Source organism: Camelus ferus, chromosome 1, assembly GCF_009834535.1.
Source record: "Camelus ferus isolate YT-003-E chromosome 1, BCGSAC_Cfer_1.0, whole genome shotgun sequence".
Classification (NCBI taxonomy): Eukaryota; Metazoa; Chordata; class Mammalia; order Artiodactyla; family Camelidae; genus Camelus; species Camelus ferus.
The window spans coordinates 107701707-107762654 of NC_045696.1; the positions used below are offsets into that span (position 1 = coordinate 107701707).

The window sequence follows — 60948 nt, forward strand, 5'->3', positions numbered from 1 at the left end:
AGCAAGGTAGCAGGTTACAAAATTAACGTTCAAAAATCAGTTGCATTTCTTTACACTAACGATAAATCAACAGAAGAAGAAAGTAAAGAAACAATCCCCTTTAAAATAGCACCCAAAGTAATAAAATATCTGGGAATAAATCTAACCAAGGAGGTGAAAGAATTATACACAGAAAACTATAAACCATTGATGAAGGAAATTAAAGAAGACTTTAAAAAATGGAAAGATATTCCATGCTCTTGGATTGGAAGAATCAATATTGTTAAAATGGTCACACTGCCCAAGGCAATCTACAGATTTAATGCAATCCCTATCCAATTACCAAGGACATATTTCACAGAACTAGAAAAAATCATAATAAAATTCATATGGAACCATCAAAGACCTAGAATTGCCAAAGCATTACTGAAGAGAAAGAAAGAGGCTGGAGGAATAACTCTCCCAGACTTCAGACAATACTATAGAGCTACAGTCATCAAGACAGCATGGTATTGGTACCAAAACAGACATATAGACCAATGGAACAGAATAGAGAGCCCAGAAATGAACCCACAAACTTTTGGTCAACTCATCTTTGACAAAGGAGGCAAGAATATACATTGGAATGAAGACAGTCTCTTCAGCAAATGGTGTTGGGAAAACTGGACAGCAGCACGTAAAACAATGAAGCTAGAACACTCCCTTACACCATATACAAAAATCAACTCAAAATGGATTAAAGACTTAAACATAAGACAAGATACAATAAACCTCCTAGAGGAAAACATAGGCAAAACATTATCTGACATACATCTCAAAAATTTTCTCCTAGAAGAAATAAAAGCAAGAATAAACAAATGGGACCTAATGAAACTTACAAGCTTCTGCACAGCAAAGGAAACCAGAAGTAAAACAAGAAGAAAACCTACGGAATGGGAGAAAATTTTTGCAAGTGAAACCGACAAAGGCTTGATCTCCAGAATATATAAGCAACTCATACGACTCAATAAGAAAAAAATAAACAATCCTATCCAAAAATGGGCAGAAGACCTAAACAAGCAATTCTCCAAGGAAGACATACAAATGATCAAAAAGCACATGAAAAAATGCTCAATATCACTAATTATCAGAGAAATGCAAATCAAAACTACAATGAGGTATCACCTCACACCAGTCAGAATGGCCGTCATTCAAAAATCCACAAATGACAAATGCTGGAGAGGCTGTGGAGAAAGGGGAACCCTCCTACACTGCTGGTGGGAATGCAGTTTGGTGCAGCCACTATGGAAAACAGTGTGGAGATTCCTCAAAAGACTAGGAATAGACTTACCATATGACCCAGGAATCCCACTCCTGGGCTTGTATCCAGAAGGAAATCTACTTCAGGATGACACCTGCACCCCAATGTTCATAGCAGCACTATTTACAATAGCCAAAACACGGAAACAGCCTAAATGTCCATCAACAGGGGACTGGATAAAGAAGATGTGGTATATTTATACAATGGAATACTACTCAGCCATAAAAACCGACAACATAATGCCATTTGCAGCAACATGGATGCTCCTGGAGAATGTCATTCTAAGTGAAGTAAGCCAGAAAGAGAAAGAAAAATACCATATGAGATCGCTCATATGTGGAATCTAAAAAACAAAAACAAAAACAAACAAACAAAAACAAAGCGTAAAGGACAGAAATAGACTCACAGACAGAGAATACAGACTTGTGGTTACCAGGGGGGTGGAGGGTGGGAAGGGATAGACTGGGATTTCAAAATTATAGAATAGACTACACTGTATAGCACAGGGAAATATACAAAAAAGGTTATGATAACTCACAGAGAAAAAAATGTGACAATGAGTGTGTATATGTCCATGAATAACTGAAAAATTGTGCTGAACACTGGAATTTGACACAACATTGTAAAATGATTATAAATCAATAAAAAATGTTCAAAAAAAAAATAGGAGAAGAGAAAGCTCTTCCTTCCAGTAGAGCACCAAGTAATTAAATGCAAATATGTTAGGGTTAGATTGGAAGAATTAATATTGTTAAAATGGCCATATTACCCAAAGCAATCTACAGATTTAATGAGATCCCTATCAAATTATCCAGGACATTTTTCACAGAATTAGAGCAAATATTCCTCAAATTTATATGGAATCACACAAGACCCAGAACTGTTAAAGCATTATTGAAGAAAAAGAATGAAGCTGGAGGAGTAACCCTCCCAGATTTCAGATAATACTACAGAGCAGCTACAGTCATCAAAACAGCATGGTATTGGTACAAAAACACGACATATGGATCAATGCAACAGAATAGAGAGCCCAGAAATAAACCCACAAACTTTTGTCAAATTGATCTTTGACAAAGGAGGCAACAACATACAATGGAGTAAAGACAGTCTCTTCAGCAAATGGTGTTGGGAAAACTGGACAGCTGCATATAAATCAATGAAATTAGAATACTCCCGCACTCCATACACAAAAATAAACAAAATGGCTTAAAGACGTAAACATACAACAAGACACTGTAAACCTCCTAGAAGAAAACATAGGCAAAATATTATCTCACATACATTTCAGAAATGTTCTCCTAGGGCAGTCTACCCAAGCAATAGAAATAAAAGCAAAAATAAACAAATAGAACCTAATTAAACTTACAAGCTTTTACATAGCAAAGGAAATCATAAGCAAAACAAAACAACAACCTATGGAATAGGAGAAAATATTTGCAAAAGATGAGACTTACAGGGGCTTAATTTCCAGAATATATAAACAGCTCATACAACTTAAGAAAAAAAAAAAAAACACCCAATCCAAAAATGGGCAGAAGGCCTAAACAAGCAATTTCAACGAAGATACACAAATGGCCAACAGGCACATGAAAAAATGCTCAGTATCACCAATTATCAGAGAACTACAACAAAACTACAATGAGGTATCACCCACACTAGTCAGAATGGCCATCATTCAAAAGTCTACAAACAATATATGCTGGAGAGGGTGTGGAGAAAAGGGAACCCTCCTATATTGTTGGTGGGAATGTAGTTTGACGCAGCCATTATGGAAAACAGTATGAAGGTTCCTTGAAAGACTAAAAATAGGCCTACCATATGATCCAGCAATCCCACTCCCAGACATATATCCAGAGGGAATCTTAATTCAAAAACATACCTGCACCCCAGTGTTCACAGCAGCACTATTTACAATAGCCAAGACAGAGAAACAACCTAAATGCCCTTTGACAGATGACTGGATAAAGAAGTTGCGGTATATTTATACAATGGAATACTACCCAGCCATAAAAAATAATAAAATAATGCCATCTGCAGCAACATGGATGAACCTGAAGGTTGTCATTCTAAGTGCAGTAAGCCAAAAAGAGAAAGAAAAATATCATATGATATCACTTATATGTGGAATCTTAAAAAAAAGACAAACAAACTTATTTATAAAACAGAAACAGACTCACAGACATAGAGAATAAACTATGGTTACCAGGGAGGAAGAGGGTAGGAAAGGATAAATTGGGATTCAAGATTTGCAGACACTACTACTATATATAAAATAAACAAGTTCATACTGTATAGCACAGGGAACTATAATCAATTATCTTGTAGCAACTTATGGTTAAAAAGACTATGAAAATGAATATATGTATGTTCCTATATGACTGAAGTATTGTGCTGTACACCAGAAACTGACATAACATTGTCAACCAACTATATACTTCAATAAAAATATATTTTAAAAAATAATGATAATGATAAGGTTAGAAATATAATATTTTACAACCAACATAGAATAGTTGATTGAGGCAAGAATCACCAATGGATACTAAAAGTACTGGATGAAAGTGTGTTGACAGGCCTAAAGAATGCCCCCTAGATTACTTATCAAGCACAAAGAGAAAATTACAAATGCTGTAACGTTTGCTGCCACCATCTTAAACCAAGGGATCAGAGTCAATTTTATCAATAATAGGAAAAACTAACATGTGCTTCCTAATGTGATACGAGGGAAGAACAGTCTTGTGTATTACACTAACCTGGATCTAAATACCCATAAACAATCAGAAAACCCAAGCTGAGGGACAATCTACAAAATAATTGCTCAACACTCTTCAAAAATGTCAAAGTCGTGAAAGGCTATGTAAGACAATGAGCCTTGTTTCAAAGGCAATAAACATTGACATTTTGGGGGACAACAGGTCATGATTCTGTAACTTAAGTGGGTCAATATAAATAATAATGATATATTTATGTAAGAGATGAAATGTAGAAAGTGTTAAGAACTGGAGAGTCTAGGTGAAGGCATACAACTCCTGCAACATTTTTGAAAGTTTAAAATTTTCCAAAATAAACATTTTAAAATGTAAGAACACATTTCTGGAAAGAAGTTGGTACAGGGTCCTATGCCTTCCCCTGAGCGTCTGTTCTGGCAGAGACACGCAACACCAAACTTCTCCTTTAATCCTCAACAATTCCTGGAGGAATTCAAGGACAAGGCACAGTATTTAAATACTATACCATTTTGAAGTAAGAAAATTGAAGCCTAAGCAGATAGGTACTTTGCTCTAAAAGCTCATTTTACCTTTAGAGAAAAAAATTAACTCCTGGGGAAAGAAAGGAAAATAATACACAGAGATGTCAAATAGGGGTCAGCTCTAGGTGACGATATGTGGTATTTACTTTCCAGTTTTGATTTTTCAGGTTTCTACCACAAAGAAATTATTCTCAAAAAATGCCAGTTAAGATTTTTAATAAACCAAATAATTTTACAGTAAGGCGCAAATGAAATCTTCCCAGAATTTAATAAACTTAGCCATTCCAAGTTTTACTGGTATTTAGGTTCCCAGATATCATGATTGCAAAAAGGCAGGGATGGATGCGAACAGCCAGGCAGTGACTAGCTCCCGGTTAATTTTTCCCTGATTCATTTACAATGGAATATTTGCATGTTTCCTCCAAGGGCGTTGCACCTTCTTGCTGGCCAAGACATCCAGGTCACAGCAGATCCGGGCGCGTGTGGAGGAAGGCTGGATGATGTCATCCACAAACCCTGGTGAAGCATAGAAAAGGCAGCAGATCATCCGCATCCCCAGGTGCTCCAGCCCGCAGTCCTGTGCTCAGCCTGGGCCAGCAGTGTGAGCCAGGCCCAGCTGGATAGGAGAAGGGCTGATCCCAGGAGCCCCCCGTTCCTCTGGCAGGTCCCAAACTTCTGGCCTAGGAACACTCGGCAAGAAAAGGAAAATCCGACCCCCTCCCTACCAAGATGAATTCAATAGAAAACAAAGAAAATGCGCTTTTCTTTTTAAAACATCACCACAATTCCTCCCATCCTGTACGGAAGCCCCTCTTGCAATGTTACTCTGCCACTCCTCCCACCAAGCAGCGGACTGTGTTTCTTCACCCGGCCTTGCTTTGGCCAACGGAATGTGGCAAGAGTAACACTACAGCTTCCAAACCCAGGTCTCAAGCCGCCTTGCAGCCTCCCCTCTCGCCCTCTTGCCGTCCTCGGGACACCCCGTAAAGCAGCGTGGACTAGCCTCCCTGAGAGTAAGAAACCCTGCAGACACAGTCTAGCTGACAGCCAGCACCAACCAGGTGAGCGAGGCCATCCTGCACTCTCCGCCCCAGTCAGGCTGCTGGTTGCCTGACGGACCCCAGGCAGGACCAGCAGAAGAACCACCCAGCTCAGCCTAGACCGAATCACTGACCCTCAGAACTATGAGGAAAAAGGGAAAAAAAAAAAAGAGGGGGAAGTGGGGTGTTTCAGCCGCTTTGTTCTGAGTTGATTTTTCACAGTACTGGGTGACTGGAACAACACTAGGAACTGAAGCCACTTCGGCCCTGTTGTTCTAATCCTGGTTACAAAGCAGCCCACACAGGCCCGCTGCCCCCAAGCGACGGCTGCCCAGGGATCAGCCAACCCTCCCTAGTTTCCAGATGCAACTGGAAGGGCACAGGCAGACTTCCTGGAGTAAAATAAGCAGCAAATGACCCAACAACTGAGCGAAGCTGCCCTCCCCGCCACGGGCCCGACCTCTCACGGCTGCAGGAAAGGGGTTGGCGAACTTCTCAATGTACTCCGCCCGAGTGGCCTCCACGTCCTCGTGCCCTTTGAAGATGATCTCCACGGCGCCCTGCCGGGAGGGGACGTAGTGAGCGACCCGGGGGCCATGCCCTGGGCAGGCCTCCCTCCGCTCATCCTCACTGGGCGTGCTTCCCGTCCAGGTAAATCAGAGTGCACTGGAGAAAGCGACGCACCAGCTCCAGGTGGACACCGCCAGGGCCCAACCCCCGCACCCCGGGGGCTGTGATGGATGCTCAGCGGTGGCCGGCCGCAGGGACGGGCAGCCCAGGTTCTGTCCTACTCTCTCCAACTGCACTTATCCTTCCCTGAGCCCAAGATGTGCAGGCCTATTTCCCACTGTTAATCCATGGTCCCTTCATCCAGGGAAGCAAAATGCTGTTTCCCTTTTTCACTATCCTGAGCCCAAAGGACACAATTCAGTGGCCAAATGTGGGCAGATTGAACTGCAAATGTAGAAAAATGGAGACTGAAAGATAAGCCTTTGTGTCAGAACCCCTAAACGTCAGCTTGGGGAGGGGGGCATCTGGAGTTACCTGGTTCAACCCCAACAGCTATTTCAAAGCAGGAAAGGAGTGGGGAGCAGGCCGCAACAGGAAGCACCCTACCCAAAGTCACCGGGGTCAGGACTACATTTCGGCCTCTATGGGCTAAAAGCAGCAGCTCTGGGGCCCTCCCTGGGAGATGACCCAGCCCTCTCCCCTTTACTGACATCTCAAACCCACTCCAGGCTCCTCCCACCTGGGTATGAAGAGGGAAGGAGGCCCAGAGGGGCCTTGCCAAGGTCTAGACCCTTGGAGCCCTGGTCACCCCAGAGGCCCTGGCCACCCTCCAGCATTTCCCAGCTGTGCTTGGAGCTCCTACTGGAAAAATCCAGGAGAAGGGAGAGCAGGAGGCCTCACCTTTGCTCCCATGACTGCGATCTCTGCTGTGGGCCAGGCGTAGTTGATGTCACCACAAAGATGCTTGGAGCTCATGACATCATAGGCTCCACCATAGGCCTACAACAGATGCTGAACGTCAGAGCCTGAGTCAACCAGACCACGTCACTTTCAGTCCCCAAGAAGCCACTGAAATGAGGACAAAGAGCAAGAGCAGCCCTCCCTGGCTCCTGGGCCCATGTCCGTGAGGCCACGCAGCCGGGGCAGACAACACGGGGCACAGCCCACAGGCCTGGCACAGTTAGTGCTCACTGTCCCTCCCGGCTTTTCCCCACCGCTGCTCCCAGTTCCCAGAGATAATCCCCGCAGGTATGTCTGAGGGGCTGTGATTCTGTCCTGGAGACATCTTTATAAGGGCGAGAGAGGTGTACTCCTCCTTGCAGCCTGGCTGCAACTCCTGGCCCTGCTGCTGGGAGTGTGGGCTGGCAGCCGCCCGCGGGAGCAGCCTCACCTTCCTGGTGATGACTGTGACTTTGGGCACAGTCGCCTCAGCAAAGGCGTAGAGAAGCTTGGCGCCGTGCCGGATGATGCCCCCGTACTCCTGCGCCGTGCCTGGGGCGTGAGGAAGAGTTACCAGACACCCACAGAGGTCCTCATGAGGTCCGTCTGCCACTCTCAGCTGTGAGGCCTCCCCACTCCCCAAAGGGCCCAGAGAGGGCCACCCCTCGCACAACCCCGTCTTCCAGACACCCAGAAATACAGAGAAGGCACAAATCCTCAGGGAACTTTGCAAGATCTCCAAATAAAGGGGGTCCCTCACTGGGCAAAACCACCTCTCCAGGCCCCCTCTGTCAATAACTTACCAGGCAGAAAGCCAGGGACATCAACAAAAGTGATGAGGGGAATATTGAACGCATCGCAGAACCGGACAAAACGAGCCCCTTTCACAGATGAATTAATGTCCAAGCATCCTAGAAAGACAAAGACCGTCCAGGCTGAGCTTCCAGTCAATTGCAGTCCCACCCACACCAGGAACGTGCCCTCAGCAGCCATGCAGAGCTTGTTTCAGAGGCATCAAAGTTTCCTCATCAGAGAGCGGTAAAGGGGCCACACTCCAGGAGAAACAGGGGAGACAGGAGAGCCCACCTGGCACTGGCCAGACGGCCCAGGAGTGGCCTCAGCCCTGAGGGCATGGGGTCTCCTGCTGGGAGCAGAGCCCAGAGCAGGGAGCCAGTCTCTGCCTTGTAAACAGACGGGCTGCTCCCACCTGACACACAGCTGGCCTCGTCCCTGGAGCCAGCAGTGGGAGGTATCATTCAGGGGCTGGTCTTAGTGTGCCAGCAGCTTTAAATCAGACTCTGGCTCCACCACTCACAGCTGTGAGCTGGGAAGTCACCTTTCTGAGCCTGAGAGTCCTCACCTGACAAGGACGGACGTTACCACCTCCTACCGCAGTTGTAAGGGTTAAAGGAGATGGTATCTACAAAGTGGCAATTACAAGAGCTCACTTACTAGTAAATTCCCCTCCTGGAACAGTTTCCAGAGTTTGCCTGATACCAAACTGAGATGAGAGAAGAATGCAGACCAAAATCCCTCACGGACACAGATGCCCAAAGTCCTAAGCTATCACTGAATCAAATCCAGCAGTATATAAAAACACTGACGCACCATGACCAAGTGCAGTTTAACCCAAGAATTCAGGGCTTAACATGCAAAAAGCAATGAAGTTATTAAATAAAGGAGAAAAATCATATGGTCACCTTAAAAAATATAAACATCTGAGAAAAACCCAATATTCATAATGAAAAACTGGAAGCATGACAGAACTTCCGTTATCTGATAAAGAGTATCTATTAAAAAAAAACAAAACGATATACTCATGGATCAGAATAAATCAATCCCCAAACTGATCTACAACAGTGCTGTCCGAAAGAACCTTCTATGACTGATGGAAATGTTCTCTGGCTGTGCCATTCGACATGGGAGCCACATGTGGGGACTGAGCACTTGGAATATGACTAATAAGGGACTAAGTTTCTAATTGGATTTAATTTTAATTACTCACACTATTTTAATTATTTTAGATTTAAAGTTTAATAGCTAGCATACTGGACAGATCTGTATTTTCAAGCAATTTCTATCAAAACCATAGGGAATTCTTTTGTAGAAACTGACACACAGATTCTAAAATTCATATGGTAATACAAAGGAGACAGAATAGTCAAAACAATACTTTAAAAAAAAGGAGCAAAATCAGAAGGCTTGCACTAGCCGATTTGAAGACTCACAAAAGCGCGGTTTCTCAGTCTCGGCACTGCCAACATTTCAGACAGGATAATTCTTTGTTGCGGGGAATTGACTTCTGCACGTAGGGTGCGCGGCCGCGTCCCGGGCCTCCACCCACCAGAGGCAGCAGCACGCCTTCCCCCCACCCCCACCATGACAGCCAAAAATGTCTCCAGCATTCCCAAATGCTCCCCGGATGGTGAAACTGCCCCTGGTTGAGAACCACCAAGAACTATAAAGTTACAGTAACCAAGACGATATGGGAGAGTTACAAAGGTAGGCAAAAACAACAAAACAGGACAAACTGTGAAGAAACAGACCCACACAACTGATTTTAGACCAGGCACCAAAACAGTTCATTGTGGGAAGCAAGTCTTTATAATAAATGACGATGGAACAATTAAATATTTGTATGGAAAAAAAGAAAGTAGACTCCAGTTTCAATCTATAATCTACACACAGAAATTAACCCAAAATGGATCATAGATCTTAACCCAGAACTACAAAGCTCCTAAAAGAAATATAGAATTGTCCTTAAAACCCTGTAGTAGGCAAAGATTTCTTGGACACACAAAGTTTTAATCAGAAGTAAAAACACTGATAAATGGAACTTTACTAATTTTTTAAAATAATGTGAGTCAAAAGACACCATTAATTAAATAAACAAGCCACAGACCAGAAAAAGATATTTAAAATACCTGTAACTGACAAAGGACTCACATCTAGAACATATAAAGAACCCTAGAAATCAAAAATAAAAAGATAAACTCAAAAAATAGTAACAGGCAAAACCTCCCTCTTGCCAAATGCATTTTCTGGAATAACAGAAGTGTTTTATACCTTGTTTTAGATGGTGCTCACAGAGCTGTATACAATTGTCAAGTTGCCGGAAGCCATCCCAATGAGCACATAAAAGCTGTGATGTTATTGTGTGTAAATTACAACTCAAGAAAAATGTTTTAAATCTCCTCTCCTCCTTCTCTATTCAAATCTATGTTAATGACCTGAAATAACAAATGTAAGTGATGAGTATCAGGATGAAGACAATCCTAAAGGGAGAAAGCTCAAAATATACAGAGGCAAGAGTGAAAATTAACAGGAAGAAAAACACAAGCAGTGCAACCAAAACAGGACACAATCACTGAGGAAATGAACACAGTCAGAAATGGGAAACCTATGGCCCCAAGCTTCCAAGAGCGGGCCCAGGTCCCAGGACTCGGCCTCATCATCTTGGGCCCTGGCCCCAGGCGTGTCGGAGCACCCAGCACCCAGAATGCCCGCTGGGCCCTGGTTACTTCCCTCAAGGAAGAAATGAGAACCAGACCAGAGGCCTCCTCCGTGAACCTCTGCAGCTGCCTTTTGGACACATCATAAACATCACAAAGAATTAATGAGCCAAGAAAGAGGGAAGCCAAGGACCCACCATGGAACCGAGTAGTCAGACTCCAGCCAAGTCTGGGGTGGCCCTGGGACAGACATTCTAGGTATTTGCAGATCAAGTTTCCAGAAGGAGCCAAGCGGTTTCTTAAAAAGTGAGCTCGTGAAAGCACACCAGAACTGCAGGGTGCCAGAACCTGCAGGTGTGGTCATGGGACAAGAAACATCTTTGAGCAGACACAGGAAATCATGTGAAGTCCACGCCAGGGGCAGACGCTGCTAAGAGGAGGAACTAAAGAGATACGTGAACAGTTGAGAATTTACTGTAGGAACAAAATGCATTTTCAGTGTGTGTAAATTTCTAACTTAAACACTTTCTCAAAACAACAAAATGGTGGAGTAGGCAGCACCATGCTTCTGTCCTCAAACAGAAACATCAAAAAGCAAGCAGAAACTGTCAGAACCAACTCTATCAAAACTCTGGAACAGGCACAAGTTTACACCTAAGTAAAAGCTGGATCAAGAAAAAGGAACCTTAAAAGCTGAAGGAAAGCTTTGTGGTATTTTGAATTACACTTGCCCCACACTCTCCCTGGCTCTAGAGGAAGCAAAGAAGACCTCAGTCACTAATCACCATGTTGGTCTGTTCTAACTTGTCTAGGGGCTACCTGAAAGATGGATGCGAGATCAAAGGTCTCTTCACCTAATTCAGAAATCACCTAGGCCAGAAAAGGGGCAAGCACTGCTCAAAAACACTGTAAGGCAAAAGAGCAACCTATAGGCATCTGGGGCAAAAGGTTACAGCTGAGATCACCTGAGGCCTGGGAAGAAACAACCAGGAAGAAAGGGGATTTCTTGGAGGGGGTGGGGATGGAGGCAGGGGAACTAGGGCATTCCAGAGTACTCGGGCATACAAGGGACTTCAGGAAGACACAGGTATGGCTAGAGCCAGACACATGCTCTGAAAAGATCTGAGAGGGAGAAATTAGAAAATACCCTGAGATGAATAGAAATGAAAACGTAACATTACAAAAGACATGAGAAGGCCCTAGGCGCTAACCTTGGGTTGATCCCTAAATTCATTTTAAGTCTGGCTAAATGCTGAAGGAGAGCCCCGGTTCAGAGTCAGTTTGCAAAGACCAGGAGAGGTGTTTTCTTATTTGTCTGTTTTAGCACCTGGAGTTCGAGGTAATCTCTGTCAAAACACTAGCTGGAACCAAGCTAAGGAACAGAGACTTCAGTCACTATATACAGCAAGAAATACAGCCTCTGCAAAAATAGCTGGGAAAAGACATAGACAACTTGACTACTACAGCATTCAACAATCAACAAAACAACAAACTCTGGAAAAACGGGAGATTATGAGTCCCAGAGTTACTACATCGTAACATTCAAATGTTCAGTTTTCAACAAAAAAATAACAAATCATACAAACAAACAGGAAAGTATAGCCATTCAAATGAACAAAATAAATTAAAAGAATCCATCCCTGAGGAAATGCAGATCACAAAATTACTAAACAAAGACTTTAAAACCACTGTCTTAAATCTCAAGGAGATAAAAACAGGAAGCACTAAAAAATCAGGAAAACAATGTATGAGCAAAACAAGAACATCAATAGACAGAAATTACAAAAAGGAACAAAACAAATTCTGGGGCTGAAATGTGCAACAACTGAAATGAAAAATTTGCTACAGAGGTTCAACAAGACTGGGGCAGCAGGAAGAAGGACCAAGAAACCTGGAGATAAGAAATTTTTAATTATTCAGTCTGAGGAGCAGGAAGAAATGAAAAAAATGAAGTGAACAGAGAATAAGGGACCTATGCATTACCATCAACTGAACCAACCTACACAGCAAGGCAGCACCCGAAGGAGAGAGAAAGGGCAGAGAGATTACTTGAAGAAATAATGTCCAAAAATTTCTCAAATTTGGCACAAGACGTAAAGCTACAAATCCAAGAAACTATAACTCCTAGTAGGACAAACTCACAACCCACACTGAGACACATTACAGTCAAATTATCAAAAGACAAAGAGAATCTGGAAAGTAGCAAGAGAGACGTGACTCATCCACACACAAAGGACCTTCAGTAAGATTACCAGTTGATTTCTTAGCAGAAACCCTGGAAGGCAGAAGACAATGGAATACATATTTAAAGTGTTTAAAGAATAAAACCGTCAACCAAAAACTCTCTACTTCACAAACTGTCCTTCCAAAATGAGGGAAAAATTAAGACATTCCTAAATAAACAAAAGCTGAGGAGTTCATTACCAGTAGGCCCAACCTACAAGAAATGGTAAAGGGAGTCCCAACAGGTTGAAATGAAAGAATACTAGACAGTGTCACAAAACTGTATGAAGAAATGAAGATCTCCAGAAGAGATAGTTACATGGGGAAATATAAAAGACAGTATTATTATATTTTTTGTTTGTAACACGAAATTGTGTGGGTTTTTTTAATTTCTTACATGATTTAAAAAACAAATGCAGCCCAGAAAGGTTCACTGAATTCTACAAAACATCTGAAATCGAAATTACATCAGTTCTCTGTAATCTCTTCCAGGAGACAGAATCAGAGGAAATACTTCCTAACTCGCTCTAGGAGGCCATCATCACCCTAATATGAAAACTAGACAAAAGCATTACAAGGGAAGAAAACCACAGACCAATGTCTCTCACAAACAGATGCAAGAATCCTCAACAAAATATTCAGCAAATCAAATCCAACAACATACCAAAATACACTACCTTCCCAGTGGAATTTATCTCAAGTATGAAAATTGATTCAATATTTGAAAAACAATTCACATGATCCATTAATTCAATAGGTTAAAGAAGAAAAATCACATGAACCTATCAATAGACACAGAAAAGCATTCACAAAATCCAGTATCTACTCATGATAAAACTGAGCAAATGAGAAACACAGGGGAACTTTCTCAACTTGATAAACATCTACAAAAACCTACAGCTAACAACATCATACCTAATGGTGAAAAACTAGAAGTTTTCCACTTAAGATCAGGTATAAGGCAAGAACAGTGCCCTCTCGCCACTCCTTTTCAAAATTGTACTGGAAGTCCTAGCTAATACGGTAAAACAAGAAAAGATAGAATTTTGATTGGGAATGAAGAAATCTAACTGTCTTTGTTCACAGATAACATGACTGTATATATAAAAAGTCCTAAAGAACTAACAAAAACACAGCTGAAACTAATGAACAATTACAGCAAGGCTGCAGGATACGAAGTGAACTTACTGAAGTCAATCACTTTCCTATATACCAGCAATGAATTGAAACTAACACAATGCAAGTTACATCAGCACACTCCCCCACAAAAAGAAATATGTAAGCATAAATATAACAAAATACAAGATCTGTATGAGGAAAACTACAAAACTCAGATGAACAAAATGAAGAAAGCTAAATAAGTGGAGAATTATTCCATGTTCATGGATAGAAAGACTCAATATTGTCAAAAGGTCAGTTCTTTCCAACCTGATCTACAGATTTAATGTACTTCCAATCAAAATCCAAATAAGTTATTCTGTGGATACTGACAAACTGATTCTAAAGTTTATGGAGAGGCAAAAGAACCAGACTAGCCAACACAATACTGAAGAAGAAAAAACTTGGAGGATTGATAATACCCAACTGCAAGACATATAATAAATCTGCAGTAATCAAGACAATATTGGTGAAATAAACCAATAGAACATAATAGAGAGCCCAGAAATAGACCTCCATAAATATAATCAACTGATCTTTGACAAAGGAGCAAAAGTAATACAATGGAAGAAAGTCATTTCAACAAATGTGCTGTAACAACTGGACATTCATATGCAAAAAACCTGATGTAGACCCAGACATTATACCTTTCACAAAAATTAACTCAAAATGCATCCACAGACTTAATATAAAACACAAAACTATAAAACTCCTGGAAGATAACATAGGAGAAAACCTAAGTGACTCTGGCATGATCCATGAGAGAAATACTTGGCTAGCTGGACTTGATTAAAGTTAAGAACTTCTACTCTGTGAAAGACATATAGAAAGTGAGAAGACAAACAAAAACTAGGAGAAAATATTTGCAAAATACACATCTGATAAAGGACTGCTATCTCACACATACAAAGAACTCTTAAAACTTGTGAAAGAATTTCAATCTAAAATAGAACTGGTGGATATAAAGGAGAATCTCACATGTGCCCTCAGAAAGACAAAACTTAAAGACTAAGAAAGTGATTTCCCTTAAATGCCTGATTTACAGAAAACTGATAATGCTGAAATTTTCTCAGATGGGGGATTGATCAGGAGATGTCTCATATCAACCTTGGGAAGTTTCATGAACGGGAGATGACCCAGGTCGAGTTGGTCTCATAAAGTGGGCTGAACTGAGCTTCGTTTATGTGACTGGACTAGTTTTGCCTGCTCAGGAAGCTTTCAAGGACTGGTCTCTATTTGTTTTTTATTTTAACTGACTCTAACTGCACTCTCCCTTCTTAACATTTCCTGTCCATAAATACAACCTGCCCCAAACCCTCAACACTCTCACTGGTGGCCTGCTACAATTTGCTTGTTCTGAACTGCAGTTCCTTCTGCTGTTCTTGAGTAAACTCGTATTTTTGAGATTGCCTCCATCTGCCTTTCTATTTAGGTCAAACTCAACAAGAAGAAAGCAACCCAAGGGGGGAAGGTATAGCTCGGTGGTAGAGTATGTGCTTAGCGTGCACAAGGTCCTGGGTTCAATCCCCAGTACCTCCATTAAATAAATAAATAAACCAATAAACCAAATTACCTCCCCCACCTCAAAGAAAAAAACAAAAACAAAAATAAAAAAAGAAAACAACCCAAATAAAAAAATGGGCAAAAGACCTAAACAGATACCTCACCAAAGAAAACACAGACATGGCAAATAAGCATGCTCCACATCATATCATCAGGGAAATGCAAATTAAAACAAGATACCACTCCATACCTATCAGAACAGCCAAAATTCAGGAACACTGACAACACCAAAAGCTGACAAGGATGTGGAACACCAGGAACTCTCATCTACTGCTGGTGGGAATGCAAATTAGTACAACCACTCTGGAAGACAGTTTGGTAGTTTCTTACAAACTAAACATATTCTTACGATTCGAGCCAGCAATCACACTCCTCCGTGTTTACCTAAATGAGTTGAAAACTTATGTCCACACGAAAACTTGCACAAGAACGTTTTTGGCAGCTCTTTTTGTAGCTGCCAAAACTCAAAAGTAGCCAAGATGTGGCAATTATAAATAATGGTGCTGTTAAGAAAAAAAATCTATTTCATTTTATTTAGATACCGTATTTCCAAAGCTTTTAGATGAGCTCTTATGTCCTTTGAGTCTTTCTCAAAAATTATTACATTATCTCTAACAGGTATTTTTTCAGTAATCCTACGTTAATAATCTGCTGATATGATTTCTAAACGATAATAATATATCACTACCTTAAATGCATTATTGCTTCCTCATGTTTTCACTTAGTATCTTAGCTGATCACAACATGTGCAATAATTTCAAGAGCTATTATTGCTTTACACTTGTTCCTGGTTAAATGGAAACGTGTCCTTTTGTATCCATAATAATTGTGAATGATTCCTTCTTCAAAATACATTCATCTTCTTCTTGGATAAACTTTCTTGTAGGATTATGGGGTAGTCAGTGTACCTCCATCTTATTTAAATATTCATTCACTGGTAATATTGGCCTATGAAATAAAACTACAGGCATACTTAGGAGATACTGCAAATTCAATTCAAGAGCACCCCAATAAACCAAGTATCACAATAAAAAAAAAAAGTAGCCAAGATGTCCTTCAGTAGCTGAATAGATAAATGAACTGTGGTATATCCAGACAATTTAATCTTAACGCTAAAAAGAAATGAGCTATCAAGCCATGAAACAGCGTGGAAGAAACCTGAAATCACAGAGTATATAACCTTTTCAGACCAGTGTCTTCCCTGTTACTAAGTGGAAGAAGATGATCTGGAAAGGCTACATACTCTGTGATTCCAGCTATATGACATTCTGGAAAAGGAGAACTATGGTAACAGTAAACAGACGAGTGGTTGCCAGGGGTCACCAGGTTATCAATGTTAGGGGGAGGGGAGTGATGAATAGGAGGAGCACAGGAGTTTTAGGGCAAGTGAAATCACTCTGTATGATGCTGCAAATGGCAGGTAACAAATGTACCACTCTGGTTCAGAATACTGATAACAGGATAAGCTGTGCATGTATGAAAACAGGATATGTATGGGAACTCTCTGTAGTCTCCTCTCAATTTTACTGTGAACCTAAAAGAGGTCTAAAAAATGAAGGTTTGTTTTTTTTTTTAAAGAAAAATTATACACCATGACCAAATGGGACATACCCCAGGAATGCAAAAGTGGTTCAATATACATATAACATGATCCTATAAATAGAAAACCCCAGAGAATCCACAAGAAAGCTACTAAAGCTAATGAATTCAGCAAAGCTGCAGGTTACAAGATCAGCAAACAAAAAGCAGTTGCATAGCTGTCTTTCTATACACCAATAATGAACAAGCCAAAAAGTCAATTGAGAAAGGAATTCCATTTACAACAGCATCCAAAAGAATAAAACACTTAAGAGTAAATTTAACCAAAAGGTTAAAAACTTGTGCAGCAAAAACTACAAAACACTGTTGAAGAAATAAAAGACCAAAATAAATGGAAAGACATTCTGTGTTCATAAACTTAACATTGTTAAGATGTCAGTACTATATGAAGTGATCAACAGATTCAATGCAATCCCGATCAAAATTCCAACAACCTTTTTTGCAGAAATGGAAAAGCCAATAGTCAAATTCAGACAGAATTGCAAGGGGCCCCAAAAAGCCAAAATAATCTTGGGAAACAACAACAACATGAAAAGACTAAAGTACAAACCTAAAGTAATCAAAACAGTGTGGTAGTAGCATATGGAGACACGTAGACCAAAGGAACAGTACTGAGAATCCAGAAATAAACACATATATCTGTAGCCCATTGATTTTTGACAAAAAGGCGAGGTATATTCAATAAGAAAAAAATGGTCTATTCAACAAATGGTGCTGGGATAATTTCTATATGCAAAAGAAAGATACTGGACCCCTAACTCACACCATATATAAAAACTACTCAAAATTGATCAAAGCTAAATGTAAAAGCTGAAAGCATAAAACTCCTAAAAGAAAACACAGGGGGAAACCTTCATGACATTGGATTTGGGAATAAGTTCTTAGATATGACTACAAAAGCATAAGCAACCAAAAAAAAAAGAGAGAGAGAGAGTATTAAACTTCACAAAATGTTAAAACTTATGTGTGTCAAACGACATTATCAAGAAAGTGAAAATACAACCTACAGAACAGAAGAAAATATTTGCAAATCATTTATTCTGATAAAGGTTTAATATCCAAAATATACAAAGAACTCCTACAATTCAACAACAACAACAACAAAAAACTTCAAGTAATTAAAAATGAGCAAAGGATTTGAATAGATATTTCTCCAGAGATATGCAAATGGCCAGTAAACACAAGAAAAGATGCTCAATATCCTTAATCATTAGGGAAATATAAATGAAAACTACAATGAAAAAATACTTCAGACCCACTAGGGTTGGCTATTATCAAAATATACCAGAAAATAACAAGCGTTGACGAGAGTATGAAGAAACTGGAACCCTTGTGAACTGCTAGTGAAAATGTAAAATGGTGCAACCACTGTGGAAAAGTGTGATATTTCCTTTAAAAAGTAAATCTAAAATTACCATATGACTCAGTAATTCCACAATTCAGGTATACACCCAAAAGAACTGGAGAGAGGGATTCAACCAGATACTTGTACACCATGTTCATTGTCACATTATTTGCAATATCCAACAACTCAAGTATCCATCAACAGTCAAATGATTAAACAAAATGTAGGATATACATGTAATGGAATATTACTCAGACATGAAAAATCAAAATAAGGTTCTGATATATGCTACAATACAAATGAACCTTGAAAACATTATGCTAAGTGAAACACACTAGACACAAAAGAACAAATATTATTTGACTCCACTTATATGGCATATATAGAATAGGTAAATTCACAGAAACAGAGAGTAGATTAAGATTACCCAGTGCTGGGGTTAGGATGAAAGGGAGTCTCTATTTGGGATTTGAAAAAATTTTGGAGACTGCAGTGGTAATGGCTACATACATTATGAATGTAACCAACACCACCACATTGCATATTTAAAAATGGTTAAAATGGCAAATTTTATGTTAAACGTATTTCACCACAATAAAAAACATCTTTAAAAACCTTCTTCTAAAGACAAGAAAAAACTGCCATAGCAGAAATAAAAGATGAAGTTGGGTCAAAAAGGGAGGATGTATTCATCCCACACAGGGATTCAAAGGAAACCAAAACCAAAGAAAGGAAAATAGTAAGGAGGGAAGCAGTATCCAGAGCCCCCAACCCCACCCAGAGCACAGCCATGGAAGAGTCCCCACTGCCCGGCCGTGACCAGGTCTGGCCACATCACCAGAAAGCTGTGAGGCACAGACACAGCAAGATGCTGTTAACTCGTCACGTACCAACTAGGTACCTGGCACGACTGAAGGCACCAGGGATAAAACTAAGTAAGACACCAACACCCCTGGCCTCATGGAGCTCAGTTTAGTGGGTGAGTTATAATCTAATTAGGGGGACAGAAAGCAGACCTCTGAAGAAGTAAAGACCTTGTAAGTTGAGGAACAGGGTTATCTATAAACTCAAAAAATTAGGGAAGTATGAAAGAAGCATTTTGAGATGCTTGTTAATTCTGAGAAGTTAAGAGAGAAAGGAGCTTTTGCAGCAACACCTATCTGAGTTTTTCCTCTGGCTACGGATGGCAGAAGATGAGCACCGTGGGCCCAGGCAGCCCCGGCCCCCAACAGCACCACCACTGCCCCCCAACCCTAAGGTCCAGGAGAGCTTCTCCCTCCTACCTGAAGCCACCTTAGGCTGGTTGCCAACAATTCCAACAGTCCTCCCGTTCATTCTCGCAAAACCAACGACGATGTTCTTGGCATAATTGGGCATGATCTCAAAAAACTCTCGCTCATCGATCACCTGCAGGGATAAATTTACTCCTGAGCTCAAAATGATAAACAAGAGACAACTATGTTACAGAATTATAGACGTTTACGCTACAGGATTACAGACATTTACACTGCAGAATTACAGGCTGGAGGACTCCCTCCCCACCTACAGGTTCTTCAAGGAAGCAGGACACCAGGCAGAGGCAACACCCCCTCTCACACGCTGCTGGGGGAGGAATAAGCCAGTGCAACCTCTTTTAAAGGTTCTATTTGAATTTGGCATATTTATTACACTTTTTAACCTTATTTTGAAATCGTTTCAAACTTACATAAAAATTTCCAGAATAGTACAAAAGAAGTTAAATATCCTTCACCCAGATTCACCATTTATTTTTATCATGTAAGCTTTATCGTTCCCTCTCCCTACCTGCCTACCCCACTTTTCTGTCTCTCAAGTATGTGTGTGTATATACATTTTCTAGCTATATATATGTATATACACACAAATTTTTTTCCTGAACTGTTTGAGAATAAATTACAGACATGATGCCTCTTTACCTCTAAGTACTTGTCTGTCTCCTAAGAACAGGACATTCTCTTATATAACTGCAGTGATATTGTCAAATCAGTAAGTCAACATTAATACATTATTAACCATTATAAAACCTTATTCAAATTTTGCCAGTTATCCCAATAACACCCTTTATAGCAACAAAAATCTGGTTCTAGAACCTGATCCAAGATCACCTGGTACTTTTAGTGGTCATGTCTCTTTAGCCTTCCTTAATTTTTTCCCCCTCAATCTTTGTCTTTCATGTTCATAACATCTTTGAAGACTACAGATCAGTTATTTGGTTATTTGCCTCCTATTTCGGTTTAATGTTTCTTCATGTTTAATTTCAGGTTAAGCATTTTTGGCAGAATGTCACAGGAGTGAGACCCTCTCAAGTGAATCACATCAAAAGGCACATGTCAATTTGTCCATTAATGGTGGTGATATATGCCAGGTTTATCCCCTGTAAAGTTACTATTTTTCCACTTCTTATTAGTAAGTATCTTGTGGGGAAATATTGTGAAATTATGTAAAAATCCTATTCTTCATCAAGCTTTCCCCCAGTAGGGTTAGTTAACATTCACTGATGATTCTCACTTATTAACCCGATTACTGTGATGACAGTTGCCAAATGATTTCTCTGACTCCATTTTTCCTTCTTCTATTACTTGGCATCCTACCGTCAGAAATGTCTTTGCCAGAGCGGAGGTTGGGGGCGGTGTCTAGCTCAGTGGTAGAGTGCCTGGCTAGCATGCGCAAGGTCCTGGGTTCAATCCTCAGTGGCTCCATTAAAATAAATAAGCCTAATTACCTCCCCCCACCAAAAAATAATAATAATAATAAATTTGAAAAAAATAAGAAATGTCTTTGTCTTTCCCATTTACTTATGGGAAATCCACAGTATTATAAGACTTTTGTTTTATTATGTGGATTGTAATCTTTACCAACATTATGTTCCAAATGTCCCATATCTGACGGTGGGGACTCATTCAAGGTAGATCTTGTGCCCTTTTGATGTTTCTCCATCACTCTTTGAGCACTACCTTACTTTCAGATTCATCTTGTATTTTTTTCTGTCCCAAGTATAGAATCAGCCATTTCTCCAAGAGGCCCAGGTCCCAGGGATGGGGGAGCAGGGTAAATGATTGTTTCTAAGAACCTAACCTAGAGCACAGAGCTAGGAAATCCACAGACACACACACACACAAACTTATTTCTATAAGTAATATGAAAACCAGGAGTTCATACTGATAACTCCAATTCTAGTCCAGTCCAACTAGTTCATTCTAGTATCCCCCTTTCCATACCATAACCTCTTTCTCCTACAGTGGACATCTAACTTCCATTATCCTCAAAATGTACTTATTTATTCAATCCTCAAATAGAAATGAAATGGTTCAGAATTGCTGACCCATATAAGTTCAAAAAAAATTAATTAAATTCAGCATTTCTTTATAACTATTTCTATCATTAGAATAAATGTAAGTAGTCAAATACTATGTCCAAGTTATTCATTTGAAACAGTCAAGTTCATTTGTTTCTATTTCAAAGGCTTACCCCCAGTCTTGATTTTATTATTTTAATATATAAACATTAATATAGTTTAATAGTGTCACTCCCCACCCCCTTCACCCACCCCATTATTGTCACCATTTTCTGACTTATCTTTTGTGTGTGTGTTGCAGAAACAAGCAGGTAGATTTATAGCTTATTAATTCTCCTTCCACCATAGATGGACAGAAACAAACTATAGATACTCTCCTGCCCTCTGAGTTTCTTCACTTAGTAATAAACCCTGGGAATCACTCCCATGTCAGTTCATAGAGCTCCTCCTCACTCTTTTTCCCTCCTGCATAGTACTCTATTGTATGGCTGCACCAAAGTTTACTCAACCATCTCCTACGTGTTTACATTATTTTGACACTTACATTCAGATTGTCCAGAATATTTTGCAATTATAAATAACAATGTTTTTCGCCTGCTTTTCTGTCAATTTTAGTCTTTAGTCCCTCAATTTTTTAAAAAGTTCTTTACACATTAAGGATATTGGTCCTTAAGTTGCAATATATATTGCAAATATTTTCTCTCAGTTTTTGGTTGTCTTTTAACTTTGTCTTTTTTGCTATGCAGAGTGGAATTTTTAAGTGTTTACATAGTCAAATTTATCAATTTTTAAACTGAAACTGGATTTTGAAACCTCCTAAGGTTAGAGAAATTTACCTACAATTTCTTCTAGTACTTACATGGATTCACTTATTATATTTAGTTCTCTAGCTTATTTGTAGTTTATTTTTGTATATGGTATAAAGTAGAAATATAATTTTATATTTTCCTAACTGGCTATTCAGTTGTCCAGCACCACTTCCTAAAAAGCTAATCTTTGCCCCTGAAATCTGAGATAATACCTTTATTGTATATACCCGAATTCTGTATGTACTGAATCAACTTCTGACTTTTCTGTTCTATTCCACCGATCTATTTACATGCCAAGACCACACTGCTTTCACTATAGCATGCTTAAATATAGATTATGACCACAGCTTTTCTTTTGATATTTTTATGTTAACCCAGTAGCCAGGAATAAGGGGTATCTCTGCATTTATTCAAAGTTTATTTTCATGTTTTTCAGAAGTTTTAAAACTTGCCCTATAGATTTACTACTAAATATTTTATCTTTATTGCTGTGTAAGAGGAATTTTTATACTAACACAATTAGTTACTGTTTGTGCATATGATGACTTATTTCTGCTAATTTTATATCCGTTCCGTTTATTGTTTCAGTCTTACCACACATTCTCTAGCATTTTTAGCATATTATGTCATCTATAAGCACAAGTAAACTTTTCCAAGGCTTTTTGCCTCTAACTGATCTTCTTCTTGTCTAACTGCATTGCTAATATCTCCAGTAAAATATTAAATAATATTTTAGATGCAACTGTTTGGCTATGTTCTCCACAATAGACTTAAATATGATCTCAAAAATGAAAGAAAACACATTTCTTAAATTTCTAGCTCAAAAGTTTGAGAGGGGGGAAAATGATGATTAACTGAAAGAAAGCAGAAAAGGAATTGATCAACGTAAAAGCAGAAATATATAGCTTTAAAAAAGTGAAACCAAAAAGCAGACTCTCTAAAATACATCAGTAAAGTGTTTCAACTACTAGGTAACTAAGGAAACATAAAACAAAAAATATTAGAGAAGAAAACCACTGGAATAGATTTTGCTAATCTCAGACTATATAACCCTGCATAACCCTATGCAGGTACATTAAAAACCTGGAAGAAATAGGTAATTCATAGAACAAAATATATATACTTTACCAAAACTGACCCCAGCAAAGATAAAGTTTAGAGACATTAACATTAAAGAACAGAGGAAATTACCAAAAAGCCACTCTTCCCTTACAAAAACAGCACTAGGCCGTCACAATTTCACATGAGAATTTCTACATCTCTAAAGAGCAGATACCCAACGGTATTTCTGTTTTCCACCCCCAACATTATGTCAGTTGTTCCAGAGCACAGAAAAAGAGAAAATTTGCATATTCTTACTATGGCACTTTATGAACTGAACTATGTAAGCTCTACCCCCCCCCAAAATTCATAGACTGAAGCCTAACCCCCAATGTGATTATATTTGGAGACAGGGCCTTTAAGCAGATAAAGTAAATAAGGTCATACGGTTGGGGCTGTAATCTAAAAGGACTGGTATCCTTCTAAGAGGAAGAGACAACAAGATCTCTCTTTCCTTGTGCACAGAGAAAAAAGGTCACATCAGGACACAGCAAAGGCAGCCATCTGCAAACCAGGAAGAGGCCTCACCAGACACCAACCCTGCTGGCACCTCAATCTTGGACTTCTAGCCTCCGGAACCATGAGAAAGTTAATTTTTGTTTAAGCAATTCAGTGTGTGGTGTTCTGTTATGCCAGTCTTAGCAAACTAACACATAATGTAAGAACACTGACATCAAAACCTAATTTGAAAATACCACCCCTCCCCCTCAAAAGACAGCTAATATCATATAATATTGATGCAAAAAATTCAAAACAAAATATTCATAAAATATAACAAGTAGCAAGGTATATTTATAAACAGATCTAAGAAAAATCATATGATCATCTCCATAAATGCTGAAAGGGCATTTAACAATATTCAATACCTATCCCTGACTTTAAAAAAACAAGCAGACAACAACAAAAAGTGATGGCTCTCTTAACATGAAAAAATTATATAAAATTAGGGAACACTAATGGCAGTCAGTCTCTCTAAAGTTAAGAAAAAGACAAAGATGCCCATTATCGTAACCTTTATTTATTGCCTTTGATAAAATATGGAGGTACAGACAGTGCCCCTGGACAAGAGAAAGAAATGATGATAACTGGAAAGAAAAAGATAAAACTATTTATATAGACAATATACTAGTATACTTGAAAAACCCAAAAGAATTAATGGTGAAAAACTACTATAAATAACAAGAGAACTTAAAAGGTAACAGTATATAAAATTGATAAACAGAATCAAAGCTTTCATAAATACCTAAAAACCCAGTTCAAAGATAGAAAAGACCCCATTTACAATAAAAAAGAATATTTGGGAATAAACAAGAAACATAGACACCTATATAAAGAAATATTTAAAACAATCAAGGTGGGGGAAGCACACTTTAAGAAATAAACTATGTTTCTAGATTCTTTCAGATTCATAAGAATGTCAATTTTCCCAGTTAGTGCATAACTTTATCAGGATCCCAATAAAAATAGCAGAAGGATTCCCTACTTCCACCCCTTCTTCCACCCTAAAACAAGACAAACTAATTTCTAAAGTTCAAATGGAAAAATAAAGAAGTCTGGGCAAGAAAACTCAAAAAAAAGAATAATCAAGAGGAACTCTCTACCAGATGTGAAAGCACACCATAAACTCAATCATTAAAACAGCATTGGGCACTGAGGACTGGAGAGTCCAGGAGCAGAGGGAACGAGAGAGGGACAGGGACAACTGTGCGGGTGGACAGAGTATGGAAGGCGAGGGTCAGAGACAGGCATGCCGGTAGAAGGGTGACCAAATGGTGCTCAATAGGCTACAGATCCCAGCAACGAGGAGGAGCAAGTCCAGCTGTGGCTGCCGGCTCACGCTGGCTCCTACAGTACAGGGGAAGGAACGGGACACTGGGAGAGCCGGGGCTCCGGGAGGGGCTGTGCCCACAGAGCCATCTGGGTCCAGTTAAGCAAGGACAGCTGAGAGCACCGTGTGCATATGGAAGTGTGAGGGAGACAACGGCCACTGACTGATGTCCCCAGTTTGCCCCAACATTTTCCTCTTGTGCTACACCAAGAAAAAGGTGCACATGGCTCCTGTCCTCCCAAGACCTACACATACACCCGTCAACCCTGTCATGGGATACCTTGTGCACTCTCCTTCCTCTGAAGAGACACAGTGCCCGGTGCCCTCTGAGCATGAGGCTCCAGAGGTACATTAAGAGTCATCCCGGCCTCAACTCCAACCTCTGGAGACATGGCCCTTCTCAAGACCTCTCAGCTCTGCTGGGCCAACTGGCTCCTCCTCCCTTAAGTCCATCCGGGCCAGCAGGGTGGCCACGGTCACCAGCTCTTCCCGGAACACACTACTTAGCGGCCCCTGGTCCTGTGCCCACCCCATGCTCAGCCTGTGCTGCCCAATGTTAAGGCCTGTGGGTCCAGCACTTCCTCACCAAGTCAAAGCCCAGTGACCAAGGACATGGCTGAGCTAACACAGACAAGACAGACAGGTGTGGCACTTACAGAGTGTATGATGTCCACCATGTCGTAGGCTTTGGTAGATTCCAAAGGGACAATTGTATCAAGCTCAGGAACCAGACGGTCACTTTAGATAGAAAAAGAAGCAGATATAATCAACATGGAAGAGGCGGCTGCCTTCTGTGGGTGGGGGAGGGAGAGGAAATGGGGGAGACACATCATGGAGGCTGGACTGATTCTGTCCCTGCTGGGCTTGCGAAGCGGTCCCCAAAGATACAATCATTTGTTACCCCCATATCAAAATGAACCTGAGCTTGATACTAACCCAGATCATTTAGAGAGGGGAAAAAAAGAGCTTATTCCTCTGAATGTGATTCCTTCATTTTCCTCTCCAAATACCCCCTACTGTGTGGGGCACTAAAGGACACTGCAGAGAACAAGACATTGCCCCATCAAACCCAGCTTCCCAGAGAGCTCTGCACCGGGGTACTGGGCACAGTCCTGCCCGATAACAAAGTCCTCCCTTACTTTTCATTTGCTATTTATACATATGCATATTGCTTCCTGGGATTGAGTGGAGAGGCGGTATAGCCAGGCCAAAGCAGGCTTTTCAGACATGTCTGGGTCTGGGTCCCTGGGCCATAACACCTTCAAATGATGTCCTAAACCTTTCAAGAACCTCAAATAATACAGGTGCTCGGAATAGGAGACTGTGCCCCCTGCTTCTGGGCCTGGTGACCATCCCCCCTTTCACGACTATACTGGCTGTATCCCGAGAAGTGAGGCAGAGGCAGAGAGCGAGGGGCCCTGGGGACAGAACTCTTCAGAGCATCCCTGGCACAGACCCAGCCCCACAGTTAGGAGTCCAGGTCCACTCAACAGGACACCGTCGGAAAACGGCTTCATCCCAGGCCAAATGAGTGCTTCAAAATCAGAGAGGCAACAAAATGGAGAAGAAAGCAGCCAGAGGTCTGGAGCAATGGTTCCCCAGCTGGGCTTCTGGTTTACTGTCTGGTGCCCCCGACATCAGCCAGAGGCCTGAACAGCAAGAAGGAGAGAAGGTCTCCATCAGGTGGCCAGCAACACACCCTTTGGAGGACTGCCCCGGATTCTGGTCACAAGCAGGCGTGCATGTCCTAAAGGGCACCCTCTCTGCACCATTTCATGTTGATTTCTTTCATGTAAAGGCAAAAAAAAAAAAATCTATCTCAATTCTGGACAAATCAAAACTCTTAGAAATAATTTTTTTGGCCACTTTCTACTCCCAAGCTACTTATCAGTTATTACAGAGAAGAAAAAAGTAAATAAAATTAAAATCTCTCTGGGATCCTGTGCCAGACATGCCACCCACCATGCCTACACCTGATTCCACTCCACAGTCTACTCCAAGGCACCCACAGGGCAGATGGGCCAGAGAAGGACCAGCCAACCTGCAAAAGCAGAGGAAGGAGCTCCGCCTGCTACTCACCTGGGATCATGGCACTCACGGATGGGAGCCGGGTCCTGACTGCTGAGAGGCAGGTAGTTGAAGAACTCCCGGAGATTGCACAAGGCATCAATGTCATTTTCAAAAGCTCTGTGGGCCACACCTGAGAAGACAGAGAGGCTACAGTGGGCCAGGGCACCTGTCAGCCCAGAGACGCAGCTTCCTGCCCACCTGCACTTTCAGGGACATCTGCAGCAGTCTGCGCTGACAGCCCTGTCGTCCCCACCCTCCGCTGAGGACAGGAGGCCACACCACCCACCTTCAGGCTGATCCTCAGCTCACAAAGCCTGTTCCCTCTGCTCTGTACCCAGACCTCTGCAAGGGTCACTCCAGGCTTTGCTCACATATTTGCCCTAATGTCACCTACTCAGAGAGGCTTTCCCTGGTCCCCTCCAGAACACAACCTTCCCCCCACTTCCCACCCCTGGGCCATGTGGAAGTTCCTGTCACATGTTTCCCTGCAGCACCGACTTCCCTGTTTACTGCCTGACATCTCCCCGAGAATGTCCGCTCCAACAGGGTGGAGACCAGGCCCGCCTCACCACTGCAGCCCCGCGTCAAGAGCAATGCCTGGTTGGTGTCCATTCTCTCTCAATAAAGCTAGACAATAAAAAGGAGAACAATGCCGGCATGTGTCATGGTCACCGTCAGCAACAGTGGAAGGGAAGGAGGGAAGGGAACCACGTGGCCCCAGAGAGGACTCAAGCCATCCTTCCTCAGGAACACTCGGAAACCACGGAGCAGCTAAACAAGGCCACGGACATGAAAGTGCGGCCAGAAACCCTCTCAGGTTCACCCTCCAGACTCCCTGCTTCTACCGCTGCGCCCAGAGTCTCTTCTGCACACAACAGCCAAAGGGAGCTTTTCAAGTCAGATCACTCATGTCGCTACTGAGCCACCCTCCCTGCACCGGGCAGGGCTGCTCCCCTTCCTCAGGGCCTCTGCAGAGCCCACTCCCTCTCCTACGCGGCCCTGCAGTTCACACCTGCAAAGCTGCTAAACAGGTACCCTCACAGTGAGGCCCGCCCTCACCACCCTACTTAGAACTGCCATAATCCCAGCCCTTTTACCCTGTTCTTTTTCCACAGCACCGATTACCTTAACATACTATATAATGTCCTCAGTTACACGGTTTATTGTCTATCTTCTCCGCTAGAATACAAGTCTCATGCAGGCAGAGACCTTTTCTTCACAAATGTACTCCTAGCAAGTAGAACAATACTTGACTCATAGGTACTCAATGAGTATTTGCTGGATAAATAAAAAGCATGTTCAACATGACAGAAATTCTTTCAAGAAATATCTAGACTCACAGACATAAAACAAACTTATGGTCACAGGCGGGAAAGGGGGTGGCAAGGGATAAACTGGGAGTTCTAGATTTGCAGATACTAATATACATAAAATAGATAAACAACAACTTCCTACTGTATAGCACAGGGAACTACATCCAATAGCTTATAGTAACTTATGGTGAAAATGAACATATGTATGTTCCTATGACTGAAGTGCTGTACACAAGAAATTGACACAATATTATAAACTGACTATACTTCAATTAAAAATATAAAAAAAGAAATATTTATAAATTGGTAGAGACTTTGGAGGACAGCATGGCAGTTCCTCAAATAGTTATCATTTGACCCAGAAATTCTACTCCGAGGTATATACTCAAGGGACACGGAAACACATGCCCAGACAAAAACTTGTACATGAATGTTTATAGCAGCATATTCATGACACCCAAAAAGTGGAAACAATTCAAACGCTTATTAAATTATCAATAAACAAAATGAGGTATATCCATACACTGAAGTATTATCGAGCAGTAAAAAGGAACGATGTACTGATTCTTGCTGCAACAGGAAAACATACCGTAACCTTAAAAATATTATGCTAAGTAAAAGAAACCTGTTGCAAAAGACCACATATTGTATGTGTCCATTTATGTCCATTCCATATATATCCAGAAGACAAATCCACTGAAACAAAGTAGATTAGTGACAGCCTAGAGCTAGAGTATTTGGGGGCAAAATAGGGAGCAAATATTAAAGGGTATAGGATTTCTTTTTGGAGTGATGAAAATGTTTTAAAGGTGATGGTAGTGATAATTAAATAACACTGAATATATTAAAACCACTGACTTGTATACTTTAAATGGGTATTTCACGTATATAGTATGTGAATTATGTATCTCAATAAAGCTGTTACCAAAAAATAAATATTTAGGTATGTACATAGAGCATCTTTCGGGTCTTGCTCTGGGGATACAGAGCTAAGTACATCAGACATGGCCCATCAAAGAGCCTCTGATTCAGAAAGAACGCCAAATGCTGCCTATAAAACTAAAATTACGGTGCAGAAAATGTAACATTACGACGAACAGTGGTTCATTACTTCTAAGTTGTCAAGTGAAAACAGGCCACAAAAGCATATTATGCCCCTGCCTTTGAGTATATGTATGCATACGCACAGCCATCTGCATGAAAAGGCTGCAGATAAACAAAACGTGTTGGTGACTATCTGTGAGTGCTAGAACTCCTAGTGATTTTTACTCCTGTATTTTCTAAATTGTTTCCCACAAACATGTAATATGATTGAAATCAGGGGAAAAAAAAGCATATTTCATCAAATCTAAGATGCCATCAAGACTCAACATTATTCTATACTCCAGTAAGAAAAGAAAAAAAAAGCTGCTGCCAATTCCGCCCTGAGATGAGAGCGTCATGACAAGCTGTGCTGGAGGGAGCGCTGAACAGAGCTGGCGGGTGAGGGGAAGGAGTGTGTCAAGGTTGACCCCAACCCACGATGGGAGAGGACCAAATTCTGTGGGCAGGGGATCGAGAGCTCTGACTTTGTCTTAAAAAAAACCGTATCTCATCAAATGTAAGACTTCACTGATGTTAAGACCTCGATTAGATGTGCACTAAGAAAGAAACGCTGATAATTAAATGATGGCCCAATGCCTTAACCACAGTACAACGTGGTGCACAAATGTCACACCAGCCTCTCGCTGCTTTGAAATCTGTCAAAGAGGCAATTCCTTCTGTCCTTCAGTTACGCTGCTTGCCGTGTGGTAGGCAATCCTTTCACAACTTGTGATCTTTTTCCAAGAAAATATGGAATTCCAATCATGATTCCAACAATAAGTATCTTCACTAACATCAGATTCAGACCCTGCTCCCAATTCCATGCCTCTCTGTATAAACAGGATCTTTCTGTGTTGATGTCAAAGCACAGAATAATTTTTACACATGCTGAACTCAGCATGTGTGACACAAACCTCATAGAGATGAAAAGCTATGACCAGGTTTGTGAACACGTGGGCCTACACGTCACAACTGTACCTGACTAATGGTGGTTGGTAAAATGCCATCTACTCTAAGACATACCCCAACTTTGGAGTAAAAGAAAGTCACAATAAAATGCAACTTTTTTTTAAAGTTCAACTTTACATATATAAATCATAATTCTTAAAACCATCATTCTAATTAGCTCAGAAATTTCAAAGACTACCAAAGCATTAATAGTAACCTGTTATTGAACAAGTTTGAGATATAAATCCACCTTTATTACTATATCTGTAGTCAATACACCATACTACCACGTTCTCAAATTCTGTCAGTTAAGTGACATTTTTAACATGCTGTCAGCTTCATCTCTGGCAATGCCTCTTCTCAGTGTCTGACAACAGTAAGGTGAGCCCTAGGCCTCTCACCTGACATGGTGGTGTGGGTCTTGGCACCACCGAGCTCCTCCTGAGTAACGTCCTCATTGGTGACAGACTTCACAACATCAGGGCCAGTGATGAACAAGTAGGAGGTGTCCTGAAACCAGAGAATTCCAGAAGGTTCGACCTCAGAGCACCAGAACTCAACAGAGCCTCAGAGTTCACAGAGCCAAGATAACAAATGCGGAGAAGGTAGTGATGTGGTGGGAAACCAGGTTAGACGCAGCTCACAGAAGCCTACCCAAACTCAAGACCCAAGTTTTCCCTGCCTCACTGTCTATTAAAAAAATCTTTGCTGCCTGGTTCTTTCTCAGCGATATGACCTGAGGCGTGACTAACATTTCACCTAACAGGTGGTCCTTATTCAGAGCCTGCTGTGGACCAAGAATTTTTCTAAGCACTGAATGGGATTGCGTCATTAAAGCTGAGGTACTGTTATCACCCCATGTATAGATGAGGACACTAGGGCACTGTAATGGTATGAAGCTTGCCTAAAATTAACCAGCTGCTTTAAGTGAAGCCATTTGGAGACAACGATAAATCAATGCTTTGGTGTTTTGAGAGGATGAGAGGCTTTTAATTTTAAGCTTCTAACGTAAAGATAATAAAAACATATTGTAAAAATTTTAAACAGAATAGGGGCATACAATAGAAAGTAAGTCTACATGCCAGCCCTTATTTCCAGGCCTCCAATTTCCCTCCCCCAAAGGCAACCACTGTCAGTTTCTCTCCCCTCACAAAGTCATCCATGCAAATATGAGCATTCATATATATTTTTTCCCCTCTTATTTTCACTCCAGCACAGTGTCCTACACACACTTCTAAAACGTCTTGAAGATCATTCCACATCGGTATAGTAAAATATGTATCCCAATTTATTTAACTGTCACCTGCTGATGGTCTTTTAGGTTGTGTCCAGTACAAAAACTGAAGAGGAGGGAATACCTCCTAAATCATTCTATGAGACCCAGCATTACCTTAATACCGAGGCCAGAGAACTACAGATCAATATCTCATATAAATACTGATGCAAAAATACTCAACAAAATACTAGCAGGCCTAGCATTTTAAAAGGAAAAACCAAGAGGAATATTTTTCCTTAAATGCAAGAATGCTTCAGTACACAAATATTAATGTAATATGCCACATTAAAAGAACAAAGGGGGAAAAATTACATGGTCATCTCAATTAATGCAGAAAAAGCATGTGACAAAATTCAACACCACTTCATTATAAAAAGACTCAGAAAACTAGGAAGAAACTACTTTAACATGATTAAGGCCATAAATGAAAAACCTACAGCTAACATTATAGTCAGTGGTGAAAGACTGGAAGCTTTTCCTCTAAGATGAGCTACAAGGCAAGGATGCCCGTTTTCTCCACTTCTAGTCAACACAAGTACTGGAAATCCTAGCTAAAGCAATTAGTCAAGAAAAAGAAAAAGGTATCCATTTCAGAAAGGAAGAAGTAAACTGTTTGCAGATGACATGGATTTTATATGTAGAAAACCCTGAAGATTACACACACACCCAAGCTAAAACAAACAAATTAAGTTGCAAGATATAAAATTAACATACCAAAATCAGTTTTTATTTATGTACACTAAGAATGAACAATCTGAAAAGGAAGTTACAAAAACAATTTCATTTACACTAGCTTCTAAAAGAATAAAGTACTTAGGAATAACTTAGCCAAAAAGGCAAAGAAACCTTGCACAATAAAAATTATAAAACATTGCTGAAAGAAATTAAAGAAGACATAAATAAATGGAAAGACACCCCTATTCATGGATTGAATGACTCAATACTATTAAGATGTCAAACTACCAGAAGCAATATACAGATTCAATTTCACCCCTATCAAAATCCCCATGACACTTTTTTGCAGAAATAGAAAAATCCATCCTAAAATTGATGTGGAATCTCAAGAAACTGTACAGCCAAAACAATTTTTGAAAAAAAACAAAGTGGAGGTCTCACACTCCTGATTTCAACACCTACTACAAAGCTACAGAAATTAAAAGTCTGGTACTGGCATAAAGACAGATACTATAGACCGATGGAACAGAACAGAGAACCCAGCAGTAAACCCTCCCATTGCTGGTCAAATGGTTTTCAACAATGACACCTAGAACATTCAGTGGGGAAAGAACTGTCTTTTCAACAAATGGTGCTTGGAAAACTGGATATCCACATGCAGAAACATGAAGTTGGGACTTAGGTTATATCAAATACAAAATTAACTCAAAATGGATCAAAGGTCTAAACATAAGAGCAAGCTAAAACTAAAACTTAAAAGAAAACTTAGGGTAAAAGTCTTGTGACACTGAGGGGAAAAGTCCTGTGCCACTGGATCTGGCAAGATTTCTTGGGTATGACAATAAAAGCTGAGACAACAAAAGTCGATAAACTAGACTTCATCAAAATTAAAATCTGTGCAAAACAAAAAACACTAACAGAAGGAAAAGGCAGCCCACAGAATGGGAGAAAATATTTTCAAATCATATATATCTGTTAAGTGGTTTAAATGGTTAATATCAGAATATATGAAGAACTCTTACAACTCAGTAACAACAAAAATATTCAATCAAAAAATGGACAGAAGATCTGTATAGACATGTCTCAAAAAAAAAAAAAAATCAATAGCAAATAATATGAAAAGAGGCTCACCACCACTAATCATTTGGGAAATATAAATGAAAACCACAACGAGATACCACTTCACATGCACTAAGATAGCTATTATCAAAACATAAACAAGTCCTGGTGTGGATGTAGAGAAATTAGAACCCTTATGTACTGCTGGTGGAAATGTAAAATGGTGCAGTCACTGTGGAAAATAGTATGATGTTTCCTCAAAAACTAAAACAGAATTACCATATTATCCAGAAACTCTACTCTAAGGTGTATGCTCAAAAGAACAGAAAACAGGGATTCAAACAGGTATGTGTAACACCAATGTTTATTACAGCGTTAAGTCACAATAGCCAAAAGGTGGAAACAACTCAAGTGTTCATTGGCATATGCATGGATAAACAAAATGTAGAATTACATACAAAGGAGTATTAGCTAGCCTTAAAAAGGAAGGCAATTTGGCATGCTATCATATGGATGAAACTTAAAGACACTATGCTAACTAAAATAAGTCAGTCACAAATGGACAAATATTGTATGAGCCCACAAATTCATTGAGACTGAAAGGGGCCGGGAGTAGGGAATGGAAAACTAGTGTTTAATGAGTACAGAGCCTCAACTAGGGTAGATGAAAAAGTTCTGAAGATGGATGGTGGTGATGGCTGCACAAAAATGTGAATGCACCTAAGGCCACAGAACTATAACTTAAAATTTACCATTTTAACCATTTCCTATGTATATTGTACAATTTTTGTAAAAACACTGTAACAGTGTTAAACTGGAATTTAAAAACTGGTTATGTAAGAAAACATCCTAGTTCTTAAGAATTATATACTGAAGTATTAAAGGGGTAAAGGGACATGATATATATAACCCACTCTCAGTTAAGAATTCTAAGGGGGGAGGGTATAGCTCAAGTGATAGAATGCATGCCTAGCATGTACAAGGTCCTGGGTTCAATCCCCAGTACCTCCTCTAAAAATAAGTAAATAAATAAATCTAATTACCTACTGCCCCCCAAAAAATAATTCTATAAATTTGAAATTTCAAAATAAAAAGATTTTTTTAAAACTCTGCTCAAAGGATAGTATTGAGAGGAAAAAATGCAAGTCACAGAATGGGAGAAGACAGGTGCGACATATATGGTTGATATAGAACTTATATCCAGAATACACAAAAACTCCTAAAAATTAGTAAGAAAAAAACAAAAACCTCAATTTAAAATGGGCAAAAAAGATGAACAGGCATGCCACAAAAGAAACATGAAAAGGCATGGAAATGTAATATTAAACAATGAGAGATCACACCACATGCAAACTGGCATAATTAAATTATGTTAATAAAAATGCTGGCAAGGATGGAGAACAAGTGAAATTTTCACATACTACTAGCAGAAATGTAAATTGCTGCAACTTCTTCAGTAAACAGGCATTAGCTAGAAAAGCTAAGGATATGTATATCCTATGACTTAACATTGCCCCACCTTGAGAAACTCCAACATATATGCACCCAGATACATGTGTAAGAATGCTTATAACAGCATCATTTGCAATGTCAAAATCTTGAAACACAAATATCTGTCAACACAAGTATCTGTAGAAAGGATGAGGATATTAAAATAATTTACTACACAGCTATTAAAATGAACTACATTTACAAAAGAACAAGGATAAATCTTAAAAACATGAGTCATAGCCATGCACACACACAAAATGCATATTATATGATTTCACTTAACATTAAAGGTCATTAACATTAACCACACTGTTTATTGAGGCATAGTTAAAATTTTAAACTATAAAGCAAAGCAAATTTTAAAGCTACCATAAAAGTTGAGATAATAAATAATTCTAGGCAGGATGGATGGACACAACAGTGATTAGGAAGGAAGGGTAATGGTGGCAGGGCTCCAGGAGGGCCATTTCTTGATCTGGGTGTTATTTACATGCATTTGTACATTATAATAACCACTAAACTTTACATATTTTATGTTCTTCCCTGAGTATGCATTATATTAAATTTTAAGTGTTTAAAATGTTTAACTGGGAAAGCAGGCAGAGACAGGTGCAGAAAGACCAGTTAGAAGGACCCTGCAATAATACAGGTGGGGTACTTGGGAGTAATAGCAGCATAAGCAATAAGAAGTAGGCAGCAATTTGATTATATTTTAGATTATATCCTAAAGTAGAGCAACATGATTTCTGACTGATTAAACTTGGAACAGAACAGAAAAACATGAGTCAAAATAGTGTCAGTGTCTTTGACCTGAGCCACTGGACGGCTGGTCTTGCCATTGATTGAGATGGGGAAGGTTATAAGGAGCACTTTGAGAGGGGCTTGAGAGGGGCTCGTTAGAGATAAAATCTATTAAGTCAGAGAAACCCATTCATGTCCAACTGGAAATATGAAAATGAATATATGTATGTATATGCATGACTGGGTCATTGTGCTGTACACCAGAAATGGACTCATTGTAACTGACAGTACTTCAATTAAAAAAAAAGTCCAAGTGGAAATGTTGATAGGGAACTGAACGTTTAATCCTGGTGTTCAGGAGACTGTTCCATCCTAAAGAAACAGGTTTGAGAGTTGTCAACATATACAGAGATGGATGTTTAATGTCTTAAGATAGGATATGCTCACTAGAGGAATGAGAGAATTGCCAGAAGAAAACCAAGAGAATATAGTACCCTCATGTTTCAAAGAAAAAGAAGTGATTAACATAGGTCAAATGTTGCTAGAAGGTCAAGTAAGAAAAGGACTGAGAAATGCCAACTGGATTTAGTGTACAATAATCACTGGTATCTTAGATACAAGAAAGTGATGTTATCATTGACCCTAAATAGAACAATATTCTTTTCATCATAAATTAATTATCTAAGTATATTTAGATCTACTTCTCAATTCTGTTCTATTCCCCTGGTCTACTTATTTACAAAGTGAACAAATAGTTTTAGTTATTTTAGCTTTATAACATATTTTCTCATCTGGCAGGGCTAATTCCTCGTTGCACTTCCTTCATGAAATGTCTATTCTTACATAGCAGTTTCTCCCCTAATATGAACTTCATACTTACCTTGTCTAGTCTTTCAAAAAAGAATCTGTTAGCATTTTTTTCTGCACTCTCATTAAACACACAGAGTATTTAAGATGTAGAACAGTTAAGGCTTAATGACTAGCTGCAGAAGACAAGAAAGAGAAGGTGGGGCCAATATGCATATATTAAAGTTCTTCAAGTGTAAGATGGAATTATGAAGAAAACAGAGAATTAAAAGAGCAAGCATACAAAAAGTCAACATATAGAAATCAGTTGCATTTCTATACACTATATACAAAATTACAAAATAAATTTAAAGCCCCAGCCCACTCACAACAGCATCAAACATAATAAAATACTTAGGTATAAATTTAACCAAGGAGGTGAAATATCTGTACTCTGACAACTACAGGACTTGGATGAAAGACACTGAAGAAGACACAGGTAACTGGGAAAAGACCCCAAGTTCATGGATAAAAATATTGTTAAAATGTCCATACTACCCAAAGCCATCTATAGATTCAATGCAACTCCTACCAAAACTCCAATGGCATTTTTGACAGAGGTAGGGGGAAAAAATCTAAAATCTGTATGGAACCATGAAAGACCCAGAAGAACCAAAGCAATACTGAGAAAAAAGAATAACACTGGAGGCACCACACTGTCTTATCTCAAACACTACTACAAGGCTACAGTGACCAAAACAATATGGCATGCTGTGAGTAGATTACAGAGGGGAATACAGAATCATAGTGAGGGACTTAAAAGTTGGGCAAGGGGGGAGAGTCCAGCTCAAGTGGTAGAGAACATGTTTAGCATATATAAGGTCCTGGGTTCAATCTCCAGTACTTCCTCCAAATATAAATAAATAAATAAACCTCCCCTTTATAAAACAAAGGAAAAACAAAAGTTGGGCAAGATACCTGAACACATTACAGAACAGTGTTTGATTTATAGTAAGGGCTCAATATATGTTAACTATGACTATTTGTAGGGTGAAACACATTCCCACATTCCTGGTATTTTCTTACATAAAGAAACAATATAGTGTCTCTTTCCATTCTGTGGGAGGAGGAATGACTTACTAGATTGGAGAGTTCTGTAAAAGAATTATGTGTTCTGTGCTCGTATCCCCTGTCTCACACACACATGCACATGCACGCACGCGCGCGCACACACACACACTCTCAGCCTGCCTTCATTCCTGAATCCTTTTTTTCTCCTTAAGGAGATCTATGGTTTTCTAGTACTGACTGTATTTGGATGAATAAACTGATGAGTAAATTACATTTGTACAACAGACCTAAAATGATATTTGCCTATTGTTTTATCCATAATAAAAATGATACTTAAAAAAAATATGTCATGGCATAAAAAGAGAAACACAGACCAACAGAACAGAGTCAAGAGCCCAGAAACAAACTCTCACGTATACAATCAACTCATTTGACAAAGGAGCCAAGAACACTCAATGGGGAAAAGATAATCTCTTTGATATATGGCAGTGGGAAAACTAGATAACTGCATGCAGAAAAATGAAATTGGACCCATATCTTATACTACTCACAGAAATTAACTCAAAATGGATTAAAGACTTAAAGACCTGAAACTGTAAACTTCTAGAAACAAACATATGGGAAACACTCCCTGACACTGGTCTTGGCAATAATTTTATGGATGACACCAAAAGTACAAGAAATAAAGGAAAAATTAATAAGTGGAGCTACATCAAACTAAAAAGCTTCGGCACAGCAAAAGAAACAATCAATAAAATGAAAAGGCAACTTACTGAATGGGAGAAAATATCTGCAAATCCTGTATCTGATAAGGGGTTAATATCCAAAATACATAGAGAACTCACACAACTCAGTATCAAAAAAAATCTGATTAAAAAGCAGGCAGGGGATCTCAATAGACATAGTTCCAAAGAAAACACACACATGGTACATGAAAAGATGCTCAACATCACTCATCATCAGGGAAATGCAAATCAGAACCACAGTGAGGTTTTTAGCCTCACACCTGTCAGAATGGCTGTTATCAAAAAGAAACAAGTGTTAGTGAGGATGTGGAGAAAAGGGAACACTTGTGCACCGTTGGTAGGAATGTAAATTGATACAGCCACTGTGGAAAACAGTATACAGGTTCCTCAAAAAATTAAAAATAGAACTACCATCCAGTGGGATTCCACTTCTGGGTATATATACAAGGGAAATAAAATCAGGACCTCAAAGCGGTATCTGCACTCCCATGTTCACTGCATTACTCACAATAGCCAAGATATGAAAACAACCTAAGTGTCCATCAATGGATGAGGAGATAAAGAAAATGTGACACACACATATACACACAGGATTATCCACTGGATATCCACAGTGATAAAGAAAATGTAATATAGACATACACACAGACACACACAGAGGAATATTATTTAGCCATGAGAAAGAAGGAAATGCTGCCACGTGTGACATGAATGGACCTGCAGGGCATTTCACTTAACATGTGCTAAGGAAGATAAGTCAGACAGAAAGAGACAAATACTGTACAATCTCACTTATATGTGGAATCTAAAAAAGTTGAACTCATAGAAAAAGAATGGTAATCACCAAGGACTGGGGTGGGGGCGGGATGGGGCAGGCAAGGGGAAAATAGAGAGATGTTGGTTAAAAGATATAAACTTCCAGTTATAAGATGAATAAGTTCTGGGGATCTAAAGTATAGTATGGTGATTACAGTTAACAATATTGTATTATATACTTGAAAACTGCTAAGTGAGCAGATCTTAAATGTTCTCACCACAAAAAAGAGATGGTAATTATGTGAGGTGATGGAGGTGTTATTAGCTAACTAATGCTACTGGGGTTAACCATTGTGCAAAATGTGAGTATCAAACAACATATACCCTTTAAACTTACATCATGTTACATGTCAATTATTTCTCAATAAGACTGGGAAAATGTTTTTAAAATAAGAAAAAATAGTTTAGAATAAGTTCCAGCACGTCTGTAGGGAGAGGAAGAAAGGATGGCCTTAGCCAGAGGAATTGATCCCACACCTCCGTTCTTACCAGGCAGGAAGACAACTGGGGTAGCACCAGGTGGGTATGGCATATACAGATTTAGTGGGCAAAAGTTCAAGGAATTCTGCTTTGTGCAGGAAGTTAAGAGATGTGGTCACCTTTATTTTTAAAGTCCATCCTAAACTGAACATTGAACATTTAGGTTGCTTTCAATCTGTCACTAAGAATAGAATAGTTGAGTCAAGGGGTAAGCATTTTGCTAAATTTTAGTTCCTTCTGCCAAACTACCCTTGAGAAAAATGTTTCCTCTTTATACTTCTATGTACACCATTTTGATATTGGATGACTCTCTCTCCTTTTAGCCCCCTAATCTGTCTTGACACTTATTGCTCATTATTGCTAAAAATATTTTAAGAGGAAAACATTGATTTTTCTGGGGGTGGGTGTAGCTCAAGTGGTCGAGCACATGCTTAGCATGCATGAGATCCTGGGTTCAACCCCCAGTAACTCCTTGAAAAATAAACATCTGATTACCTCCCCATCCCCTGCCAAAATAAAATAATTAAATAATATGATGATAAATCAATATTTTTAAAAAATTTTTTTAAAAGACTGATTTTTAAAAATTTTTTTTTCAGCTTTTTTTTTTTTTTTGAGGGGGGAAGTAATTAGGTTTATTTATTTTTGGAGCCGGTACCGGGGATTGAACCCAGCACCTCATGTATGCTGAGCATGCACCCCACAACTTGAGCTATATCCTCCTCCTGATTTTTTTTTTAATCAGGTTAAGGGTGATTACCCATGTATAATTTAAAACAGGCTTCATTTAAAAATAATTTTTAAAATGTCATTCCATCTACATCATGTAATAAAGATATGTACCTCTCATAGTAAAGTTGGAGATCAGATTTATCATCACCATCATAGGCAAAATGTAATAAAATGGCAAACAGCGAAGAAATAAAGATGGGAATAAGAAATAACTTCCCAATAAAGCAGATTACAGAAAAACTTTCCATGAGAAACTTTTTGAATAGGATTCAGTAGTAAACAATCATCTGTCTGGGCAGAGAATAGAATCCTCTGATTACCTGAAACTCATTTGCAATTCAGATCAACAAGTAAAATCAACCACTAGTGAAGTACACAAGCACATTCTCCCACTGAGCACCACTCCCTGCCCTGCCCCACCCCGAGCTACAGACTGCATGCAAACATTCTCTCCATCAAGACCTTATCATCACCACAATGAAAGCCAAAGAGAGTACAGATAACAAGCCAGATCTGGGTCAGGAATTATTGTTATTACAGGTGAGGTACTGCACAACACTCAAAGGTCAGGAGAACCAGGTCCTTCTTTCTTACCTTGACCATGAACGTGAAGTCTGTTAGGGCTGGGGAGTAGACAGCCCCACCAGCACATGGGCCCATGATCAGAGAAATCTGAGGGATGACTCCAGATGCTGTCACATTCCTCTGCCAAAAGAGAAAGGCAAAGGCATCTGGTTACAGAGGTGTTCAAGGCATTATCTGCAGAAAGACAGAGGTAACAATAAAAGTACATTTGGCTTTCAGTCACAGAAATTCTATCCTAGAGGCAAGAGACCTAATCTGTACAGTTTCTTTCTTTCAGAATTATATACGCAATTTCTCCCCATTACTGGTGGGATGGCTGGTATATTACTTTCTGGGGCAAATAACCTCTCCTCTCCTTGGCAAGGCAATAGTTTCCTGAAAGCTCCCTGACCAAGACATGAACTCAGAATTCTACCACTCTTACCCAAGCTCCAAACACACCTCAGGCCAGGACCCCTGTCTGCACAAAGGTGGCTGGAAGGATTCATGAAAACATCAGGCAGAACATACAGGGCCAACACTTATCCTGAAGCCATGACCTCCACTTGGCGCCCCTTCACACCCTCCACAGAGGGTCCCCAATAGTTATAAGGCAGGGCTAAGAGGCAAGTGCTACTTTACTCTAGTCTTCAATGTCTGCCCACCCTAGACAGGGCCCAATGGGCAAAAGGGAGGTATCAGGAGCTAGAAAGGCTCCACAGAGACAATGGTGTTGTGAAGGGCCAAGCCTCAGGCCACTTTCTGGGAAAAATAAGATATCCCAGGGGGCAGGAGGGCCCAGGCAAGAAAAAAGCTCAATGACTCCTTGCCCAACCCCTAGCTTTTGTTCTCCCCTGAGCCCCATCAGCTTAAGAGAAGTATGTCCCTGTCCTGGCTCTAAGCCCAATTTCTATAATTCACAGGACATAGTTCAGGACAGTACAAAGGGGCATCTCCAGAGAGGATTCTGAGAAGACGGCACAGTAGGAAGCACCAGGCATCTGTCTCCCCACCTGGACAAAAATTGCACTGTCTGATGTAACTTTTTGGAACTCTGGAGCCTCCCAAGGGCTTGCAACTTCCAGGGGAAAGATTTGGACGGCAACTTGTGGTTAATTTCAATTTCAGCTCTCAGCATCATAGTAGCTACCCCTAGCCACTCCCTACCCTCAGCCACCAGGCATGCAGCTGTGCAAGTGTTCCTAGAGCAGCTTACACAAAGGTAGGTAAAAAGGAACTGGCCCCCCAAGTATCAGGGATCTATGATCTGAGGTCCAGCTGCTGATTCTGATCAGAAGTGCAGTTAGAGAGGTAGGCAGCCTCACCCTACAGGTCAACATTACTTACATTAGGGAAATGCAAATCAAAACCAGACTGAGATACCACATCATACACATTAGGATGGCTACTATCAAAAAAACAGAAAACAAGTAGTGTTGGTGACGATGTGGAGAAATTGGAACCCGTGTACACTATTGATAGAACTGTAAAATGGTACAGCCACTATCGAAAACAGCATGGTGGGTCCTCAAAAATTTAAAAATAGAATTATCACATGATCCAGAAATTCTACTTCTGGTGATATACCAAAAAGAATGGAAAACAGGGTCTCAGGGAGATAATCTGTAATCCACATTCATGGCATCATTACTCACAATAGCCAAAAAGTGGACTCATCCCAAATGCCCCTCAAAAGATGAATGGATAAACAAAACGTGGTATGTACACACAATGGAATATTACTCAGCCTTAAAAAGGAAGGAAATCCTGTCACATGCTACAACACAGATGAAACTTGAGATGTTATGTAATAGAAAAGAACAAATCTGACTCTATATTAAATCTGTTCCTTTAGCTTTAACCACTGTGCCCTGTTTTCTAGGCTTAGTCTTGCTAGCTATGCACTCACATAAAGACAAAAAGTTGCAGAATACAGAATAACATTTTTGTTGGAGGCTTTGCAGGAGCACCATGACCTGGCCCACGTGGACAGCTGCAGGAACAAAGAATTCCTACACCGAGAAGTTTGCAATAACCAACCACACCCCCACCCCCCCATTTTTTGTATGAAAGGAGCCTGTATTCTGACTGGGGAAGGATGGTTCTCCAAGACATTTGTCTGCCATCCTCTCGGTCTGCCAGCTTTCCAAATAAAGTCACTATTCCTTGCCCCAACACCTTGTCTCCCAATTTACTGGCCTGTCGTGTGGTGAGCAGAACGAGTTTGGACTCGGTAACAGTTATCCTAAGTGAAATAAGCCAGTCACAAAACCAAAAATATTGTACAATTTTACTTACGTGAGGTGTTTGATCAAAATTATAGAGACAAAGTAGAAAGGCGGTTACTAGGGGTTGGGGAGGTGATAACACGGAGTAATTTTGTAATGGGTATAGAGTTTCAGTTTTGCAAGACAAAAAGTTATGGAGATGGATAATGGTGATAAGGCACATAAAATTATGAATGTATTCAACACCACTGAACTATACATTGAAGAATGTTTTCGTAAGTTTTATGTGTATTTTAACACAATTATTTTTAAAAGTTGAAAAAAATTGTCCACATTTTGCAAAAAAAAATCAAGGTGGAGGGGTAGGCTTCCAGCTATGACAGAGTAAAGAGTTCAGAAAATACTCTCTTCAAAAACAACTATAAAATTGGACTAAACTGTCAAAAACAAACATTTCAGGGCTCTGAAACTGGATCAAACATTAACAAATTGCAGAGTGTTTATTAATGAAAAACTGCTAACTATGAGATAAGAACAGTAGGAGTCAATGGCATTCATAACTAAGGCTGCTACTGTTGCCCACACGAGCTCAGGATGTCCTTCAGGGTGAAAGAAAACACCAGATGGTAATTCAAATCCACAAGAAGTAAGAACTCAAATGGTAAATATGTAGCTAAATCTACAATACTGCATAAATATAGTTCTCTTTCTTTTCTTGATATGTCAAAAAACATGACTGCATAAAGCAGAAGTTCTAATACTTTGTAGCTGGGCTAATAATAACATCAGGTATGAAACAACAACAGCACAAAGAAAGCGGGATAAAAATGGAGCTATATTGGACCAAAGTTCCCATATTTTACCAGAATTAAGTCAGTATTAATTTGAAGTAGATTGATAAATTTACATATTGTAACCTTTCGAGTAAACACTTAAAAAAAATCTCAAATGCAGTTTTAAAAAGTCAGAAATTGCAAAGGTACATTAAAAATATGTGTTTACCATAAAAGTTGAGTGATGTCACTATGATGGAACAGGAAGTTCTAAAGAATCCATCCCTCCAACAAAACAACTACTGAGCTGGCAGGAACTGTCTGAAGCAACTATTTTGGAACTCTGGAGTCTAGGGGAACATGTAGCTTCCAGGGGGAGTTTCCTGAAGAAGTAGGTAAATTTCCATCCATTTCCACATTTAGCATAGTAGCTAACATCCCCCAGCCTACAACTCTGTGGCAGGCAGCCACAGAGACTGGCAGCGTGTATTCCAGTGTGGCTAGCTGGTGTCAGGGTAGGCAAAAGGGCCTGTCCTCCAAAAATCAAGGTTGTGTGTTTTGATCAAGGGTTTTGATCACTGAGGATCAAGCACAGAGGCTGACCACTGTTTTGACCCTGACAGGTTCAAGCAGTTTCCCAGGTGAGTTGGGATTTAAAGAGACAGTTCATCTCTTCTGCGAGCCAGACATTTAAGGAAATCTTCGTCAGGTCACCGGGTGACTGCAGAGACAATGGAACTAAAACTTCAGTGACCACACAATATGGAATGTGCTTTGCAAAAACAGGTTGGAAAAGTCACAGATAGATAGACAGATCCAACCCCCAACAAGCAAAAATCAGCAATCTCTGAGAAGTGGGAGAATTAGATTTCCAACATTACCAAATGTAACTCAACTTCCAGTACTTGACCAAAAAACAATCACTGAACACACAAAGAAACAAGCTAGTATGGCCCAGTCACAGGGGAGAAAAAAGAATCTGACAAAAAACCATCCCTGGGGAAGCCCAGACATTGGAATTATGAGTCAAATATGTTATATATGAACTGTCTTAAATGTGTTCAACAAGCTAAAGGAAACCATAGGGAAAAAACTAAAGGAAATCAGGAAAACAATGTCTGAACAAAATGAGAATGCCAATAAAGAAATAGAAATAGAAAGAGAAATCAAGCAGAAACTCTGCAGTTGAAAAGTACAATAACTGAAATGAAAAGCTGACTTAGAGGCGTTCAACAGCAGATTTCAGCAAGCAAGAGAACTTCAGAGAACTTGAAGACAAGACAACTGAAACTAACCACTCTGAGGAACAGAAAAAAAAAACAACAACAACAGGAGCTGAATGACCTCTGAGAAAGCATCAAATGTACCAACATACACATTATGAGACTATCAGGAGAAAAAATGTGCTTCCGATGTAAAATAAGCATACAGGTCAACAGAAAATAATTGAGCCCACGAATAAGCCCTTACATAAATTTATGGTCATTTGATTTTCTTCTACCGAAGTACCAAGATAGTCAAATGGGGAAAGTCATGTCAATCAATGGTGGTGGGATAGGATGTATTTAGACTCTGACCTCATAGCATACTCAAAAATTAACTCAGGAGGCAGCATATAGCTCAGTGGTAGAGTGTGTGCTTGGAATGCACAAGGTCCTGGGTTCAATCCCCAGTACCTCTATTAAAAAAATAAATAAACCTAATTACAACCTCCCTCAAAAACAAACAAACAAATATTTTTAATTAACTCAAAAGAAATCTCAGACCTAATATGAGAACCAAAACTTATAAAACTCCATGAGGAAAAAAAAAAAAGACTCCAGACAAAATCTTCATGACTTTGTATTGGGCAGAATTCTTACAGATGACAACAGAAGCACAAGCCACAAAAGAAAAACACTGATAAACTGGACTTCAAAATTTCAAACTTTTGCACTTCAAATGCTACCATTAATAAAAAGGCACAGACTGGGAAAAATACTTGTAAATCATATATCATCCATTAGAGGACTTGTATCCAGATTATATAAAGAGCTCTTATAAGTCAAAAACCCAATTACAAAATGAGCAAACAAACATTCCAGTAGATATACAAATGACTAACACATACATAAGAAGTTACTCAACAGGATTAGTCAGCAGGGAAATGCAAATTAACATTAAAGGAGGTACTACTACATACCACTGCAACGACCATAATGAAAAAGGCTGACAATACTAAGTGTCAACAAGCATATGGAGAACTTGAAACCCTCAATATGTGGCTTGTGGTTAATGTAAAACGGTAGCTACTTTGGGGAAAAAATTGGCAGTTTCTTAAAAAGTGATATATAAACTTATCATAGTGAAACTCAGCAGGAACCTGTGAGTTCCCAAGTACAAAGGCCTTTCTGTGTGCCCCATTTCTTGTTTATAGGAAAAAAGTTTCAGCCTTCTAGGCCTTCCAAGAGTTTCAAAGAGCAGATTCAAACAGTTACTAATTAGGGGAATGAGGGAATTCAGAAAGAAAACAATGGTAAGGCATGGAGCCTGGGCCTGCTTCCTTTTGGAGGGGGATGTGCATAACAACTTGATACATATCTCTGAGTTCTTCTACTGGAACTAAGGCTCACACCAAGTGGAGGATGGTAAATTCAGGCTGAGCACAAGCCCTGGACCCCAGACTAGTTGGAACTAGAGGCTGACGATTGAGATTCCCAAAACATCACCTTGTTACTCCACCACTAACCAATCAGAGGAAGGTCACACACCTGCCCACTCCCTCACCTTCCCCTTAAAAACTCTCCCCTGAAACCCAGTAGGGAGTTTAGGTCGTTTGAGCATGAGCTGCCCCATCCTCCTTCCTTGATCCTACAATAAACCTTTTTCTGATCCAAACTTATTTTGGTTTGTTTGGCCTCACTGTGCATTGGGCACAGGAACTTACGTTTGACAACAATTTGACCCTAACAATTCCACACTTAGGAATCTACTTAAGGGTTATGAAAACATATGTCTGCTCACTGAGTTATATACAAATGTTCATAGCATTATTTATGATAGTCAAAAAGTAGAAACAACCTAAATGTCCAGCTAGTGGGTGGATTAACAAAATGAGGGATATCTAAATACTATTCAGCAATAAAAAATAAACCATTGATACATAGTACAATATGAATGAACCTCAAAAATATTATGTTCAATGAAAAGACTCAAATGCAAAAATTGTAGAGGCAGAAAGCTGATCACTGGCTCCCTAGGGCTGGGTAGGAACTGACTGTAGGCAGGCAGGAGGGATCATTTTGGAGGGAAAGACTCTAAATCAGAGGTTATGGTGATAGTTGCACAACTCTAAATTTATTAAAAATTGTTGAATTGTACACTTACAATGGGTGGATTTTATGGTTTATAAATTATACCTCAAGAAAGCTGTTTTTAAAATAACAAAGTCATGGAAGACAAAGAAAAACCAAGAAAATGCTCCAGATTAGAGATGAAAGAGATACGACAACTAAAGATAGCACTTAATCCTTGATTGGATGGGGTGGGGGGAATAACTATAAAGGCCTTATTTGGATATTTAATGAAATATGAATACAAACCATGAATAAGAGTAATATTAATAAATCAATATTAAGTTTCCCAATTATTATACTGTTTATACAAGAGAATGTCCTTATTCTTGGAAAACATACAATGAAGGATTTAAGAGATATAGGAGGCATAGTCTCCAATTTACTCTCAAATGTTTTGGAAAAATGCAACATGCAAATATGTACATATGGAGAGAAAATGATACAGCAAATGAGCAAAATGTAAGTAACTGGTGAACGTGAAAGGACACATGGGAGTTCTTTTGCTCCCCAGTGGGTGATCCCCAGAGCTCAAGTTTAAAGATTAAAAAGTAGGTTTAACATCTACAAAGCGCCTTCTCCCACAACTAGCAGAGTATCGTACACAAAGTAAGTACACATTTTTCTGACCAATCACAAAATGCAATGGCCGAAAATAAAACCCTCATAAGCCTGCAGCCCAGGGGATGACCAGAGCAGCTGGCCTGATTAGAAACAATGTCTGCCTGTCTCTGTCCTTCCTTCCCTCCCCTCCCTGGAAAGGCTGATCTGTCCCTTTTCTCAAGTTTCTATCTGGCAGTGTCTCTCCCTCACCCCAATCTCCCGTACTGTACTCTCACGACATACTTCCCACTTCACATACTTTCCACTTCAAGTAATGCATTTAGTTTATTTTTGTTTCTTTTCACCTCTTTCTCGTCTAGTCTGTAAGAAAAAGCAGAGAGATACCAGAAATGATGTTCACCAAATGCTTCTGCATTGGTGGGATCTGGGGTTTCTTTCTTCTTTATATCACAGCTTGAACTTTATATAATGACCTTGCAGTGTTTTAACCAAAAGAAGTATTGTTTTAAAATTTCTAATTCTAGCAAATCAGCTCATTTGAACCTTTTACATTCCCTCTTCTATGCTTTTGGAAAAAAAAATTTTAAGTGATTTCTTTTCTGACAGATCTTTAATTTTGTTTTCCCCTAAGGCCTCTATGAGAGAAAAAGGAAACCCTGCCCACCTAGTCTCTTGCCTTCATCCACCCTTCATGCCACCCTCAGCAACACAGGAAGGAGCCACAGAATACAATGAGGAGAGATGGGGAGGCTCTGACCAGGACACTGCTTAGGGAACTAAGCCCTGCACTCTTTTATTCTCGATTAAGGGTTTCTCACCAGAAAGATGTCTGCATAACCAGCCAGAGACTCTACTCCCTCTTGGATCCGTGCGCCCCCAGAGTCATTCAGCCCAATCACTGGAGCCCCCACTGTCATGGCTTGGTCCATGATCTGAGACAGCAGAGAAATCTTTTGTGAGAAAACTGATCCTGCTATGAAAAGCAGCATTTACAAAGCACCACAGTGGTTTTCTGGAAAACTGTTCTGAGTGTACTTTTCAGAACTGGCTTCATTCCCCATGATGACTGGGTACCTTCATGGAAGACAGAGAATCAGATATTTTAAGTGCTGATTTGGGGAGGGATATAACTCAGTGGTAGAGCACATGCTTAGCATTCATAACGTCCTCAGTTCAATCCCCAGACCATCCACTGAAAATAAATAAATAAACGTAATTACTTCCCACACCAAAGAAAAAAAAAAAGGAATAAAGTTAAAATTTTTTTAAGAAAATTTTTTAAAAATAATAATAAAGTGCTGATTAAAGCTCCCCAAGACCCAAAACACTTTCCATTAGCAGGGGATAAGACTGTTTATGGAAACGATTTCTAGAGCCACAGGCCCAGGCTATAGTATTTTTTCAGCACCCAGTTTTGTTCCCAATTACTCTTTTGAAAGAACTGAGGATAGCAGGCAGAATGGCAAAGTAGTACTTTTGTGAAAGTGAATGTGGATTTATCTATTAACCTGAGGTCAGGCTCAGGCCTTTTCCTTCTAATAAGAGATCTTCCTCCTTGGCAGCCTAAGATGAGCAACATTTCTAATAGTCCTTGAGGATTTACAAAGCACTTTCACCTCCATTATCTCATTTAACCATCATAACCATCATAAGCCTGTTACATAAAACGCAGCAAAAGGAGAAAAATTAAGGTTTAAAAGTTAAGGGACTGGCCCCAGGTCTCAGGAGGAACATATGATAGGACCATGCCTAGAAGCCAGGTATTCAACTCTACGTTTATTTCCAAAACTCTCTGAATATGATTTACACTTTTATTCGCCTCCAGATCCTCTCATCTCCAACAGTATTTTTTAAATACCATCACCTGCACTGCTTTGTTAGCACCTGGACTCTCCACCTAGACCAGGGGTTCTTTACTTGGGGTCCTAAGAACCCTAAAAGGACTGTGAATAGATTTCAGGGAGTCCATGAACTTGGATGGGAAATTTTACATCTTTATTTTTATTAACCACAGGAGTATCAGAAATACCTGTGACTTTGTCATCAATAAAAGCCACAGATTTTTGTCACATTAAAAGTTGCAGCATGCTTACTTTGAAATTACAGCATTTTATCCACTGCTAAACCTTGTTATTTAATGCATTAATTAGTAAGGACACATATATATTACAAATGTGATTTTTTAACATTTTTAATCCGTTGTAATCCTACATATTTTATTTTATGCACATATAAAAATGAGGGTCCAGGCTTCACCAGTCTGCCAGAGGGATCCATGGTAGAAAAAAATGTTAAGAACTCCTGCTCTGGACTGAAGGCACCTTCAGGTCAGCTCCACATCTTGCACACCTCTGCCCCACCCCATGTATCCAGCTCAGTATTTTGTACCCCAACCCTATTCAACATGCACCATGTGACTGATTAAAGTACTGAGTTTGTTTTCAATAATACTTACTTTGCAGATCTTTTGAGCATGTGCTCCTGACAGACTGCCTCCAAAAACTGTAAAATCCTAAGAAGAAAACAATCAAAAAAATAATATACAGTGACTAGTCAGAGAGGAACAGCCAGTAGGAGGAGAAAATGGAAAATTCATATATATAAAAGTTTTTAAACGATTTTCAGAAGTCTAAAAAATTAGGGGAAAGGTCTGACTTGTAAATTACTCCATAGAATGAGTAGTGAATAACATATCTTAAAGGGAGTTCATGTATTGTGAAGAGCAAAAGACCTGGTCTTTGCTCTACAAAAATGACTTGCACCTGAGGAATGGAAAACTTCTCGTAGAATTAACCCAAAAAATCAGATTCTGTGGATGTCAAACAGACATTTCTATCACTAGGAAATATTTGCTGTTTTGACAAGGGAGGTGAAAAAAGTGAATCAGTGCTTCCTCTTGCTTAAGGATTTTTATTACCTTCTGATGTAAAAAGCTTCTTATAGGAATGACCTCCTTCCTAAAACCCCCTCTAAAAGATAGTGGAGAATTAAAGACAGATTCAGCCCATGAGTACAAAAAAGGAAAACAGCAGCAGAAGAGAGACTGAATACAGGGAACTGAAACCACAAAAATATCTGATTTAGAGCAAATGGAAGCCTTTACACCTGCGGAGGGAGTGACCGCAGGACGGGACAATCCAGGAACAAGGAAAGTGCCACTGAAAAAACAGACTGATGGAAGTCTGTGTTAGGAGCAATTAGACCCCACAGGGCCTTTCCTTCACCTTGAGAGGAGAAAGGAGGTTTAATTTCTAAAGAAATTTAACCATTGGGGCTCTGAACTCACAATCACCAGCCACAAAAGAAGGCAATGGTAAGGCTTAAACAGGTGAGTTTAAGAGCCTGTAAAGTGAATGATGAGCCAGCGCTGGCCCTGCCTCCTCCTTCCTTCCCCCACCAACACACACAGCCAATCATCATAAAGAAGACAGACTGTTTCTCTGGAAAAAAGAAGTTCCCCCCAGAAAAAATGCCTACAGATACTAACATTTGGGGGATCACTACAAAAAAAAGCTGGCTCATCACTCCTCCCCCTCAGTATCCTTCAAGGCCTATTTCACATGCCCCATTTTCTCTAAAGCTTTCCTCAAACAGAATGTGATCTTCCCTTGTCCTGACAACTTCCCGGGAACCTCTCTCACCCTATCTGTGACTGCAGTCACTCCTGCTCTGCCCCATTCGGCTTACAAAATGATTGGCTTCTTCAGGGCAAGAAGTGTCTCAGTCATCTCCACCTCCCCCTCACTTCTACCCAAACCCATGGGCATAAGAAATGCTCAAAAGTATCAATTCAGTGAACTTTTGTAGCTGCTTGATAGTTAAGAGAACACAGTGCCCACAAAGCACAATAACCTTCTTTGTTCGGCTACCTTGTTAATGGTTTCTTCTGTACAATTTTTTTGCCTAGCTCTCATAAACTACAAAAAGTAGAGACGATCCCTTCCAGTTATGCATTTGGCAGACTCATTTATAGCAGTTTTAAAACATTTCAAAGGTAATTCTATTAGCAGACAAGCGCTGTCTAAATAAATTTAAAATTAATCTAGGAAGGGTATAGCTCAAGTAGCGGAGTACATGCCTAGCATGCACAAGGCACTGGGTTCAATCCCCAGTACCTTCATTAAAAATAAATAAATTAAAAAAACTAATTACCTCCAACTGCTGCCCCCTCCCAAAAAAGAACAGAACGTTTTATTAAAAAAAGTAAAATTAATCAAGTATAATTATTTTAATGTCAAACAGAAAACATTTTAGGTTCCTAAACAAGCTGTATGCCTTTAAAATCTGTGAGAGAAACTAAATATTTAGAATTATATATATATATATATATATATATGTCCATCCCTTATTGGGGGGTAAAAATAAAACATGAAAGAGTATTAGTTTTCTATTGCTGCTGTAATTACCACAAATTCAGTGTCTTGAGACAACACACATTCATTACCTTACATTTCTGTAAGTTAGAAGTCCTACGTGGGCCTCACTGGGCTAAAATCAAAGTCAGCAGGGCTACGCTCCTTTGTGAAGGCTCCAGAGGAAAATCTATTGTCTTATCTTTTCCACCTTCTAGAATCCTTCCCTCATGACCCCGTCCTCTACCTTCTAAGCCAAAACCGCAGGCCAACTGCTTCTCACACAGCATTAATGACCGCCTTCTGCCTCTCTCTTCCACTTTTAAAGACCGTTGTGATTACACTGGGTCCACCTGGATAACCCAAACTAATCTATTTTAAGGTCAAGTGATTAGTAACATTAATTCCATCTGCAAACTTAATTCGCCTTTGCCAAGTAAAATAACATGTTCACGGGTTTCAGGGATTAGGACTTGGACATCTCTGGGGACCATTATTCTGCCTACCACATTCTCCTATGGCTCTGTGTGAAGAAACTATCTGTCCTGATGGGGCCTAATAAAACTTGTTTGAATACCTTATGAAAGCCCAAAACTCAAAGGCTTATGATTTTAAGAATCAAACCCCCTCTGCCCCAGCTGCAACCACTGCACTCTCTCAGGGCCACACACGCTGCCCAAGACACGGCTGCCCTCCAGCCACACACCTAACCTGCCAAGGGGAATCTCACGCACTTGGAATAAACTCCTGGTTCCCGGGACTTTTTCTTTACTACTGCCCTGTGATCCTCCCCCAGATTAAGGATTCTTTCTCCCTTTAAAAAAAAAAAACAAACACACAGTGTAATACTCTGGACATAATGCACTGAAAAACAAAGTAATTCCCTCATCTGCACCAAGTACAGGCAAGTCTTTATACCCAAGGACTATTTTCTTCTCACATATTTTGCTCCCGGCTCTACCTGCAAAGAAAGCTCAGCCAATTAGAGTAAGAATTACCTGACTGAAGACATAAACTAATCTTCCATTGATTCGACCCCGTCCGGTGACCACACTGTCTCCAGGAAACTACCAAAAAAATAGAAAAATAAAGGTTAAAAAACCCCAAATACTTCTCTTAATGAATTTGGTAATTAAGCCCCAATGAAAGACCCCTTCCTAAAAAAAAACCCACCCCAAATTCCTTAAAATTCAAAATGAATAAAGAACATGAAGGAACTTCCCACACACTTAGCTCTGCAACAGCAAGCACTGAGCTACGGCTTCATCAATAGGAGTAAAGAGCACTGTAGTTTTGGGCCTCATCCTCCTTCCTAAAACCGGACCAATCAGGGCACCCTCTATGTCTGCCACTACCAAACGTGCACAGAAGGGAGAAGGACATATAAAGAAACATGGTGGGGGTGGGTACAGCTCAGTGGTAGAGCGCGTGCTTAGCATGCATGAGGTCCTGGGTTCAATCCCCAGTACTTCCACTAAAAAAAACAAGAGAAATATGGTAATTTCTACAAAGCCACACACCTCACCCCCAAACCTTAAAAAGGCAAATCTATCATTTGGCTTGGAATTCTGGCAGTCACTGTGTGGCCCATAATGGCTCAAATGGAGCCAGCTAGTTAGGTGCCAAGGTTACAAATCTTTGGTCAGAGACCTGAAGAAAACTGACCAAAAGTGAGTCCAAAGAAGCCTGTGCAGCACAGAGAACATCCAACTGAAGGAATAAATGTCAGTGACTCTAACCTCCAAAACTCCAAGGCATAAAACTTGAAGTATGTCAAAAGAGGAGAATGGTTAGTCTTTAGGGGTCCCTGGTGCCTAGGCAGACCAGGACACAATCAAAACACATTCCCAATTTCTCTTCCAAGTTTGTCATTCTATACCTACGAGAACTCTGAACCCACACCAGAGCCCCAGGAGCTGGGCCAGAGTCACCCTGCACAAGGTATGAACAATCCACCCACATTCCTTCATCTGCAGACAAAGGTAAGTGGGGAACCTGGAGGCCCCAACAGTGCTTCTCAAGAGGTATTTTGAAAATTCCAGGGTCCCAAACTTGAAAATTTTTCAATATATCCTTAGTCCCAGAAGAACTTCATTAGTCTAGTGGGTAGACCAGCAGGACCGTAGCTGGTAAGTGCAATTTGAAGGCTCACAGCACCATGTGAACAGGTACCTTGTTCTTATCAGCAGCCATTCCAAAATCTGCACATCTGTGTTCCACAAACATGTCGCTCTCAATAAAACTGCCAGGGTCCAGCAAGAGACTGATCCGCTCTCTGGCAGTTAGCTTTCCCTAAAATGCAACAAAAGTCACTTAGTGATGTCATCATAGACAAAGTCAGTAAGCAAGGAGTGTTCATGGGAGGGCCAGGAGGACCCGTGTGCCTGTGCCTCACGTGACAGCCTCTATTCCACCAGCTTGCACAAGAGACAGGGGTTATCAGTAGAATTCAGCCAGTAAGGAAACCAGGCAGACTGGTGCTCCAGGAGCCACTAACTGTGGAAGGCAAACAAGGGAGTGGAAGGAAAAGGTGGAGAAAGGTGGGGGTAAGGAGAGCCTGATCCTGAAACAAGATAACTAGTTCCACAAACATTTACTGGAGACCTAAGGAGCAATAAAAGAAGAAAGGAGAAGCAGGAGGTGGAAAAGTAAAGGAGGCTTTGTGAAGGGTCTGAGGCTACACCCCCAGATTCACAGGCTTCTTCCACTGAAGCTCACCTCACTAGGGTCCAGCCCCAAGGACACTTCCAGGACTACTTCCTGGTTTCTCTCCTGCCTCCTCCATGGACTTCTCCTGCTATCCTATATTGGGGGACCTGACACCTGACAGTGACTCCGTGATACAGAGACAACCCCACAGCAGGGAGTGGCTGAGAAGAAAAGTGGGACAGAGTGCTAAAGAGCTCACTGGAGAGGAGTGAAAAAAATACTTCTTGGGGGAGAAGGGGGTTGGAGACCTCAAACCATCAAAAGCTTCCACTGCTTGGGCTCCCAAACCCTTAGACCAAGCCAAACATCTGGGCTCATTGCCTTTCCCCCTTCCCCAAGAAAAAAAACACCTCAAATTCGCTGTATTTTCCTTTTAAGAAAGCAGCCAAAGCCAGTGAGGTCATTTTAAAACAAAATGGCAATCCTATACACCGTTGGATAAAATAACTTTTCAGGAAAGCAATTTGGCAATATATATCAGTGTTAAAAATATTCCTATCTTCTGACCCAGTAACTCCATTTCTGGGAATCTATCCTTTGGAAGTAGTCCAAAAATTGTGTAAACGGGGGTGGTATGAGAGATTTAAACCAAGTCAGCCTCCTGACTAAGTCAGCTTTGGCAAAAGAAAAAGTTTCTGGAGGCTGCATCTAAACCCAGTAGGATTTGCCTGGAAATGAGTGGGGATGATGTTCCAGGGAGGGACTGAGCAAGAGGGCCCCAACAGAAAACATGCAGGGAGCACTGGCAGGCCTTTCCAGAGGATGATCTAAAGTTCCCTCACCACAGACCAAGCCACCTCAGGAAAGGAAGAGAACTCCCAGCACCACACACTATCAACCAAATTCACATTCCACTCCCAAATAACAAAAAAGGTCTGTTACCTTCAGGCCCTTGTCAAATGGGCATTTACAACATCTAAATCAATACTTCATTTTGACTTAAAAAAGGGCTAGTGCAAATCTCACTGAAGACCCCACCTGCCCCACGCTTGTGAGTTATGCCTCGATGCCCTTCGCCTCTAAGAATTTCACCTCTGCACCTTCCAAATTGGTTATTTAACTCATCCAGTACATCAGTCCAGGCTCATACATGTCCCACACGCACTGAGCAAGCTCAGCTTCAAGTCCCAGGTCACAATCTGGGCCTCATTTTCTTCTGCTACTCAGTGGCCCACGCAGCATCTCTCTGATCCTCGCCTCAAAACGCAGGCGGTGGCTGGCAGTACCTCAGCTGCTCAATCCGCCAAACAGCCAGAGTAACCTGAGCACTCGCAGAAAAAACGTCTGCTTCTAAAGCGTGCCTTTCCTACCCAGCAAGCACGTCGATGCACGCTGAGACCCTTAAGAGATTCAGCTGGCATTCTGAGGTCAGGGTTTCCACAAGTTCCCTGCGCACACCACACCCACCCCCACCCCCACGTTAACCTGAGTCTGCCCATTTAACCTCCCCTGCCAAATGCCTCGATTTTCTTGTTTCCATAATGGAGCGAGAACCTATCACCCATCTTTCAAGGGACATAAGAACAAGATTTTTTTTTCTTTAATTAAGGGCCTATCATTACCTCACTATCTTATCTAGTCATACTGTGAGAGGAGAATCATTACTATCTTCTATTTAGAACAAATTGACTCCCAGAGAGTAACTTGTACAAAAGTTTATAGCTTTTAACTGGTGAGCCGCTGGAGCCTAGCCAGGCACATCTAAAATTCCAAAGGGAAAGCAGAGCGTGACAAAGCACAATGCTGCTTGTCCTGGTTTTACCTGCCTCTTGGTGAAAGGCAACAGGTTCACAAGGTGAACATCCTCGGGCCCGCCCCGCCCTTCGCGGCATCGCGCTGATTGGCTGGGAGGGAAGCCGCGCAAGCTATGATAGGTCCGGAACGCCGGGGCGGGCTCCCCTGGGCCCCCTCAGGACTCACTCGCTTATGCTGCGCGTCGATGCGGCGCTGGCCTCCTCCCAGCAGTGCGGCTTGACGCTTGTTCTCGATACGCTCGTTAACCGAGACAGGCTGGGTGCACAGGCTGCGCACTGCGGCGCGGAGACCTCTCACTGCAAATGTGAGCCTGGCTCCGGCCGCCGCCACCAGTACTACCGCCGCCATTTTCGCTCTGCCTGTTTGCCCGCAGCCGGCGCACTTAAGTGCGCATGTGCATCAAGTGCGTCGGCGGAATCTGCGCCTGCGCAGCGTCGGCGGGACGTAGGGAACCTGTGTGTGGGCTGGAATGCTCAGCGCGTAGAGGCAGACCGGAGAGTTCGAGACCCAGGGCTGCGCTAGGGCATCACCTTGAGACGTGTGAGCCCAGCCAGCCGATACTGCGCCCGCCAGGCTGCACAGAAGAGGGGCTTAGTTGCTTTTCTCTGGCTACCTCGACCCCTAGTTTTGTCTTCCCACTTCCTCCAGAAAATGAATAGAAGAGTTAACCAACATTTACTGAACATTGTTCCCAGTGTTGCTTTAAGCATTTACCTATATTAGCTTATTATCTGATTTCACAGAGGAGGCAAATGAAGAACAGAAGCTAGAGTGGTTTGATCCGGCCGAGACCAAATATGTGGTAGAATGAGGATTATCACAGAAATGTATTATGTGCTGCTCACTGAACACAGTAATTCGTCGTCACCTAAAAGCGAATTGGAAATGAAAACTCAGATTCTCAAAGTCCACCCCAAATCTACTAAATCAGAAATTCTGAGGATGCGGCCAGCGATCTGTTTCAACAGATGGTCCCTAGGTGATTTTGATGCTTGCTAGTGTTTGAGAACCACTGCCTTAAGGATTTAGAACTGAACTGTTGGGAGCTTGTCCATCTGTTTCCCAGGAACAGGCAGCTCTTCGAGGCAAAGAACAAGGTGCGTCTTTCATATTCTTAGCCACAGAAAATTGTGGCTAACTGTTTGATTATTAACCCCTCCAAGCTCCATCTCACAGCCAGGGCCTTGATAAAGTCCAAGATTCTAACATTAATACAATTAAATTAAGCAAACATTCTTGAGCAGCTACTGTATGCGAAAAACTAACCACCAGCACTTACTACCTTTCATAGAGTGGGAGTTGTTCACCTAGATACGCAGGGAAGCTGAGGGTCTAAGGCTTAAAGTGATAATGGTTGGACAAAGCACACCTGCCTCTCTTTGACTCATGGTAGATGCTCTTGGCCCAGCATTTGAGTCCCTGCTTTAAGGACCTCACCAACCTAGAGAGTTAGACAAAGGACTGGCCTGGTGGCACAGGGGAGAATTGGGGCAAACTGTGTGTGTGAAGGAGAGTATCTCTGAGAAGGTAACAGCATACCAGAGAATAGGAGTAATGGCATGTTCAGATTCACAGACATGGTTGTGTCCCCAGCTTTTGGGAGAATTGTAAATGAGCCTAGAAAGCAGTTAAGGAGTTAAGAGTGTGAAGAATTTTGCCATATTCAGTTATTAGGACTTTATTTGGGCTGGGGGCAGTGGGACTCCTTTGTCCTAAAGTGTTTGCATGTCCGTCTCCTGTGGCACAGCTCGTCCTGTATTAATGTTATTTAGCTCTCTTCCCAGTTAGATTCCCAGGCCAGAGGGCAGGGACCATGACTGGCTTGCTCACCACTGTGGCCCCTGCTCTTGGAACAAGGTCCAATACATAGGAGGCCTTCAGAAGGTATTTGTGGAATTGAACTGAGCCAGCAAATAGACAATTGCATGTGGCCCAGGAGCCTAGGGTGGGTGGAAGGAGGGGGAGGATTCAACTACTCGGTAATTGCTCTCTAGAATCCTCCCACGCTCTGGGCTATTTTCCTGCCCCTAGTCCTCCTCACTGGGTTACTGTGTTTGAGTTATTTCTCCAGTTTGGGACAGTAGTCACCCCAATCTGGTCATTCTACCCTTGTCAGTGACCACTGTCAGCAGAAACGGGTGAAATGGAAGGAAGGGGTAAATTTGGAAGGGTTCACGCACATTTGGGAGAGTTTGTTAGTCTGGGTCTTCAGAGAAGCAGCGGCTAAGAGGGGAATTAAATATTTAAGAAATCAATTAGGGGACCACCTGTGAGAGAAAATGGGGCAGCATCTGGGAGAGGTATCAATCAATGCAGTGCAAGTCTGACCCCCCCAATCAAGGAGAACGAGAAGGAAGAAAGGTAACTAGGAGCTTTTTAGATTACTGTGCAATTTTAAGGAAAGTTCAGCAAGGCTGTCCAGGAGGCCTAGAGCCAAAGTATTCCTACCCCTGTTTGGCTGGGAGCAGCCCGTGATAGGTGTGACCTCAGTGCAAAATTCAGCAAATTCAGAACAATAGCTGGGGCTCTCAGTCAATTACACTTGGTGCAGTCCAGGTGTCTTCTCACCTTAGAGAGTTCTGCGTGGGTGGGAGTAAAGGGTGTTAGAGGAAATTTTGGAGAGCAGCTGCCATCCATGTGGGGAAAGACAATTTTTTAAATGTTTCTTGTGCATTATGAATGCACTTCTCCCTTAGCGTTTTATTTAAAAAAACCTAAGGGAAAAATGCAATACTTTATTTTTATTGAAGTATAGTCAGTTTACAATGTGTCAATTTCTGGTGTAAAGCATAATGTTTCAGTCATACATGTACATACATATATTCCTTTTCATATTCTTTTTCATTATAAGTAACTACAAGATATTGAATATAGTTCCCTGTGCTATACAGTTGGACCTTGTTGTATATCTATTTTATGTACAATAGTTAGTATCTGCAAATCCAAACTCCCAATTTATCCCTCCACCCTTACCTTTCCCCGCTGGTAACCATAAGTTTATTTTCTATGTCTGAGTTTGTTTCTGTTTTGTAAATAAGTTTATTTGTGTCATTTTTTTAAGATTCCACATATAAGTGATATTACATGGTATTTTTCTTTGTCTTTCTGGCTTACTGCACTTAGAATGACATTCTCCAGGTCCACCCATGTTGTTGCAAATGGCATTATTTTGTTATTTTTTATGGCTGAATAGTATTCCATCGTATAAATATACCACATCTTCTTTATCCAGTCATCTGTTGAGGGACATTTAGGTTGTTTCCATGTCTTGGCTTTATTGTAAATTGTGCTGCTATGAACATTGGGGTGCATATATCTTTTCAAATTAGAATTTCTTCTGGATATATGCCCAGGGGTGGTATTGCTGGATCATATGGTAAGTCTATTTTTAGTTTATTAAGGAATCTCCATACTGTTTTCCATAATGGCTGCACCTAACTACATTCCTTCCAACTCTGTAGGAGGGTTCCCTTTTCTCCACAGCCTCTCCAGCATTTGTCATTTGTGGACTTTCGAATGATGGCCATTCTGACTGGTGTGAGGTGATACCTCATTGTAGTTTTATTTGCATTTCTCTGATAATTAGCGATGTTGAGCATTTTTTCATGTGCCTATTGGCCACTTGTATGTCTTCATTGGAGAAATAAAAATACAGTACTTTTTAGGAGGAGGGTATAGCTCAGTGGTAGAGTGCATGCCTAGCATGCATAAGGTCCTGGGGTCAATCCTCCATACCTCCATAATCAATCAGTCAATCAGTCAATCAAATTATCTCCCCAACAAAAATAAACAACTAAAAAAAAAAAATGCAGTACTTTAAATTCACTTTTTTTCCCCCTGAAATGTGTTTCTTTGACTGTTGAGATTGGGTCACAAGAGCCCTGGTTTAAATTCCAGTTAAAATTGTTATAAAGACATGGAGCCTGGTTTTCCTCAGACCACATATATTTTCCAAGCCATCTTGGAAAATCCTCA

At 40.5% G+C, this 60948-nt stretch overlaps 1 protein-coding gene across 2 annotated transcripts; it reads right to left on the bottom strand.

The window, feature by feature from the left end:
• Window positions 1-4728: 4728 nt before the first annotated feature.
• On the bottom strand, window positions 4729-57409 carry PCCB (propionyl-CoA carboxylase subunit beta). Of its 2 annotated transcripts, XM_006182816.3 has the most exons (15): window positions 57139-57409; window positions 54682-54801; window positions 53508-53576; window positions 50613-50669; window positions 48976-49089; window positions 41291-41401; window positions 31225-31333; window positions 27489-27609; window positions 26066-26147; window positions 19642-19765; window positions 7822-7929; window positions 7470-7570; window positions 6980-7078; window positions 6030-6129; window positions 4729-5045 (listed from the first exon to the last, which is right to left on the bottom strand). In XM_006182816.3, exons 1-15 carry the CDS (start codon window positions 57319-57321, stop codon window positions 4924-4926), a joined length of 1620 nt encoding a protein of 539 aa, XP_006182878.1. In that variant the 5' UTR covers window positions 57322-57409; the 3' UTR covers window positions 4729-4923. The 2 variants fall into 2 exon arrangements, with proteins under 2 accessions (XP_006182878.1, XP_032343873.1); XM_032487982.1 differs by lacking the exon at window positions 48976-49089 and having other exon boundaries at window positions 57139-57362.
• Window positions 57410-60948: the final 3539 nt, after the last annotated feature.

Coding starts and splice junctions, on each gene's coding strand:
- PCCB (XM_006182816.3), bottom strand. CDS start 57,321: ATGGCGGCGGTAGTACTGGTGGCGGCGGCCGGAGCCAGGCTCACATTT. Junction 50,670..53,507: donor TAGTTTATGTCTTCAGTCAG/GTAATTCTTACT, acceptor TTTTCTTCTTAG/GATTTTACAGTTTTTGGAGG. Junction 7,571..7,821: donor TGTCCCTGGCTTTCTGCCTG/GTAAGTTATTGA, acceptor CTCACGCCCCAG/GCACGGCGCAGGAGTACGGG.